Source organism: Elaeis guineensis, chromosome 1, assembly GCF_000442705.2.
Source record: "Elaeis guineensis isolate ETL-2024a chromosome 1, EG11, whole genome shotgun sequence".
Taxonomy (NCBI): Eukaryota; Viridiplantae; Streptophyta; class Magnoliopsida; order Arecales; family Arecaceae; genus Elaeis; species Elaeis guineensis.
The window spans coordinates 69,553,374-69,625,462 of NC_025993.2; the positions used below are offsets into that span (position 1 = coordinate 69,553,374).

A 72,089-nucleotide genomic window follows, 5' to 3' on the forward strand; every position below is an offset into this window, starting at 1 on the left:
AAATTATTTTTTGAAAAGCCAAACCCAACCCTCAGCCCAAAACTTAATTAAGAATTAAGAAGTTGTTTGAATGGGTTCTAGGATTGTGAATTGAAGAACCTAAGACACAAACCATAACACATTGGGTTAATGGGTTAGCGGGAATTAGGTCCATTAATTGGGTTAGACCTATGGTTAGATTGAAGATGGACTTAATTAGAGAATTGACTAAATCTAATCAATTGTTGTCTTAGATTAGGTCAAGGATTCTCTAGATCAATTACAATAGTTGTAGTTGGTCAAGTCCATGTCTTTAACGAGAACCAAATGGACTTGATTCTTGGCTAAGCGGTCTAGCACGAACTGTTAGGTTGATCTAATCGAAACTAATTAAACCAGTTGGTGTCTAAGGTAAACCAGACCGGTGGTTTTTAATTGGGAGCCCGCTTACCTGGCCATTTCTGATGGTGTCTAAGGCAAGCTTTGGCAGACCCTCCCACTGATCGAACTTACCTGGCCTCTTGGTGAAATTATGTTTTGATCGGATCACTTGACTATTCGAGCTGACCCATGTCAACTAGGTAAATCAGTGTGACTGATTTAGGTGCTCCTAGACCAGCCCTGGTCTCCCTTAAGCTGACTTGGTGAAGCCAGTGGGAGGATCATGATAAGCTGGTTCATCTGATTTCATCCTCTATATTATTTAAATCTTCTAAAATTATTAGGTCCTTAAAGTGATAAAATTATGGAGATAACTGAATCATAGCCTCCCATTATAGTGTTTGATAATGAGTCCATTAACTCAATAATCATTGCAGACCCAAAGGCCTGGTGCTTGTTGACTAATGGAATTATCACTCATCATATGACGACTTGAAAGTGTCTCTCTAATGGTGGTTAGGTGAGCCAACCAAAGTTAGGCTTAATCATTCGTTGGTTAGATACACCATGTATGATCATGTTAATGGTTGGACCTAACTGGATCCTTACAGTGGAGGCCAAAGCCTACTGATTAGGTTTCTGGGGTAAAATTAAAATTACTAAAAATTGTTTAGAGAAACAATTGGTTATGAACCTACCCCTAGATGTACATGGGTTGGCCAACCAAAGTTGGGCTTGTGTGCAGTCTAAGTGGAAGCTAGTCCTGAAATACAAAAAATTATAATTAAAAGGATAATGGCTGAATCATGGAAAGAAAGTAGAAGCTTTAAAGATGAATCTATTTCTAAAATAACTCAGGTTCAAAAAGAAGAGAATAGAGGTCCAATTGAGGTTTTTATCAATAATCCTGATCAAATATCTCAAGTAGAAACTCATTCTGATAAAATCTCTGAACCTCTAGATCAAGTTGAGAAACAATAAAATTGTATAGATTATCCTCTCAATCTTAAAGAAACTCAGACTGATAGTTAAAAAAAATTGAGTTCCAAAAAGAACCATAGCTACTAACCCTAAAAGCCCAAGAAAACTTAGGTACCTAAGAAAGTTACTTGATTTCATATAGGAATGCCTTGTAGCCAACGGATCAAAATATAAATGGTACTTGGATAGCGGCTGTTCAAAGCATATGATGGGTGATAAGGAGTAATTTTGCACTCTCGAGAGAAAGGAAGGGGCGTAGTCACCTTTGGCAACAACAGCAAAGAGAAGATCATTGGTATCTGTAAAATTCAAATTACTCCTTCTACCTACATTGATAATGTATTGTTAGTTGATAATTTAAAACATAACCTGCTTAGTATAAGATAACTATGTGACAAAGATTTTAAAGTAATATTTAAACTAACTTCATCTATGGTCACTAGTCCCTTTGATGCTAGTATCAAATTCATTGGACAAAGGCGTGGCAACATCTACTTGGTTGATCTCGATGAGATAGCCATGAAGAGTGGCTAATATCTTATTGTTAAAGATACTAAGATCCAAGAAATCAGATAGCTGTGGCATCGTAGGTTAGGCCACGCTAATATGAATACTCTTTCAAAACTGGCTACTAAAGATTTAGTTAAAAGACTACCCAAATTGAATTTTAAATATGATCATATTTGTGATGCATGCCAATTTGGTAAACAAATTAGGGGGAGCTTTAAATCCAAAAATATGGTTTCAACTACTAAGCTACTTAAATTAATTCACATGAACTTATTTGGACCTACTAGGATTACAAGCCTAGAAGGGAAGAAATATAGTCTTGTGATAATTGATGATTTTTCATGTTTCACTTGGATTTTATTTTGAGGCATAAGATGAAACTTTTTCTACCCTTTCAAAGTTTTATAGAAAAGTTTTGAATAAAAATTATAGTTTACATTCGTGGTGACCATGGTACGAAATTTGAAAATAAATTTTTTGAAGATTTCTACAATGAAAATGAAATTGAACATAACTTTTCGGCATCCAAAACTCCATAATAAAATGTAGTTGAAAGAAAGAATAGATCTCTAGTAGACATGGTTCATACTATGTTGTGTGAAGAAAATCTATCCAGATATTTTTTAGGCTGAAGCCGTTAACACAGCATGTTACATCCTTAATAGAGTTTCAATTCGCCCTATTTTAAAAAAAAAACTTATGAGCTTTGGTAAGGAAAAAGATTTAACATTAATTATTTTTATATTTTTAGTTGTAAATATTTCATTCATAACAATGAAAAAGAAAATTTAAATAAATTTGATGCTAAGACTGATGAAGGTATCTTTCTTGAATATTCTACATCTAGTAAAGTATATAGAGTCTTCAACAAATGAATCTTGATTGTTGAAGAATCTATTCATATCATTTTTAATAAAACTAATGATCTATCTTCGAGAAAGGAAGATGTATTTGAAGATGATGCAGAAATTCTAGAGAATGGAATGAAGGAGCTCAATTTGAAGGAAAGATCCATCCAAAATGAAGATGAAAGAATAAAAGATGCAAAACGAGAGAAGAATGCTGAACAAGAGGTAACCCAAAGACATAGTGATCTGCCTAAAGAGTGGAGGTATGCATACAACCATCCAAGAGATCTAATCATAGGTAATCCTTCACAAGGGGTAAGAACTAGATCCTCTTTTAGAGATACCTTTGATTATCTTACTTTTGTCTCTCAAATTGAACCCAAATACATAGAAGAGACTGAAAATGATTCAAATTAGATGCTTGCTATGCAAGAGGAGCTAAATCAATTTGAGAGAAGCAATGTTTTGGATTTTAGTTAACAGACATATTGACCATCCTATTATTGGAACCAAATAGATTTTTAAAAATAAATTAGATAAAAATGATAATATAGTGAGAAACAAAGCTAGGTTAGTGGTCAAAAGATATAATCAATAAGAAGATTTTGACTATGATGAAACATATGCTCCTATAGCAAGACTAGAAGCTATTAGACTATTACTTGCTTTTGTTTCCTACATGAACTTCAAATTATTTCAAATGGATGTGAAAAGTGCCTTCTTGAATGATTATATCACTGAAGAAGTTTATGTAGAACAAGCCCTTAGATTTGAACATCATTCATTTTCAAATCATGTTTTCAAATTGAATAAAGCTTTATATGGTCTAAAACAAGTACCTAAGGCATGGTATAAAAGACTTAGCAAATTTTTGTTAAAAATAAATTCAGCAGATGTAGTGTAGACACAACACTGTTTTTGAAAAGAAAAGATAATGACCTTCTTGTAGTTCAAGTTTATGTGGATGACATCATTTTCAAAGCTACTAATGAGGATCTTTGTGCAAAATTTGCTAAGTTAATGCAGAGTGAATTTGAGATAAGCATGATGGGAGAGCTAACCTTCTTCCTTGGACTTCAAATCAAACAAATAAAGGAAGAGATCTTCATCAACCAAATCAAGTACGTTAGAGAAATTCTTAAGAAGTTTGGTACAGAGAACGCAAAGAAAATCGACACACCAATAAGCCCCACATGCAAACTTGAAAAAGATGAAAATGATAAAAATGTGAATGAAAAGCTCTATAGAGGTATGATTGGTTCTCTACTCTACTTGACTGCAAGTAGGCCTGATATACTCTTTAGTATTTGCTTATATACTAGATTTCAATCTAACTCTAAAGAGTTTCATATGCTAGCTATCAAAAGAATTTTAAGATACTTATTGGGAACTCAAAACTTAGGCTTATGGTACTCTAAGCAAACTTCAATTGATCTAATTGAATTTTCAGGTGCTAATTATGGGAGATGTAAAATTGATAGAAAAAGCACAAATTGAACATGTCAATTTTTAGGGTTGAATTTAATTTCATGATTTAGCAAGAAACAAAATTCTATAGCATTGTCCACGATCGAGGCCAAGTACATTGCAATTGGAAATTACTGTGCTCAACTTCTATAGATTAAGCAATAACTCAAGGATTATGGCATTGAGCAAAATAAAATTTTCTTAAAATGTGATAATATTGGTGCTATAAATCTAACAAAGAATTCCATTTAATATTCAAGAAGTAAACACATTGAAATTAGATATCATTTTATCAATGATCATAATCAAAATAATGATATTGTACTTGAATTTGTATCAACTAAAAATCTTCGTAAAGCCATTAAATGAAGATAGATTTAATGTGATTAGGGGTGAATTAGAAATTTGTGATCCTTTTCAATGAATATTCACTTCAATATGTCTATTGCTCTTGTAATGGTTGGCTTGATCCTTACTTTTTAGAATTTTATTGAATTAAGTTCAAATTTTTATAAATTTTTTGAAACTGTGGGTTGAGCCAACTCGACTGTGCAGCGAGCTAACTCGAGTGTTGAGCCGACTCGAACAGAGGTTCGAGCTAGCTCGACATGTCGGGACCCAATTTTCAAAACTATCAACCTTTCCAAAAATCCTATTCCTTCTTCATCCAAGCTTGCTCACTCCGAACATTTTCCAGCTCTGACCCTAATCTCTCAAAAAAAATCCCATCTTTCCCCCTTGTCCGACGCTCAAACCCTTGGGATCTCCGAGTCATGGCACCTAAATCTCGCACAGCCGAGACAAGGAAGCGATGGGCAGTGGCACCAAGCAAGACCTGTTCCAAGAAGAAGCAACATAGAGGCTCAGCTTGATCAGCCCCCTTCTCATCGACCACTGTTCTGACTCGGGTATCCATGGCATCCAGAGCTATTACCATCGGAAGAAAAGTCAATTTTGAGTTTTTAGATGAATAAAGGTTTCGGATTGGATCGTGGATTCGACAGCAGGGCTGGAAGATGATGTGTTCACTAGAGGTACCGACATATCCTCACCTTGTTCGAGAGTTTTTCAAAAATTTAAGGTTGGATATCGAGTCCATTGGGTCTGTAGTGAAGGATAGTGAGATCATTTAAATCAAAGGAGATTAGGGCACCTTCTGTAAATGCCCTTCTCTGGACTCTAAGCTGTGGAATTGCCGAATGATTTTAATGGAATGCAGAAGCTTCTCGGTAGGAACCTTCTAAAGAAATTTGACATCCACAATGTTAATCTCCTACCCGTTGAACTGAGACTTCTTCACAGCATGATGTGCCAAATTTTCTTCCATCGAATTGGAAGATTTGATTAGATTTCTTCGAGGGATCTGGAAGTAATGTTTTACATGGTTGAGGGCACTGCTATAAGTCTACCTTTCTTTATGATCGAGCAAATGAAAAATGCAGTAGGAAAATCTAAGAGTCGGGCTTGTCTCTCTTACGGAATGATCTTCACTATAATATTCAGAGAAGCAGACATTGAGTTGGATGGTGAGAACTGCAAGCTACTTAAACATACTGACTACTACTTCATCCACACTCTCTATCGTATGAAGTTCCACAAAGAGGGAGATGAATGGATCAGAGAGGGTGAAGAAGAGTAGCCCGAAGAAGATTTTGGATCTTCCTCCTCTTCTCAATCAGATTCAGTCGAGCCATCCTCTCTTGCACCCGATGCTAGACCATCTTCGCTTGTTCCAACTACTGCCCCATCATCCCCTCCTCTAGCTCTGACTCCTGCATCTGTAGCAGGTGAGCATCATCCTATTTCTCCTCGAACACCTCGAATGCCCCATACCATTTCTGCAGAGGGATTCATTAATTAGATCATGGATAGGATGGGGAGCATGTTTGCTAACCTCAAGTCTCAGATACTTCAGAGCCACGACATACTTCGTGATGACACACAGACTCAGCTTCAGCAGCTTCATGGTGAGTTGCTGAGGATCACCTTAAGATTTAAGAGCTTAGAGAGAGTGGTGGACCATCAACCTATCACAGACTAGGGGACTAATCTCTCAGATATTCGACAGTACATCTTTTAGAGTCTTGAGGAGATGAAAGTCTCCTCGGAGGGGCAGTTTGATTCTCTCATATAGCAGATGAGTATCTTGTCCCAAAACATTGACATATTAGAAAAAAGATAGCATGGGATAGCAAAGGAGGTCAGTCAATTGAAAACTGAGGTTGCCAAAGTTCTTAGAAAGGCTGAAGAGATTATGGTATCATAGCATGGTAGTGCAGAGCTTCTTGTCATAGCATTTTGATGGATTGAGGTGCATTTGAGTCAGCTGTGGACTCAGACATCTCCTTCTACTTAGACCAGACCCTTTCCTATCCCTACATCTTCTACTAGACCCCCCTTCAGTGCCATAGTCAGACCTAACATTGGTTTGTCCCTCTTCGCCCCGAACCTTTTCCTCACATCCGAAGCAAGGCATCTGCTTCTTCCTCTTCATCATCTTATCCTTCTGAGCCCATAATTGACGAAGTGCCAGATGAAGAAGAAGAAGAATTACCTTAGGTTATCCTTATGTTAGACCTATTTTTATGTTTTCATTGGCTTCTTTTATACTGCATATTGTATTGTTTGGATAGCATCCTTTTGTAAACAATACAAACAATTAATGAATATCTACTTCACTTTATCTCCTTGTATACCATTGTGTCTTCTTATAAATGTTTCTTGTGAATGACTTTTAAGGATGAGTACTTTCACATTACAAACTCTAAATTAAACAGCACCTTATAAGAAATTTTAACGAGAATTAAATCAAATTAAAGAAGCAAGTCTAGCCTAGAAATCAACTTGAAGAAGAAAAGCTATCAAAAGACTCATGATACACCTGGCATACTTACACATCTTATTAATTTTGATGACTTTCACATAAGCTTTTTGATGTTGATAAAAAGGGGGAGAAAGACTAAATTGAGTATTTTGAGGGGATGCATTAAAAATGGGATGCATTAATATTTTTTTTTAAAAATCACCTCATAAGATGCATTCATTGAGGGGGAGCTTAAATGTCAATGGTAAATGAAAAGTTCACACATGTAAAATTTTTAAAGACACAATTTTCTCAAATCTGAAATTGTTTGTGCATATGGTATATACTGAACTGTAAAAAGTTATTACATCTATGCTATATACTGAACAATTATATATATATATATATATATATATATATATAGATACACACATATATATACTATATGCTCAATATTTTGTCATCATCAAAAAGGGAGAGATTATTGCCTCCGAGAATAATTTTGATGATAACAAAATATTAAAGCATATTTCGATACTAATATTCCTTCAAGTATGGCAAAGAATATTTTTGCAGAAGAAAAAGACTGTTTGGGGACTCTAAATTTAATTGAAGATCATTTGAGTCAAGAAAAAGTGTTTGAAGAAAAATTAGAACAAAAAAATCACTTTGAGGAAGTCGAGCCGACTCTACCAAAATCCAAGCCAGCTCTAGCATGGTACACCTTCAACAATTTGGCTTGGCACGCAGTCGAGTCAGCTCGAGGCAGATCCGAACCGACTCTCTCAAGGTGACAGAAAAGCTGCTTTTAGACTTTGTGAGCCGAGCTAGCTCAAAACTGGAGCTGAGCCAACTCTCTCAGATTGACAGGGAATCATTTTTTTTAGAAAAGCAAGTCAAGCTAACTCGAGGATAGATCTGAGTTGGCTCTCTCAAAAAATAGAATGTTGATTTCTGGAAGAAGCTGTTGAGCCAGCTTGAAGAGTGATCCGAGCTAGCTCTCTTAGTTGAACAGAAGGTTGGATTTTTGAAAAATATCATTTGAGCCGACTCGAAGTCAATCCGAACTGACTCGACGATGTCTGACAGCCTCAATGAATAATTTTTCAGATATGATTTTTCGATCAGAAAAAGCTCCCAACAACTATTTTTCCACCTCCAACGGTCACAAATGGCAGTTTCAAGTCCAAATCACTTAGAGATTGAAGGAAATTATTAAGAGATAAAAGAGAAGCCAAGGAAAGAGACAATATAGAACTATTCATCTAAAAAGAAAGAAAATCTGCATTCACTGCAATCAAGAATGTTTTCCAACTCTCCACCAACTAACTCTTCATTATTTCAAAGCATTAAAAAGAGGACAAAGAGCTTTCATTGCTGGCATTCAAGTTTCCAACCACCGATCTTAAACAACAACAATCCAACCTTTCTAAAAGATTTTTTCTGTTGTTTTATTTTTATTTCTAATTTGCTATAATAGTTTCAGCTGGGGCTGAAACCTGAAAGGATTTATTTGTACCAAACTGAGATTAGTTTGGAGAGCCTTGGGATAAGACTTATAAAGATTTTGATTGGTTGACTTGAGCTAAAACTAATTGGATTTGTTTGTGAGCCCGATGAAAATAAACATGCTATAATCAGGTTGATTATAGTGAAAATTCCCAAGAGGGATAGCTTGGTGAGTGGATGTAGCCACTTGAGGTGCACTGAACTACTATAAATTCACTGTGTTTATATATTTGTGTCTTTGTGATCTCTCTTCCTTTTGGCATTTAGTTTCAGCTCATTTAATCACTGCATTTTCAGTTTACTTTTATTTCTGCACAACACATATTTATTTGAATCTGAAAAAAATTTTACAACACAATTCAGCCCCCCCTTGGGTTGTCCTACTAAGCAACAAGAATCCATCGATTGGACAAGAGAGGAACTTTAATCCCTGCTTCTTCTTATGATCGGACGACCATGGTGATTATCCCAATCCGAATACTAAGCTACTAGGAGATCTAATCTAACATATCAAATATATACAAATTAAATTTAGATCTATAAATATGTCAAAGAAAAAACCAGTGGCTCTATAACCACTTCATTCTTTTTCATGCCCACTTCATTCTCAACACATGCAAGAAAAATATTCGCCCCACCTTACTTTCCATAATCCCATGATTTCTTTCCTCCTTATCCTCATCTTGATTTAAATCAAATTTAAATTAGATATGGGATAAGGATGATGACTCATCAAGAGATGCCGCCCACCCTATTCTGCACCCTCTCCTTTCACGTGAAATAGTTCATGCTAATCACTATTAGCATGTCCTCCTTTTGGCATGGAATCTAGGGCATGTGCAAGGGAGAGAGTCCTAGGGAGTTGGGACATTAGGTATTCCAATTTTTTGGTTCAATCCAAATATGATTTGGTTGGTTCCCAAGGAGAAGATGGAACCTAATCCAATTAAGAACCCAATCTCCTCAATAAATTTCTAATCTAATTAAGAATTAATTGAACCTAAGTCCTAATCAAATCAGAAATTAGTCTCCCTTCCAATCAGACTTGATCCAATCAAATTCAATCCAAGTCAAACTGAATCCAATTCAATTAGACTTGATTCGAACCTCATTACTCAATCAAATTAAGCTAATTAGCAATCCAATTGCTAATTAATCCTCCTATAATTTATTAACACTTAGCAAATTACTTAATTGTAATTTTTGCATAAAGTTAATCATCAATCATATTGATGATTATACCCTTCAATGATTTATAATCATTAATCATCCATCTGATCAGACAAGAACTTTTTTTATATGTAACCCCATAGATTTTATTCTGTCTCATAGTGAGATATATTATGATCCCTATCACAATATTATTGAAATTATTTTCGATGGGTTGGGATCAATTCAACTCTGCCCTTCAAAGGTTATCAATCATCAAGATGACGCTCGACGAGTCCCACAATCCACCAGTAATCCCTAGCAGTATATAGTGGCAACCTAGTAGAATGAAAGTAATGAACCCCTAGGTGCAGTTACTGTGTGATCCGACTTGACAGAGATCATGAAGAACTCATCAAATCCTATCGTCAGTTATATGACAAATTGGCTCGACTCGAGTTCACTTATGAAGCTCGTAGAAACTCTTTTTCAGTATCACACTTGCTTTAGTCAAAGACGTTCTGAACTTAGTCTCATGAATCACATAGGACTTCTCCTTTTCTATCAAGATCGATATATTCTATCTAGGTGCATCCTACTCCTAACAGTGAATCTGAACCCACCGTATTCAACATACACAGCAAGGATCCAAATAGCTAGGGATCAAGTGAACATGCAGTCAAGCTATAGTAGCCTCACTACGAATAGCCGATGCACCGTAGGTGAAAGGATCACTCACACTACTGTAGTATCGAGAAGACCACTGATGAGTGAATAGACATCCAAGTGATTTCTCATGTTGGTCATACTCAGTGCAAGTTGTTCTCCAACAACTACCTACACTCTCACCCAGTATCCTTATACCGCAGATTTGAGACTCATCTGTCTAGAAGGGAGGTGATCTGTGTCCAATCTTAAATGGATTGATCACTATCCTCCGTAACGATCTTTCGATCAGAAGCATTTAGAAACTAACCATTAATAATGTATGTCTCAAATTCTCAATGTCTTGAGAATATACAAAATCATCTTTATTAATTTGTAGGACAAATCATGGACACAAAAATATGATTGAAAATAAAAATTATCCTTTATTAATAAATATTTTATGAGTATAAAGTTATATTCTGGAATTACAAAATATGTCAGCCAACAATTGGCTTCTAAGACACTCATCTAATAGAAATGACTTTGCCATTTATTATTAATGGAATCCGAAGGTCATTCTACGAGCTTCACAGGGATGACACGCACAGACCGATCCTCATCACTTGCGACCTCGCAAGGATAGACGGTCTTAGGCAGAAAGAATGAGCTGAATAGGCAAAGATAACATACTTCATCTGGTTACTTCATTGGACAACTTTTGGGGGGATGGTTGCGCCTTTGATTTTGTTTAAGGGATGCTCGCCCTACTTAAGTACCAAAAGCTTTCAGGGCTTACACCTCAATAGCTCCCTTAGAATCTAAGCCCTTTGAAGGAACCAGAAGAAGCTTTCTTCTATAGCTTGACTTCACTTGTCACATTTCTCGTTTTGTTCCGGTCCCACATTAGGAAAAAAATCTATTTAAGTGACAATGAGATGTAAGGCTTTGGTTCAGTACATAGACTATTCTTAAAAAAATATATTCAGCTAGGGTGTCATTAAAAAAAATAAAATTGTACAACCATACCGGCATCTTTTGTGCATATGCCTCTACAATGAAAAAAAAAATTCTTCTCTTCTATTCTATTGAAGAAAGAAATAGAATCCATCCGATTCGGATCGTCGAATGCCACTTTGTTCTCAACTATTCCGATTCCAACAAACGAAGGCAGAAAAGCTGTAGCGTAGCGTGTGCCCTATAATTTTGAACTCAGTAAAACAATTCAAACTGATTATTATCAAAATGATTCGAACTATTTCAAAGATCCAACATGCGTTTTGTTGCATTGGGCTCTTTCATAAACTGATGTCAAGATAAGTTAGTCCACTATATTTTATATAAGGAGCAAGGTATTGTAATGTTGCAGGTGAATTCACTATTTGGGCTATCACAATGGTGTATGATCCTGCTCATGTCTAGTTCTACCTTGAGACCTAGGTATGCCACTTCCTTCTTAGAGTCGGACTTTGTCTCTTTATCCTTCTCCTTGTCTCCCTCACCTTTGCCCTTGAAGAACTTTGAGCGCTTATGCTGACATTATGATAATAGACGGTCATAGAATTTTTAAATAAACATTAATGCCTCACAAAAGTTTGTCAAATCCAATAGGTTTCCACCTGCATCAGTAATGGAGCTAGACAAAGCGAGTTGCTTCTTTGCAATCCATAAAATGAGATCAGACACTCAATAAATGTAATATCCAATTATCATCCAAAAAGCCACCCCAAGCTGCATTTGTATAAGCAGTAAATGCAGTGGAAGATGATTTGAGAAGTGTAAAGCATGATTGGTGGTCCTATTGAGACAGTGACATAATCTTCTCACTGCTGGCATGTAAGAGATTATCAGCTTGTGCATGAATTGACTCACTATATTAATAGAAAATGAAATATCCGAGCTAGTTATTGTGAGATAATTGCAGTGCGCCAACCATGCTCCTATATACAGATGGTCAAGGACGAGGGCTTCCCGTGGGCAAAGGAATTGCTATAGGCTTCGAGTTTGCGAGGCCTAATCTACTTAGAAGATCAGTACAATATCTTTCTTGGAAAAGAAACATTGCCCGTGTCACGTTTGGCTTCAATGCCCGAGAAATAGTGTAACTCACCAAGACCTTTTATGGAGAATTTCTCAGACAAAGCAGAGACAATATCACTGAGTAGTTCAGATGTAGGTCCAGTGAGGCTGGCAAAACTTCCTCGTAAACTTCGTTGATGCTCACCCACATAAGGTCTGAGTTTTTTCCAGCACAAAAGATCATCCCCATCACCTTTCTGCATGGACAGACCAAAACAGTTTTAAAAGAAACAGAGTTTGTATTCTTTGGGCTAACTGGCAATATTGTAAGCAGATAGTAGACTCTTGATGTTCAGAATTGTTTACTTGTTCATTTCTGCTTTAAATTTTCAGCAGCAAACTTGATTGAGCTGCTGAAGAAATATTGAGCCTAGCTGCAGATTTTCTTCATAATTTTATGTCATTCAAACTTAAATAAATAAAATAAAATAAAGAAAAAAAATCTAAAAGAAATATAAAACATCATTCATGTTAGAAGAGTAGATTCAACACATGTAAAAATGATCATATAATTTTAAATATACAACAAGAACATGCACCATAAAAAATCAATATAATTTTAAATATTTAAATAATTTTAAACATTCAACACATTTGCTATGGATATGTGCAATTTTTTTTTTTTTCCTCTTTCCACATTCTGAGGTTTTTTTGTTTCAAAATGCCTTGTAACTAAAGTCTGCCTGGAAATACATGCTTATACATCCATATACTCCAGACAGCTGTTTCTTCAATGGATCCTGCTAGACCACCTGAATATTGCAGCATGCATATTGTTCTTGAACTTGTCATGAAACACATTCTACAGCCCAGTTAAATAGAAGAGATTTTAATTGCCTTGTGATCTAGTTTGACATTATTTTCTTGAGTAGATTCGAGGCACTGTCATGTCTTTTGATGCCCGGAGCTGTTCTAGCGTTGCAAGAACTTCTGTCATGATAGGCCTGTTTTTGGGGTCTGTGTGTAGACACTGCAAGGCAAGAGAAGCAATTGCCTGGGCTTCCTTCTTTGTGTACTGACCCTCCAGCCTTGTGTCCATGATCCTCGATATTTTCCTTCTTTCATTCAAAAATGGCTTTGCCCAGTCTACAAGAGTCTCCTCAGCAGAACATCTGTCTTCATCCAGTGCCCGCCTCCCTGATAAAAGTTCTAACAACACAACTCCAAAGCTGTATACATCGTTCTTTACACTCAAGTGACCTGGCACAGCAAAGTTTAATTTGTAAAATGATCCTATTCATTTTTTCAAATGACATAATTTAAACTAAAGGAGATAGAAAACAACATACGAATGGATTGAATCATAAATCCGATTCATGAACTCTGCAATCTACTATTGACTAAAAATTAAGAAAGTTTGCTCTAGTCATTTAAATAGTTCAGGAAGAAAAGACAAAAACATGTATGAAAAATTAAAATTCTCAATCAAATTCTACTGGAATTGATGTTGGGAATTGTGTCATAAAATCAATCGTGATGATTGAGTTCCTCTTTGTATATGAGTTATTGATTAATGAATAATAGTTATTCTGACATTTTTTATTACAAAGTAACATCTTCCTTGAACTCTTGTGCTGTGATGAAGTCCTTAGAACTATACTAGTGTGCGATAAAAAAAAAATTTATCGTATAGTTCTTAAACATGTCCGCAATCAAATAATACGTCATTACAGGATGATGACGTTTATCGAATGGAGATCATTGTATGCTATATGGGTTAGTTATTCTCTTAACCAAGGAGTGTAGTGACACCGATATAGCATACAGATGAAATGTAGAGATACATCGTCACTGAACAAGTAACTCACCTGCTGAGCGTTCTGCTGTCAAGAGCTGCTCGCGAAACACATAGGCACAAGTGTCCTTTAGACCTGAGATCACCATAGTGACTTGTAAGCAACTCACTGTACTTTGATGCCAGACTATCTGGATTTCTAATACAGTGACGGAAGGCTACTGGGTACAGTCAAGTACTTGCGAAGCCTGTGTGGATCAAAATTCTTCGGATTATTGAAGTTGATGTATCGCTGTATTTCAATTTAGTAAAGCTTTGGCCAGGATAATCCATGAGACGGATTTGAAAGGTTGAAATACAATGTGGATGAAGCAATCTCGGTTGACAGTTAACCTGAGACCATCCTAGAGCATTCAGAGTTAAAATGATGAATTATGCGGTAACCATGTGTATGGGTTCTGGAATATTCTTTTGCGATAATTCGATCTATTTGGACATCGAGAGCCATTGCTAGATGGTATCTCGATTAGTATAGAAATTAATTCCTGTGCTACCGGCTTAATGTTTGAACCTATGAAGTCACGCACACAAGTCAGACAAAGTAAGAAGTAATTGGCCTATATTTATATGTCTAATTTGGAAGTACTTGACTTGATTAAACATATAAGCTAACTTGATTGAGACTTAAGTTATGGGTCAAACAAAATTGAAGAGTTGACTATGTCTAGCTAGCACCACACATGAAGCTCAGGTTCGATCCCGGGGATGAACAGTTTCTAATCTATGATTCATGGAGCATATGAAAGATTGGATTTAAATGCTAATTGATTTCAGATTAGATCTGAATTAATTAAACTTAATTGGATCCAAAAATTCAAGTTAGACTTGGTACAAAAGTTTTAAAGAGTTTGGGATTGACAGTCTTTCAAAATTGTTTCAAACCAGCTTCGAATTGGATTTGAATCGGATCCATTTTGAATGAGATATGAGAAATCCTACTTGCACTGAAAATTCTCTCATGTGGACCGACCAACACCTGGAGTGGTGCTAGTTTGGGGCATCCCATGTGGGTGAGGGATTGAGTGCAAAGTGGTTGTCATATGTGATGGCAATTTTATCTCATGTAGTAATCCTTCTTTCATAAGTATTGAACTGATTCAAATCAGATTTGAGTTAGAACTCCTATACTTATTAGATCATGGGATTCATTTATAAATAGAGAGGATCTCTGCCTATGAATACATAGAAAACAAATCAAATTGAGAGAAGAGAGAAAGAGAGAGAGAGGCGTGAGAAGAGAGAAGCCCTTCTTCTTTTCCTTAGCCTCTCCCCTTTTGATGCCGCCCCTCTTCCCTTAGGCATGGGCCCTCCTTGGGCGTCTCACCTACTGGTATGAGGTGTTATACCAGTACATCTCCTCTCTCATTTGATTGGGTTGCAAAAGTGATTCGATCGGAGTTCATCCTGCTTTCCTGCGGGATCCGGCGTGCATGTGAAGTAGAGGGTATGCACTTCCAGACCTCCGCAAACGTTTAATTCAAATTATTTGAGATTTGATCTCTGGTTCCGCTGCTAATCAAGTAAGGATTTAATCCTTATTCATGTAGATTAATAGAAAAATTTTTAGATACAACCTGGATCATCCGAAGAGATAATTTTTCTTCCCTTCAATTGGTATCAGAGCAGGTTTGAAATACATGCATGCATAACTGAATTTTTCGAGATTAATTACATAAGATGTAATTAAAATTTTTTGTGAGACATTAAATCTGATTTAAATCTGTTTGTATAAAATTTCTGATCTGATTTTGATTGGATTAGATGAGCCTAATCAATTGTTGATTAAGGTTATTATAAGTTTGTTATAACAAAGTTCTGCTGTTGCTGAATTTTTTATGGAATAATAACGTAAATTAAAATCTATTTTAAATTTATTTTAATAGAATTTTAATGTTGTTGTTTCCATTATGAAGTGGGGTTTATTTTAGATCTGAATTGGATCCGTTTCGATGGAATTTAGATCTGAATCTTATCGAAATTCAGTACTGCGTGAAAATAAATTTTACTAGAAATTTATTCCTTATGAATTATGTTTGCATTTAATTAATTTTTTATATGATATCAAATCTGAAATTGATGTTTTATAATTAGTATAAGATGTGTTTCAGATCTGATATGATATATATGATGCATTAAATCTAATTAGATTAGATGAAGAACATAATTGATAAGATTAAGGATATGTTCATGATAAAAAAAAAATGTTTTGTCAATAATTGCATGTTGATGTAATTATATATGAAATTAGATTTCAAATCTTAGTAGCCTAGTACTCGGATTGATGAGATCACCAGACCGTCCGATCATAGGAGATTGAAGAGATTAATCTCTCTTTTTCCTATTCGATGTGTTTTCTTATGACATGTAGGGGTGTCATTGTGATCCAATTTCATGAAGAAGAAAAACGAACAGATTTTTATATATTGTTTTGATCATAAATATGTTTCGATTAGATCTAAAGTGATTTATGATTCATTACAATAAGATAAAATTCAGATATAAAATTATTTTAGATCTAAATTGCATGTTATATAAGATGTAATTAGTATTGATCTAAATGTTGTCATAATGCATGAGATGTATGTATGAAGTTTAGATCATACCTATGCATGTTTAATTGTTAAATATATTATGAAAATTTATTTTCATGAATTGAAACATATGGTATGTTTCACCTAAAACTCTTGTAGAATAGTTCTACAGACTGAAATACACGTTTCACATACTTAATTTTGAATTAAATTTAAATGATCTAGATTTTAAAATGGAAGATCATTTAGACACCACATAAAACGATGGGCAATGGGTTAGCTTGAATCAAGTCCTTCTAATGGATTAGACCTAAGGTTAGAAGGACTAAGTAGAGAAATTGGTTAAATCTAATCAAGTGTTGAATTAGATTAGGTCAGAATTTCTCTAGATCAATCGCAATAGTTGAAGTTTGATCAAGTCCATGTGTTTGACCCTAATAAATGGACCATGATCATGGCTTCGTGGTTGAGCCCGAATCTTCTGGTGAACCAAATCAAAACTAATTAACCGGTTGGTATTTAAGGTAAGTTTGGCAGATTCGATCAAGTGATTTTTAATTGAAAGCTATCATCTAGATAAGTCTACAGTGAGTTAAGGGAACATCCCTCCCACTGATCTCACTTATCTAGCCAATATGATAGATTATGTTTTGATTAGGTCACTAGTCGATTCGTATAGATCCATAATATTAAGATCAATCAGTGTGACTGATTTAGGTGTCTTCAGATCAACTTGTGTCTAATCCTTTACATGACTTGATGAAATCAGTGGAAGGATTTGCAGCTTACAGATCATCTTCTTCTCTTATTCTCAGATCAATGAAATCAAATCCTCTAAATTATTAGATTCATAAAATGATAAAGTTACGATAAAGATGCATGATAATGAGTCTAATATTCCAAATAGGCATTGAAGACGCCACACGCCTGATGTCTATTACGTATTGGAATGTCATTCATCATATGACCATCATGATGTACCTTCAAATCAATGCTCAGGTTGGCCGAGCCACACTCAGACCTGGACATCCATTTGTTGGATGCACTTGTGTGTCATGTTAATGGTTGAACCTAATCGAAATTTTCAGTGGAGGCACCACACGCCTGTTGAAGGGATGTTTGGGGCAAAATCTAATTACTAGAAGTTGTTTGGAGAAACAATTAGTTATGACCTACCCATGGATGCACTAGGGTTGGCCAAGCCACACTCGGGCCCGAATACAATCCGTGTGGATTCTAGTACCCGCTAAGGAATTAATGTAATTCCTCGAGTTGGAGGTAGAGGCTATCAATTCATAAAAATAGTGAGAGGACCTTTAGACTCAAATCCATGTCTTCAGGATTAAAAAATAATTCATATACTAATAGGCTAATATTTTTTCTCTCAGTTATGGCCAACACATTATCCCTCCGTACGTTGTTGGACAGCGACAAGCTCATCGGACCCAACTTCGATAGCTGGTATTGAAAGTTAAAGATCGTCTTGAAGCACGAGAGAATTTTATATCCTTATGGATGAGGCACCTGAAGAACCTACAGCCAATACTCCTCGTGCCACGAGAGACACTTATATGAAGTGGCTCAATGACCGCACGACTGTGCATTGTGTGAAGAGGGCAGCTATAAATGACAAACTTAGCCGTAAGTTCGAGGATCCGCAGCTAGAGGAGATCATTCAAATATTGAATGAGTCCTTTGGCACTCCAGAGGATGCAGAGAGATAAAACCTCCTACGCAGTGTTCAGTGCCCGTATGTGAGAGGGGGCTTCAATCACTAATCATGTATTGTACATGATTGAGCAGATTGAACGTCTTAGCAAACTTGGCTTTCCATTGCATGAACAGTTAGGCAAGGATGCTATCCTCAATTCGCTACCGAAATCCTACCTACTCTTTTTTAGTCATTATAGAATGACGAAGCCTGCAGTGAACTATCATGGTTTGCTAGGATTACCGCAGACTTTTGAGAAGGATCACCAACTCTAGAAGGAGCCAGTGAATTTAGTGGGAGGTTCATCTGCAAGACGTCGATCCTCGAGGAGAGGAAAGAAGAAAAAGGTGCAGCAATCCCGTGCCGCTGATCCTAAGCAAAGCAAACCGTCAAAAGTTGACAAAAGTCAGGCAGAATACTTCTTCTGCAATAAGATGGGTCATTGAAAAAGAAATTATCCTGCTTATATAGCCACCCTTGACCCAAATAAGTCTAAAAATAAGAGAAAAAAACAAATGATTGCTTCACAAGATACTTTTATATGATAACTCCTTGTAATTTCTCTATTTGTGATACTACTGCCTGGGTATTGGATACTGGAAGTCCAATTAATATATGCAATTCATTGCAGGGACTATAGGTAAGTAGGAAGTTTCGAGAGGACGAGCGGTTTCTTAATGTTGGAGATGGAAGTCTTGTTCCAGTTCTAGCCTTAGGAACTTTACAGCTTGTCTTCGAGTCCAGTAGTGTCATGTTAGATGATTGTCATTATTGTCCCTCCTTTATGATGAATGTCATCTCCATAGGCCTTTTGGCCAAACTTGGTTACAAGTTTATAATAAAAGATGATTTTTGTAATATCATTATGAATGATACTACAATTATACGTGGACAATTAAAATATGGCATATACATAATATCACGGTCTGTTAGTGTAATGTACACAGCCAGCAAACGTATTAGATAATGTCAGTGAATCCTATCTTTAGCATTGTAGGCTTGGTTATGTGAATAAGAATAGGATTGACAGGTTGATTAAGGAACATGTCCTTGAGATAGATGATTGTGAATCATTGCCAATCTGCGAATTCTATCAACTTAATAAGATGACTAATCACCTTTTAAGAGAAAAGATGAAAGAGTCAGTGATGTCCTAGGTCTAATACATACTGATGTATGTAGACCTATAAACATAAGTGTCAGAGGAGGATACTACTACTTCATTACGTTTACAGATGACCTATCGAGATATGGGTACGTCTATCTTATGAAGCATAAGTCAGAATCATTTGAAATATTCAAACGATTCCGTGCTGAAGTAGAGAAACAGACTGGGAAAAGTATTAAGATCTTTCGATCAGATCGAGATGGTAAATACATCACCAGTGAGTTTCTAACATATCTAGAAGAGAATGAGATTCTCTTACAGTGAACTCCTCCTGGAACACCATAACATAACGGGGCATCGGAAAGGAAGAATCGAACTTTGATAGACATAGTTCGATCCATGATGGGCTTTGCGAGTCTGTTAATTTCTTTCTGGGGATATGCTCTAGAAACTGCCTGCTATATTTTAAATAAGGTGCCGAGCAAGTCTGTCGATAAAACTCCATATGAGATATGGACTGAGCGTAAGCCGGTGCTCTAACACCTTAGGATCTGGGGGTGTTCAGCTTATGTTAAGTGTTTAAAGACAGATAAGCTTGGACCTAAGTCCGACAGATGCTTATTCATAGGGTACCCAAAGAAAACTAAATGGTACTACTTCTATCTCGCTGCAGAACAAAATATGCTTGCCAGCAGTCGGATAGTCTTTTTGGAAAAGAAGTTCTTTAGTGAATAAGCTAATGCCTATAAAATTGAACTTGATGAAATTCATGAGGTGAAAGGACCAACACACAGAATTGAATTTGATTGGTGAATCGAATCTGGAGCCATTAGAGTCGCTATTAAGAAGATCCGGTAAAGTACCACATTAGCCGAACAGATACTATGGTTTCCTGATCCGGGATGGTGATCCCATCGAACTTGACGAGAACGATTAGGATCCGATCACCTATATGAAGGCCATGCAATGGTCCGACTTTCAGAAATGGCTTGAGGCCATGAAGTCCGAGATGGAGTCTGTTGGTGCAAAAATCCACCGGCGTCGGAGAAGCTGGAGTTGAGGGAGTCGTGGTCGCCACCGGGACCTGCAAAGAAAGTCTAAACCGGAGTTGGGGGTGCTCCGGCAAGACCCTCCAATGCTCAAGTCAGTTCTCTACCTCAACAAAAATGGAGTGCTCGAATGAAAATTTTAGCAGAGTTTTGAGATAGAAATTAGAACTTAGAGAAGAACGCATCTGGGGGTTCCTTATTTATAGATGGAGGGTGTAACTGACTGACAGCGACGTCTGTAACCATCTGGTAGTGGACCGCTCAGAGCTGCGTGGAGTTTGTTACGGAGAGTAGTGGCGTCAGGGGTCGTTCAGGGCCACGTGGAGCTCGTTGCGAAGAGTGGAGTGGTGTCCGTTGTCGGGACTTGCCAGAGAGTGGAGCTGCATGAAATCCGTTACAGGGAGTGGAGTAGGAGGGCGGCTCTTGTCGCGACTCGTCAAAGAGTGGTGGAGCTGCATGAAATCCGTTGCAGGGAGTGGAGCAGGAGGGCGGCTCTTGTCGTGACTTGTCAGAGAGCTTTGATCCGTCGGCTGGAGCTCGGCTGGGACATCTGATGGAGCGAAATGGCTCTCTATTGTTGATCTGGGAGAAGCTCGGATGTCCCCGAAGCTGCTGACGAGTCTACTGTTGTAGGGTGGCTTAGGCGCTGATACTACGGGTGGGAGTCACCTGCCGCAGAAGCTCGGATAGAAACTTTCCGTTAGCGAAGCCCGGTAGGAATCCGATTGTTGGAGAAGTCCGTCTGGGATTCGCCCGATGCGGAAACTCGCCTGGAGATGATCCGTTGGGGAAGTTCGATTTTATGAAGGATCTGGTGGAGGGTCGGTCGATGATGGACTTCAGATGGCATTGGGGAGGTTCGACAGACATCGGAGGCGATCGGTCGTTGTAGGAATCCAGTTGATGGAGTCCGATCGTCGTAGAAGCTCATCCAATATCCAACTGCTATGGGGTTCGATCGAAGTCTGGTTCTCGTAGAAGGCTGAAAGGAGACCGCTTATTGTAGAAGCTCGGTCGAAGGTCAATTGTCGTGGGAGCTCAGAGTAGCGATCTGGCCGATGAGTCCTGTCCAATTGTAGGAGCTCGATCGAAGATCGATTGTCGCGGGATCCGACTACGAAGAAGCTCGGCTGAAGTCTACCTGTAATGGAAGTTCAGGAGGAATATGTTTACAACAAAGGCTCGGATGGGATTTGCTTACGGTAGGGATCCGAGGTAGGCCGCTCGTAGTAGAAATTCAGAGTAGGTCGCTTGTAATAGAAGCTCGGAGTAGACCATTTGTAGCGGGAGTCCGGATGAAGTTACCTGCAATAGGAATTCGAGGCAGAGGTCCGGCTCCCGTAGGAGCTCGGATGAAATCAAAAAGGCGATCGACCGCCGTAGAAATATGGGTGGAGTCGGGTTGCTGTAGAAATCTGTCTTTGGGGAAGTTCGATCGTGGACGAAGTCTGAAAAGTTCGGATTAGAATCTGTCATGGCTGGAAGAGATCTAGAAGAGGTCCGGAGAACGGTCGATCATTATAGAAGGTCAGTAGATAGTGAAGCCCGGAGAGCATTTGAAGCAGTTCGGTGGACGACTGAAGAAGTTCGTCGTTGGAGAAGTCTGGAAGGACGTTATCATAGCTCAGACAGTTGGGGGAGTTTAGAAAAGCGTCGCACCAGGTCGGAAATTCGGCTGCCGGAGAAATCCGGAAAAAATGCCGCACAAAGTCGGAGGGATCTCGGGAGAGTTGGCCTCTTATGAACTTCGGCTGGGGGTATTTTATACCCAACACCAGTCCCCCTACTTCCGAGTTTGAGTTTCGAATGAAGTACAGAGAAATTTTTACAGTCGAAGTTGCTCCCTCGATTTTCGTGCTTGACGGTTGCCAGACATTTGACGTTCGGCATGCTGGTACCGAAGTCTTTTCGGAAAAGATTTCTTCTTTTTGGAATTCCTGTCAGGGCGTGGCTCTAGGTACGGCGTAATAATGACTTTGTCAGCCGCCTGCCGTTTCCAACAGCCTGTCAAGGTGGGTAGGACACGCGGTGAATACAGACCGGCCAACGGGGATCCGAAATCATAAGTGCGCCGGATCTCGGGGTCTATTTAAACATGTTCTCCTCCTTCATAGGTTTCACTTTGCTTGAGAGAATCCCTGGGTTCCCCTCTTCTTCCCCGAGAGCTCCAGTTTCCTCTAGCATCCTTCCCGACCTTAGGCATTCGTCGAGTCAACCTCCATCGTTCTCGCCATTCCCCTGTGCTCCTGGGGTTGATCTAGGTTAGTTCCGAAACTTTCTGTTATTTTCCTGTCCTTCCTTCTTCGTATCCTGTTTATTTAGCTTTCTCGGGGGCCTATCTGTTATTTTTTCCAATTTTTCGGGATTTGTGTGGCTTCCGTCTGATCCAAAATGTCCTCTGATATCTCCTCCTCTAGCAGTTCTAGGAGTTCGTTAGCCCCAATTCCCCATAGTACCGGTACCGTAGACGAACCTGTATCTAGGACCGAACCTTGTCCGGCCTTTGCGCCGGACACCATCCCCAGTTCCTTGACTCCGGATGAACTCCACTGATAAGGATTCAGTATGGAGTTCGTCCGGAGTACGAGCTGGAGCTTCCCGAGCCATCTGACTGGGCTAGCACCCCTCCTCCCGGCCGCTTCTGTCTATACCAGGAGGCCTTCCGTGCTGGACTTCGGCTCCCGCTGCCGCCCTTCGTTGTTGCTCTCTTTCATTTTCTGAACATTTTTCTAGTTTCCATCGTGCCGAACTCCTTTAGGTTTTCGATAGGGTTTCTTTCCCTTTGTAGTTTAGCCGAAGTTCGGCCGACTCTTCCTTTGTTTAGGAACTTCTACACTTTCAAGCGCCATCCCTCGACAAAGGATTGGTAGTACTTCTCCCTCCAGTTCGGTAGAAAGGGGTTGCTGAAAGGCGCCCCCTCTCTTTTTTTGTATCCTTTTCCTTTTTTTTATCTTCTGGCATTAATTTGAGTCGTGGCGCTCTTGTCCTCCAACGACAGTGTCCTGCCGAAGCTCTTCCCCTGCCGGAGGGTATTCCCTTGAAGTCGATGATACGAGACCTTCAAAAGGAAGTTCGTCAGTTGACAAGGAAATCCAAGAGGCTGGAAGACGAACTTCGCCGGCTAAAGGAGAGCCATTCAGAGGTCACCGCAGAGGCTACTCGATTTCGGGACCTCCACAGGAAAAGTCTCATGGAATACACCAAAAGGAAAGCCGACTTCATCACGGAGCTTGAGGAACTCCGGAAACGTGCCAGCGACCGGTCGTGGACTCAGGCTTCCAAGATCAGCTCCCTTAAAGTCGAGCTAGCGGCCGCACGGGAGAAGATCGACCGACTGGAAGGGAGCTCGTCCCGGCTCTCAGTCCGGACTGGCCGCGATCAAGACTGGTCAAAGAGGTTCTCCGACCTTCAAAAACAACTGCGAGACGCCGAGGCGACTTACGACACCCACCGAGTCGGCTGGAGCAGACAAGTAGAGGACTACCGAAGGAGGCTCCAGACGGCGACTGACGAAGTTGCCCGCCTTCAAAGGCGGTTGTCCGAGAGAGTCCAGCTTGTCCCTGCACAAGGTTCTGATGAGCTTTGCTCCTTGAGGGGCACTATGGCGGATCTGTCCGTAGCCCTTGGGCGGGAGGAAGCCGAAGTACGACGGCTGAAAGTTCAGCTGATCCACGAGCAGCGGGGCAGTCAAGGACGCCGAGGCGGAGTCCGAGGTCTTGAGGAGGCTTCAAGAGTCGGAGGACGAGCGCCGGCGATTCCACCGGATGTTCCAGGATATGCTGCTGAAAAAGATGAAGCTAGAAAAGGAAGTCGAAAATTTGAGACAATCCATAACGGGGGTTGGAACCGAGAGCTCGAAATCGGAAGAAACTGGGCTTCCTTAGAGCCTCTTTTCCTTTTCTTCTTCTTTATCTTTTTGTTTTTTGGCCTTTAAGGCTTTGTAATGAGTACTTCACCAATGAAATGGAAATGAAATTATCTGTTACCTTGTCTATTCTGGTATTGAATGGTTGTTTACCAAACTCCATTTGTCTTATGTCTTGTTCTGCACCGATGGAGTTCGTAATCCCTCGCCGGTTCTTGCTTTGAGTCGTCGTTTGCTGAACTTCTTTTGTCTTCCATCTTGTTCGATGCCGACGCAGTTTGAAGGTTCCTGGTCGTTGCCGTATCGATTTGCCTTTAGGGACCAGAGATTTTCGACAGGGGTTTTCTCTTCCGTCGAGACAAGGTCCCTTGTGCTTTTGATGTAGTTCGTTTTTTATCTATCGCTGGTGTAGTTCATCACTTTTTCTTTTCGTTTTCCCCTTTCTTCTGTGTTTGAGTGAGGGTCTTCCCTCTGCTCTTGACGGGATCGTGAGAGTGTAGAGGAGTTATTGAGGAAGCTTTCCTCCTCGTTGATCGACCGAGCCTTTGTTTGCGTCGGGACGAGGTCCTCCCCTCGTTCCCGACAGTCAGTTTCAGCTCGTGTCAGGACGAGGTTCTCCTCCTGTTCCTGACAAGGCTGTGGGGGCACATAAGGGCCGTGGTGAGGGCCTCTCCCCCCATCCGGTCTTTACGAAATCGGGCCTTCGACTTTGCTCGTGTTAGGACGAGGTTCTCCTCCTGTTCCTAACAAGGCTGTGGGGGCACATAAGGGCCGTTGTAAGGGCCTCTCCCCCCATCCGATCTTTAGAAAACCGGGTCTTCGACTTTGCTCGTGTTAGGACGAGATTCTCCTCCTGTTCCTAACAAAGCTGTGGGGGCATATAAGGGCCGTTGTAAGGGCCTCTCCCCCCATCCGATCTTTAAGAAACCGGGCCTTCGACTTTGCTCGTGTTAGGACGAGGTTCTCCTCCTGTTCCTAACAAGGCTGTGGGGGCACATAAGGGCCGTTGTAAGGGCCTCTCCCCCCATCCGATCTTTAGGAAACCGGACCTTCGACTTTGCTCATATTAGGACGAGGTTCTCCTCCTGTTCCTAACAAGGCTGTGGGGGCACATAAAGGCCGTTGTAAGGACCTCTCCTCCCATCCGATCTTTAGAAAATCAGGCCTTCGACTTTGCTCATGTTAGGATAAGGTTCTCCTCCTGTTCCTAACAAGGCTGTGGGGGCACATAAGGGCCGTTGTAAGGGCCTCTCCCTCCATCCGGTCTTTAGAAAATCGGGCCTTCGACTTTGCTCGTGTTAGGACGAGGTTCTCCTCCTGTTCCTAACACGCTTAGTTTCGTTTGTATGGAGGAGTTATCTCCCATCGTTATAAGCTCATACCAAAAAAAAGAATGCACAAATATGAAGGGAATTTTCATTCAGGGCAAAGTTGTTGGTAATACATTCGTAGATTTTTTAAACTCTATAACCGCGGAAGGTCTGCTCCTCGCCGGGGTCCCCCCGAGACGGAGTTGATAATCCCAATTGGAGGCCGATCTTCTGGCTGCTCCTCCCTCTTTGGCGGTTCCGGCTGTGGCAGGGCCCTAGTCCGATCTTCTCTTCCTTCAGGTCGGCGTCGAATGAACCTGTCGAGCCGACCTCGTCTGATGAGCTCCTCGATCTCATCTCGGAGCTGAATACATTCCTCCGTATCGTGGCCGTGGTCACGATGATAGAGACAGAATTTGTTCGGGTTGCATTTTCCGGGGTGCGAGCGCATCCTCTCCGGCCTTGGGAGCTACTCCCTGACCTCCATCAGCACTTAAGTTTTCGATGCGTTGAGAAGGGCGTAGCTGCGGAATCTCTCGGGAGGAGAGCCTCGTCGAACTCGACGGTCTGGGCTTCTCTGTTTACGAGCTCGGGGAGGAGTCCGGGCGCGCCCATGCCCGAGAGTAGTTCGAGAGCGTGGCCAAGCTTCACTCGGCCCTTTTCCGGCTGCGGGCTTGCTCGAGTCTCCTGCCTGTCGCTCTCTCACGGTCTCTTCGTCCTTCATCTTGAAGGCTTCTTCCACTCGGACATATCCTTCGGCCCGAGCCAGCAAATCCGCGAAATCCCTGGGGTACTTTTTTTCCAAGGAGAACAGGAGGTCATTCTCCTGGAGGCCGCCCTTCAAAGCGGCCATCGCGACCGATTGGTCCAAGTTTCGGACCTCCAACGCAGCGACATTGAAACGGTTGACATAAGCTCGGATGGATTCCCCCTCCCTTTGCTTGATGTTGATGAGGGACTCCGAACCTCTCCAGGGACACCGGCTGCTAACAAAATGAGCCACGAACTGGTGGCTCATCTGATCAAAGGAAAAGATGGTATCCGGCTTCAACGCCGAGTATCAGTTTCTTGCTGCTCCCTTCAGGGTGGATGGAAAAGCTCGGCACAGAATGGCGTCTGGCGCACCATGGAGCAGCATCATTGTCCGGAAGGCTTCCAGGTGGTCGATCGGGTCCGAGATCCCGTCATAACTTTTGAATTGGGGGAGCTTGAAGTTTGCCGGGATAGGTTCCTGCATAATCATTTGAGAAAAAGGAGAGTCAGTACAGATGTCCTCACCATAAGCAGGGAGAGCGTGGCGGAGTTCTTCAATCCGCCGATTCATCTCCTGGAGCCTTCGATCCAGGAAGTCCTCGCGACTGCGGGTCTCGAGGGCCTTCGGACGGAATGGAGGTAGAGATCCTCTGAAAGTAGAATCGTGATCGGACTGAGGGCTCTCCACCCTCGGATTCGTCTTTCCGGGAAAGACGGGGCGACTGGCCCAAGTGGCCCGCCCTACCGCCGGATTTTGGAATTCCGATGATGTTCCCTCCAACCGCACCAACGCCTGCGGCTGTTGTTGCTGTTGCATGGCCTGCACCGCTTCAGTGAGGCCCCTGACCTGCTGAACCAGCAGGTCGAATTGCTCCGCTCCGACCGCCGTTGCCGGAGGAGGAGGAGCCTGAAAAACTGGAGGTAAGATCGGAGCCTGAGATCTGGCCGCGGAGGCCGTGGATCTCTTGGTGGATGCTCTGTGGGGAGGCATCAGGTGAGGATCTAGTAGAAGAAGGAGAAGAGAATGTCGGAGAAGATGACCGGAATCGGTCCCGTTGAGCACTCCTTTAAGAACAAGGGTACTGCAAAGACACAGTTCCTTCCTCTAGCGCCAATTCTATTGGTGAAAAAATCCATCGGCATCGGAGAAGCTGGAGTTGAGGGAGTCGCGGTCGCCGCCGGGACCTGCAAAGAAAGTCTAAACCGGAGTTGGGGGTGCTCCGGCAAGACCCTCCGACGCTCAAGTCAGTTCTCTGCCTCAACAAAAATGGAGTGCTCGAATGAGAATTTTAGCAGAGTTTTGAGATAGAAATTAGAGCTTAGAGAAGAACGCATCTGAGGGTTCCTTATTTATAGACGGAGGGTGTAACTGACTGACAACAACGTCTGTAACCGTCTGGTAGTGGACCGTTCAGAGCCGTGTAGAGTTTGTTACGGAGAGTAGTGGCGTCAGGGGTCGTTCAGGACCACGTGGAGCTTGTTGCGGAGAGTGGAGTGGTGTCCGTTGTCGGGACTTGCCAGAGAGTGGTGAAGCTGCATGAAATCCGTTGCAAGGAGTGGAGTAGGAGGGCGGCTCTTGTTGCGACTCGTCAGAGAGTGGTGGAGCTGCATGAAATCCGTTGCAGGGAGTGGAGCAGGAGGACGGCTCTTGTCGTGACTTGTCAGAGAGCTCTGATCCGTCGGCTGGAGCTCGATTGGGACATCTGATGGAGCGGAATGGCTCTCTATTGTTGATCTGGGAGAAACTCGAATGTCTCCGAAGCTGCTGACGAGTCTACTGTTGTAGGGTGGCTTAGGTGCTGATACTACGGGTGGGAGTCACCTGCCGCAGAAGCTCGGATAGAAACTTTCCGTTGGCGAAGCCCGATAGGAATCCGATTGTTGGAGAAGTCCGTCTGGGATTCGCCCGATGCGGAAACTCGCCTAGAGATGATCCGTTGGGGAAGTTCGATTTTATGAAGGATCTGGTGGAGGGTCGGCCGGTGATGGACTTCGAATGGCGTTGGGGAGGTTCGGCAGACATCGGAGGCGATCGGTCGTTGTAGGAATCCAGCTGATGGAGCCCGATCGTCGTAGAAGCTCATCCAATATCCAACCGCTATGGAGGTTCGGTCGAAGTCTGGTACTCGTAGAAGGCTGAAAGGAGACCGCTTATTGTAGAAGCTCGATCGAAGGTCAGTTATCGTGGGAGCTCGGAGTAGCGACCTGGCCGATGAGTCCTGTCCAATTGTAGGAGCTCGATCGAAGATCGGTTGTCGCGAGACCCGACTACGAAGAAGCTCGGCTGAAGTCTACCTGTAATGGAAGTTCGAAAGGAATATGTTTACAGCAGAGGCTCGGATGGGATTTGTTTACGGTAGGAATCCGAGGTAAGCTGCTCGTAGTAGAAATTCGGAGTAGGTCGCTTGTAATAGAAGCTCGGAGTAGACCATTTGTAGCGGGAGTCCGGATGAAGTTACCTGCAATAGGAATTCGGGGCAGAGGTCCGACTCCCGTAGGAGCTCGGATGAAATCAAAAAGGCGGTCGACCGCCATAGAAATATGGGTGGAGTCGGGTTGCTGTAGAAATCTGTCCTTGGAGAAGTTCGACCGTGGACGAAGTCTGGGAAGTTCGAATTAGAATCTGTCATGGCTGGAAGAGATCTGGAAGAGGTCCGAAGAACAGTCGATCATTGTAGAAGGTCGGTAGATAGTGAAGCCCGGAGAGCATTTGAAGCAGTTCGGTGGACGACTGAAGAAGTTCGTCATTGGAGAAGTCTGGAAGGGCATTATCATAGCTCAGACAGTTGGGGGAGTTTAGAAAAGCGTCGCACCAGGTCGGAAATTCGGCTGCCGGAGAAATCCGGAAAAGATGCCGCACAAAGTCGGAGGGATCTCGGGAGAGTTGGCCTCTTATGAACTTCGGCTGGGGGTATTTTATACCCAACAGAGTCCATAGAAATCAATGATGTATAGACATTAGTTGATCCATCCGAAAAGATAAAACCCATGGGGTGTAAATAGATTTTCAAGAAGAAAAAAAGAGCGGACGGGAAGATAGAGACCTATAAAGCCCGTCTAGTTGTCAAGGGTTACCGTTAGCGTTATGGTATTGACTATAACGAGATGTTCTCTCCTGTGGCAATGCTCAAGTTCATCCGGATTATACTTGCTATCGCTGCATACTTAGATTATGAGATCTGACAGATGGATGTCAAAGCCACTTTCCTTAATGGGGAGCTGGAAGAAAAGGTGTATATGATACAACCTAAAGGGTTCACATCCACAGATGAGTTGAAAGTGTGCAACCTGAATAGATCTATTTATGGACTTAAGCAGGCATCTAGACGTTGGAACATGCATTTTGATAAGGTGATCAAAATGTATGGCTTTGTTAGGAACGGAGAAGAGCCTTGCGTCTACAAGTGGACTTCCAATTCTGTAGTCATCTTCCTTGTGCTGTATGTGGATAACATACTATTGCTATAAAATGACGTTCCAGCTTTGCAGAGTGTGAAGCTGTGGTTATCATCACAGTTCTCCATGAAAGACTTGGAAGAAGCATCCTACATCCTAGGGATGAAGATCTATAGAGATAGATCTAGAAGGTTGCTTGGATTGTCCCAATCCATGTATATCAATACCTTGTTGAAGTGGTTCAATAATTTCAAGAAAGGCTATCTTCCGATAGGCCATGAAATTTCTCTTTTCAAGGATTGTTCAACAACTCCTGAGGAGAGAATGTATGAGTAGAATACCATATGCTTTGGCAGTGGGATCTATCATGTATGCTATAACACGTACAAGAGCGGATGTAGCTTATTCACTAGGGATAGTGAGTAGATACCAGTCTGATCCGGATGAGAAGTATTAGAAGATTACGAAAGTAATTCTTAAGTATTTGAGAAATACTAAAGACCAATGGCTTCTCTATGGAGACACTAATCTGAAACTTATGGAATATACTGATTTCAGTTTTCAGTTAGATTGTGATGACAGCAGAAGCATGTCGGGCTACGTATTTATCTTGAATGGAGGAGCTGTTTGTTGGAAGAGCTCCAAGCAACATACTGTGGCCGATTCTGTATGCAAAGCAGAATATATTACTGCATCGGATGCTGCAAAGGAGGCGATGTGGTTGCAAAAGTTCATCACCAAGCTAGGAGTTACGCCTTCTATTGATGGCCCTGTTTTGCTATACTGTAACAGCTCCAGTGCCATAGCTCAAGCGAAAGAACCAAAATCACACCATCGCACCAAGCATGTTCTGCGCCGCTATCACCTGATGTGAGAGATCATGAATCGAGATGACGTCGAGCTTCAAAAGATCGATGAAAAGGAGAACCCAGTCGATCCCTTCACTGCTCTCAGAATCAAAGAGTCCGATAACTTCAAATGGAAGATGGGTATAAGATACTGTCCCGATTGATTTTAGTTCAAGTGAGAGTTGCTAAAAATTGTGTCCTAAAACCAATCATGTGACGATTGAGTTTCTCTTTGTATATGAGTTATTGATTAATAAATAATAGTTATTTTAATATTTTTCATCACAAAATAACATCTTTCTTGAACTCTTGTGCTGTGATGAAGTCCTTAGAACTATGCTAGTGTGCAATAAAGAGAGAATTTATCGTATAGTTCTTAAATATATTCACAAACAAATGATACGTCCTTACAGGACGATGATATTTATCGAGTGGAGGTCGTTGTGTGCCATATGGGTTGGTTGTCCTCTTAACTAAGGAGTATGGTGACACTAATATGGCATACAGATGAGATGTAGGGGTACATCGTCACTGAACAAGTGACTCACCTGCTAAGCATTCTGCTGTCAAGAGCTGCTCGTGAAACATATAGGTATAAGTGTCTTTCAGACCTGAGATTACTATAGTGACTTGCAAGCAACTCACTGTACTTTGGTGTCGGACAATCTGAATTTTTAATACAGTGACGGAAGACTACTGGATACAATCAAGTACTTACGAAGTTTATGTGTAGATCAAGATGGGATTGATGCCTCCGGATTATTGGAGTTGATGTATCGCTGTATTTCAATTAAGTAAAGCTTTGGCCAAGATAATCTATAAGATGGATTTGAAATGTTGAAATATAATGTGGATGAAGCAATCTCGGTTGACAGTTAACTTGAGACCATTCTAGAGCATTCAGGATCAAAAGGATGAATTATGTGGTAACCATGTGTATGGGTTCTGAAATATTCTTTTGTGATAATTCGACCTATCTGGACGTCGGAAATCATTGCTAGATAGTATCTCAATTAGTATAGCAATTGGTTTCTATACTACCGGCTTAGTATTTGAACCTATGAAGTTATGTACACAAGTCAGACAAAGTAGGAAGGAATTGGCCTATGTTTATATGTCCAATTTGGAAGTACTAAACTTGATTGAACATATAAGCTAACTTGATTAAGAATTAAGTTATGGATCAAACGGGATTGAAGAGTTGACTATGTCTAGCTAGCACTACACATAAGATTCAAGTTCGATCCCGAAGATGAACAGTTTTTGATCTATGATTCATGGAGCATATGAAAGATTGGATTTAAATACTAATTGATTCCAGATTAGATCTGAATTAATTAAACTTAATTGGGTCCAAAAATCTAAGTTAGATTTGTTACAAAAGTTCTAAAGAGTTTGAGATTGACAGCCTTTCGAAATTATTTCGAACCAGCTTCGAATTGGATTCGAATCGGATCCGTTTTGGATGAGATATAAGAAATTCTACTTGCACTGGGAATCCCCTCTCATGTGGGTGAGAGATTGGATGCAAAGTGGTTGTCATATGTGATGGCAATACTATCTCATATAGAAAACCTTCTTTCATGAGTATTAGATTGATTCAAATCAGATTTGAGTTAGGACTCTTATACTTATTAGGTCATAGGATTCATCTATAAATAGAGAGTCTCTACCTATAGATGCATAGAAAATAAATCAGATTGAGAGAAGAGAGAGAGATATGAGAAGAGAGAAGCCCTTCTTCTCCTTAGCCTCTCTTTTTTTGGTGCCGCCCCCCTTCCCTTAGGGGTGGGCCCTCTTTGGGCATCCCACCTGCTGGTGTGAAGTGTCACACCAGCACATCTCCTCCCTTGTTTGATTGAGTTACAAAGGTGATTTGATTGAAGTTCATCCTGTTTCCTGCGGCGTTTGGCGTGCATGCGAAGTAAAGGATCTGCACTTCCAGACCTCCGCAAAGGTTTAATTCAGATTATTTGAGATTTAATCTCTGGTTCCGCTGTTAATCAGATAAGGATTTGATCTTTATCCATGTAGATCAATAGAAAAATTTTTAAATGCAATCTAAGTCATCCGAAGAGAAACAGTTTTCCTTCCCTTCAATTGAAACATCAGCTTTCATTTCATTGTTTGTTTAGATGAACACATTGATGCTAATAAGACAATGAGTACTAAATTCAGTACATATATATACAAGCCTGTTATTACAGAAAAGAAAAAAAAATCTGAACCTTTGACTGCTAGATATCAAATAAACATTCTATTAGGTATAACATCTAATGTCAAATTAGGATTTATTACAAAGGTGTATTATTCTGTGTTTGGTTCAATAAAATTGAGTCCTAGGATTTGAATTGCAAATAATAAGATTTTAATGTCAATTGATGGGACAACCTGAAAATTGCAAAGGAATATGCAGATCCCAAGGCAATAGAAGAACTCATGACATTACATGATGGATCAGCTTAAAATGCTTATGTGGGGAAAGACAAATGAGACTCAAATTATGTTTTATAGCATGGTACAGTTGTGAAAGGCATTTTAAGGTCTCTAGTAAAGACCACTGACCAATCAAATAGGGATCTGATATAACCTGTAGCAATGTATTCTGGAGCAGCATAACCACGAGTTCCTACGACCCGAGTTGAAACATGAGTTTTGTCTCCAGTAGGACCATTTCTTGCTAAGCCAAAATCCGATAGTTTTGCATGGAAGTCCTGTAATTGATATCCAAGTTAGGTTTCATTTGTGCTCTTAAAACAATTGATGGCAGATAGTGATCTGCTGGCTGGCCTTAAAGAATCATACCGAGTCAAGAAGAACATTGGAAGCCTTTAAATCACGGAATATTACTGGGGTTTCTAAGCTGTGTAAGAATGATAGTCCTCGAGCAACACCAATGGCAATGTTGACTCGCATCACCCAGGAAATAGTTTGTACTCCTCCTGTGATAGACAAAATCAACAAATCTCAATCAAAGATAAACAGAAATTTAGCAAGATATGCATACAAAATCTGTGGTTGCCATCATGACTACATAAAATAATGCAAATTAAATATGATGCTTATGTTTCTCTATGTTTATTATGGACAAAAAAAAGTTAAGAAAAGGATGTCTGAAATGAGATCCAATTTAGGAATGTAATGGAACTGATCTCATTGCAGTGAAATATGGCTTATTTCTGATGTAGATATGCCTGCAACCCCTAAATTTTCACAGGATACTCGACACAGTAATTTGAAGGAAAAAGAGAGAAAAAAGAACATCATATATAGAGAGTTCTTTGATCAAAGTATTAACATACTTTTGAACAAATGGTTCTCCAAGCTGCCCCTCTGCATGTACTCATAGACAAGAAGTTTGTTATCAGACTCAGAACAGTATCCTATGAGCTTCACTAGATTTTCATGTCGAAGCTCGCCCAAATAGGTCACTTCTGTCTGCAGAAGTAATGAATCATTAGTCAGGGTGAAGTTCAGAAATGAAGTTCGGCTGTCAAATGAGGAGCAATATCAAGAAAACCAATGAGAAATTATGTATTTGGGCTACATACAAGCCATTCCTTGTGTCCCTGAAAGCTTTCCCGTTTGAGTTTCTTGATGGCAACAACAATGCCAACTCCTGGTCTTGTGGGTAAAAAGGTATTCTCATCAATCCATCCTTTGAAGACACACCCAAACCCTCCTTCACCGAGATAAGAACTGGAGCTGAAATTTTTAGTGGCATTCTTGAGGTCATTCAAGGTAAAGGACTTCAGATTGACTGCAGGTGAGGACTTCAAACAGACTGCAGGTGATGCCTTAGTTTTGAATGATGGAAGAGAATTATTCACCCCAGTAGTTGTTGTTTTACTTGAATCTACTGAACTGGAAGCAGCAGTGCTAGGCAGTGAATTCTCTGGAGACAATATGCAAATTTAGAATTCTTTTATTATTTTTCTAAATTGTATTTGAAAAAAAAAAAGCTTTTAACAAAGATTGCACCGTGTAAATACAAAAAGATTAATTTTATCTGCAGCATCTAGAAACTTATGTCAAAGAACTCGAAACCGAGGCATAATTAAAAATGAGTAAAAATTGATAATGTTTTTTGTATAATTCATGCACGACAAGAACAAATAAACAGCAAAAAGTGTGACTTGATCAAAAATAAGTCAAGTAGCATCGAGCTTTGAATAGGATGACATATCAAAGCCTATAATTGCAATGTAAATGGAATATACTTTTCATTTATTAACAAGGAGATAGATTGTTTTTTTTTTTTTTAAATGGATTAAAAAAAGAAAAGAAAAGAAGATAGAGCGGTAGGGGAAATCACGCTATTCTCGAGGCCTAACATGTACTTCTATGCAATAAAAGATTGAATAGACAGCTTTCTGAAATGATTGCTCAGATGATTCTCAAAGCTTTACATGGTTGTGCATTGCTTGATCTCAGATCCAGAAGAATATTGCAATAGCGAGCATGAAAGATGAACCAGCCAGATTTAATTCCTAATTAAATTTAAATTGCAGCGAATTTATTACAGTAATCACAATTTTTTATGTATAAAAAATTTCTTCAAATCTTGCATAATCATAAACCAGAAAAATTCAACCTGCTAAGATCCAAATTCCAAAGAATGGAGGGTTGTCAGCAGGAAAGGTTTGGTAGTCTAGGCATAAAATGTAATATTTATAATAGGTAAAGCATTAATGAACCCTACAATGAACACTTCAATTTAGAAAATCTAGTTTCCATTGCTTTTTAAAGATGGCGGCGACAGCACCATAACCAACAAGCTCCATTCTAACTATTTGGTTTCATATTTTTAAATTCCTACTGCTCATTCCCATTGAAGCTACATCTTCTGTCATTGCATCTTCTAGAAACTTCCATGCTTATTATCCTAGGTCATCCATTCCTCTTTCTTACTTTTATGTATACATCGAAGCCTCTTACATGATCCTATTCAATGCCAACATTCAAATGTCAAGGTTGAAATTTTTATTATTGGCCACCTCTTATCCAGAAGAAAAAACATTCCCTTGGTGTCAGTGGAAATCAGTATTTCATTCTGATTTTCAAATGGAAGTTAAACTTACGTACTATTTGCAAGATATGATAGCTGATTGACATATGTAGGAAAGAAAACCCTTCTGCTTGTATAGGCTATCAATATGTAAAATATATGCATAATACAACTTCTAACAGGATAAAAAACTATTGTTAGCAAGGTTTGCCATAAGATCTTGGTACAGTGTTGGTACACTTGGTATGGGGCTCAGTTCAGTATGCTGATACTTGACACACCCCCCATAATACGTACTAGTTCAATACCGGTACAGTACAGTAAGTCCGGCTTGCACGTGTACCAACTGATAAGACATACACCATGGTTGTATAGATATTACCATTGTATTATGAAAATCAAACTGCTGAAATAAAGTAGGGTATTGAAACTGATTACAAGAACCCCAATATAAATCAGAACAGATACTAATTCCTTCAATCTAGTACGCATCAGTTATTATCATTTATTTTTCATTTTCTTTATGATCAACACCCAAAAGTTTGCAAGAGATGATCAAACATTGTTTTGAAGCATATCTACTTGTTGGTTGGAAGAAGTTCATCATAATCAACACTGCTGTTATCAATGGGAAAACTTTACAGAATTATAAGTGGTTGTCAATGAATCATACGGAAATCAGGTCTTTTAATGGTTACATGTTATAACTGTTGCTTCCTCAAGTATATTGTTTAGGATACAATAAAGTAGCTCACCATTTGTATATCTTTCATGGTGCATGTATTGTTTCAGTTTGACTAGCAAAACCCTTGGATCAATACTATAAATCTTAAACCAAATCTAACCTAACCCAAATAGAAGAAGATCAACGTTGCATTTAATCTTTTGATCCAATGCAAATATGCACAAGGCTTAGGTTATGTGAAAATCTAATCCCTCCTGACTTGTTTGCAGCCTAGGTATGATTTTATATTATGAGAAAAAGTCCCAAGCTTTTTTTCCTTTCACACTTTACAAAAACATTTTATCTTAAACGTGATTGAAACTAACCCAAATAGAACATGATCAAAATTGCATTCAATATTTTGATCCAATTCAAATACGCACAAGGCTTAGGTTATGCCAAAATCTGATCCCTCTTGACTTGCTTGCAGCCTAGGTATGATTTTATATTATGAGAAAAAGTCCCAAGCTTTTTCCCTTTCCGAGCTTTACAAAAACATTTTTGCTTGAATTTTTTAACTAGTAAACACATAATTCTAGATCACATGGATATTTTAGACAGAAATAATTATTCAAATTATGAAGAAGATAATAAAAGTAGTTTCCTTCATCTGGTCAATTTACTAATACTTTACCTTCCACCTTTAGAATGGTTTGCAGACTTTTGTAAATTCACCAATTTACATGTCTTGCTCTCTCTCCCAAAAGTAAAATAGAAACAATGAAGGAAAACAAATCATACACTGAGATACAACTGGTTTTGTTTTGGTGTTGTTTCGAGGAAGACCATTCATTTCAAATGAACTACATGCATATCAACCAAGAAATGCTCAATTCATTTAAAACAATTGAGATCAGCTGATACATAGGTTTTTTCTTTCTTTTTTTTTGTTCATTATTTTACTTAAACAATCCAAAATGTTCTGAATGCAATCTCAAGTAATATGTATCTTACAAGCTTCCAAGTCATATATCTTGTTAATTGTCAATGCGTCGCAAGAATTTGTCAATCACATAACACTCTGGAAACACCACTGTATTTCACCCACATGTCTTAGCTCTATTGATTTTTTTTTCCCTCCATTCTTATATTTGACAACCCTAGAATATCTCATGACCATCAATGTTGAGTGGAGCCTCATTTCATTTGTAATTCCAAAAAAAAAAAAAAATCCATGTACTCATATTTACCGATGTTCACATCTTTAATCTCTTATCCCTTTCTTTGACTGTTCCAATTTATTGTGCAAGGTTATCTATCTCATCAATTGACATGATATCTTCTACAAATAGCATTTAACAAAAATGCTTTCCCTATAATACTGGTACTATATAAGTTTCAAAGAGGTACTATAAAATTTGCTTAGTTAGAGCCTCGATGTAGATATTATGAAGAAAATTCACTTGTCTAGCGACATATAATCCAAAGGTTAGCTCAATACTTCATGTACTTGAACAACAAACTCCATACACTCTTCAAATATATTTTCTTTTGTAACGCCAATAAATTCCCTCTTCAAATGTTTTTTAATTTTTAAGAGTGACAACCATCATGGTTCACCTTCCTAATGTTACACTGCACTTGTTATCTATTATCATTATCATTTTCTTAATCATTATTCTCAAGGTTCATTGTCTTAGTATCGGACCCTATGCTAGTACCATCTTATTACAATGTTGGTATGTGATTCGATATGATACGAATAGTGTCAATACGGTATGGTACACCATACCATACCGTTATGGTACACCCCATGTGATATGGGGCAGTATAACAAATCTTGGTTATTCTATTATAGTTTTCTATCACTGTATTAGCACTCATGAGTAAAATTTCATGAATACTAATGCAATTTTGTGCTTTGCTTATGTTCTTATGAATGACAACACGCTACTTTCCAATCATGCTTTCATGGCTTGGGATACAGTATTTTTAGAATATGGAGACTTGTAAAATTCTTTTATTGGGAAACAATGAAAAGAGGTTGGCACAGCTAGATTAAGAGCTTTGGATTTTGAGATATCCATCTACATGTGAATAAACATAACAGGAGAGAAAGTGGCAGGTTAGTTACAAGCAACTGCAATCTAGATTCTCTCCATTGGTTGTCTTAATGCATGGGACAATTCTTTTACAAAGACACTTGAAAGCAATGGTATCTTACTTCATTAAGCTGATTATAGAAGCTAGAGTTTTTCATCAGAAGAAAATACAAAAGCAGCAGAAGAGGTCTAAAATAATGTAGATGAAAGAAGCTCACAAACAGGTTCAACAATCATTGATCAGAATGGGACTTGGTGATCGAAGACTACTATACTGCGAACCTGGAGAGAAGTGGCATGCAAATAAAAGTCCTTTGTAAATACACAAGGCCTTTTGTTTCATTACGAGATTTTAAATGGGAAAGAAAACTAATGAAAATGGTTCTCATGGACTGTTTGGAGTTCCATAAATGGACCTATATGCAGCTCAAGTTGCAAGTGCGGGCAAGCCCACTCATTTGGATACGTGTAACTCAAATTGCACCAAGTTGAGTTCCAATTGGGTTGCAACTTAAGGCAACCTTGGAACAAGTCGACACGCAGTCAAAATGGCCACAGAACAAGTTGCAGCCACTTGAGTAAGTATCTTAATAAAAAAAAGATTTTTCTACTTATTTCATCTCAATCAAAACCATATTACCCCACCCCATGTCATCATCTCCCTCCTCTCCAGTACCCTATTCCAACCTCACCTCCCTCCAAATCTCTCTGATTGTGCCTCACCAGACCTCTCACTGGCCTCCCTCATCAACATCTCGCTAAATCAAGCTACAGCAGCATGATTAAGATATTATAGATCCACTCGACAACCTTCCTCCTCTTGGTGTTAGAAGAATTGCGCAATGTTATGTCACTTGACCTTCTCAACAATGGCAGCAAGGTGGAGAGTGGATAGCAGTGGATGTTGGTCTCTTGGAGGAAGTGTTCATCCAAGGGGGCGGTCTAGGTGTAGGCAGCAGGAGTGCTCCTTGACCTCGATCGAGCTATGGAGGGGCATTGCGGGTGATGATGTCCATAGAGTGGGCACAAGCATCGACAAGGACTCAATGCAATGGCACACAACAATATTCTACTGGCCACTGCCAAAGGCAACACAAAGGAGGAAAGGGAGGGGCGGTAAGTGGATAGTGATGGAGAGGGTGGTTTGGAGGTGACCGATAGTAGTGTAGAGCCGGCAGGTGAGTGTGTGGATGTCGATAGTGTGGAAGAGCATGACCAAGGTGTCTGGGTTGGTGAAGTTGCGCCAGGTTGCCAAAATCCCATGAGAGTTATCCTAACATTAGTCAAGCCTCCCTCTCGGGCCTGTCCCCAGATCTCTCACACCCAACTCCCTCTCTCACCAGTGCTAGAGAAGACCTCCTCCCTTCCACATCCACCAGGACCCCTTTGCCCCTACCTCCTCCCTTCCACATCCACACTCCCTCTCCTCTCCATCTTTTCTATTTTGCCCCTTTTTTCCCCAAATTCTCCTCCAAACACAAAAAATGATCTTTCTTGTACTTCAATTACTGCAACTTAAGTTGCAATGTAACTTGAGTTGCAGTGCCACTTCAATTACAAGACTCAAAATAATTCCTCAGCATAAATCAAATTCTCCAAAGGACCATCATTGAAAGATCTTGATCTTGATCTTGAGGATTATATATCAGCCCTAGCAAACCTACTTTGGTTTATAAAAAGAGGAAAAACAAAGGAAGAAGAACACACAAAACAAACGAAAAGGTAGCCCATTTCCTCTAAATCTAGATGCTCTTTCACTGTCAAATGAAGCAATATCTTCATTACAAGCGCACAAGCCAACGGCATAAAAGATTAAGTGCAGCTCCGATTTCTCGAGAACCAAATGACCAAACTAAAGAGTTTTCTCCCTTTTTCTTTCAAAGAAAAGCAGTATAAAAGAGCAAAAATTCAACAGAGGATTGCAACAAAAGCAACACAGAATGGAGAAGCAAAACTAACTAACAAAAGGATTTCCAGTCTTTCATGCCTCAGTGCGATATCTTTGACTTAAAATCATATTCGAAAGGCGATCATGCCATAACTACACCTGACCACCTCAAATTACCCATTTTCTCGACCCGCACATACCAAAAACAGAAAAGAAAGCAGAGACCAATTCAACCAAAAGCAAAAAAGTAAACATAAACAACAAGGCAAAAAAAAAAAAAAAAAAGGGGCCTCACTTGATCCAAGCGAAGAAGAAGCATTTGCACATTTAGCAGGCCTCCCACAGAAATTCCCCATGGGAGCGGAGAGACCAAACAAAACCCCTTCAAACACCCATCAAACCAAAGAAGCAAGTATAAGAAGAAAGGTGGGGAAAGATACCAAGCAGAGAAGCCTTTCTTTGACTGCAGCGAGAAAGAAAGAGTCGGGTCAAGCCTGATCCATCAGCCCGCTCAAACTTTGATGGGAGCGGGTATATAACAAATGCTGGCCCCGCAAAGGGAAATTTCCAAGCGGTTGACCCGTTCAAATATACCAACAAGCTCCATCTAAAATATTTTAAGTCAAGGCTGATGGATTTTTCTCCCTGTGAAAAAGACCGTTGGATTTTGGTGGGACGCGGAACGAGTGAAGTTGTTTATTTGTTAGGGAAAAGAAACAGGTGACAGGAAATGGCGACATTGATGGCGGCAGCGGGTTTTGTTTTTCTCCTCAATGTTGACCAAGGAAAGGCTGCTGTGGACCGGAGATCACCGCCAGGATGGGAACCATAAATGGGTATCCAGGTTGCATCTTTTTGGATAATTTGCTGGTGCTCTTTTAGCCTGGAGTATACTCGGGGCATGTTATCTTTGTGAAATCAATATAAAAGCTGACAGAAAGAACGGCATGAACAGACATACAAATATACATTCATAACATACATACATGCATACATTATAAATTTTCAGAAATTTTTGAGACTCCGAATTAATTAGATTTATTTATATAAACAATATCTGATTGAGCTGGAAATAAATAATCTGTCCAAGAATATATGAATGGTAAAAGAAAATGCTGGAAAATATAAAGGTAGTGTGTGAAATAACAAAAGTACTCTTGAGTATAGCTTATGCTTATATGCATAAGGATACGAAGATAGGAGGAAATATCTTTGTGGCAACACTATGCGATGTGCAGTTATATTTTAACCAAATTTTATCATATATTGAGGTATGTTATTTGTAGTAATTTTAGATGTTAGGCAAATTGGTAATTTAACTAAACGTTCTCTTAGATTTGCAAAATGAATCCTAAGGTGTTAACCCAATGTTGACTAACAAACGTCAAATACATATTTAAAACGTCATTGTGTCATGCCCCGAATTCAGTACCTACATCGGATGCTTGACGGCCGCACATTTTTTAGAGCAAGATCTTAAAAAATATGCAAAGTCTATCTTTTTATCAATACACAATTATATCAAATCCAATTCAGATAGTGGTAAAAATAAATTCACTAGTATTTTATTCAATTGAAAGATAAATTTTTCAAAGCTAATAAGAAATAAAACAAAGATCCAATAGAGATCGAACCCAATTTGTTTATTTAAGATAGCTAAGCAAATAATCTCTAAAATCCTATGTTCCTCACTGATTGGTCCCAAGCTTCATAGGATCTTCCGAATATGAAAAAGCAGAAAAGAGAGAGTGAGTTTTACGAGCTCAAAAAGTTATCAATATCTCTGAGGGATTAAGCAAGCATAATTTATTTTTTTTTCCTATATTTGATAATAAAGATACATATACCAATATAATTTTTAATTTTCAAAACATACCATGCATAATAGTATAACATAAAATCCTCTCAGTCTTTGATGACTATGGCCACGATCAGCCTCATGATGAGGTCTAGAAAAGACTAACTCCTGAATATAGAATACGCGCTCCACCAGCATGTACCAATGATTAGTCTCATTGGTTAGATCCAGAAGCAAACTAGCTCTGATTCATACGACCATATTAGCCCCATGATAACATAAAGAGATTAGTCTTGAAAATAAACACGCAACACAACAGCATGTGCTAGTGATCAGGCCTGACTGGATAGATCCAAAAGGACTAACTTTGCCAGCGATCAATTCCGATTAGCTAAGTCTAAAAGAAACTAGTTTTTGACATATGATCTGTTGGGTATAAAATACCCTCAGTCGAAGTTCTTGACAGGATTGACCCTCTCGAGACTCCTCCGGCTGTCGACCTCAGACGGTACCTCCCCTGACTGAATTTTCCCGACGGACGAACTTTCACTACACCACCCGAGCTCCTTCAACATGAGTTCCCCCAGTCATCTATTAAACCGCCCTAAGCGCTCACTGAGCTCCGCCGCCAACCGACTTTCTACGACTATCAGCTACTCCCCGAATCCCTTTCGGACTTCTTCCAGCCAGGTTCAACTCCGATTCGAACTACCCCGGGCTTCGCCAACGGCTGAACTTCTCCAACAGCAGATTTCTACAACTACCAGAGTTCAGCCCGGACTCCTACGGGAGCCGGGTCTCATCCCCAACTCCGAATGCGGAAAGGCTTCGCCCAGACTCCTACGGGAACCGGACTCCGCCCACGACTCGAGCTGCAGGTAAACTTCGTCCGGACTCCTAAGGGAGCCGGACTTCATCCCTGACTTTGATTGCAGGTAGACTCAGCCCGGACTCCTACGAAAGTCGGGCCTCGTTCTCAATTCCGACTGCACAAGGACTTCGCCCAGACTCCTATGGGAGCCGGGCTCCACCCACGACTTCGCTTATAGGTAAACTTCGTCCGGACTCCTAAGGGAGCCGGACTTCATCCCTGACTTTGATTGCAGGTAGACTCAATCCGGACTCCTACGGGAGTCGGATCTCATCCCCGACCTCGACTGCGGAAAGGCTTCGCCCGGACTCCTACGGGAGCCGGGCTCCGTTCTCGACCCCGATTGCTGGTAAACTTCGTCCGGCTCTTAAGGGAGCCGGACTTCATCCCTGACTTTGATTGCAGGTTGACTCAGCCCGGACTCCTACGGGAGCCGGGTCTCGTCCCCAACTCCGAATGCGAAAAGGCTTTGCCCGGACTCCTACAGGAGCCGGACTCCACCCATGACTCGAGCTGCAGGTAAACTTCGTCCGGACTCCTAAGGGAGCCGGGCTTCATCCCTGACTTTGATTGCAGGTAGACTCAGCCCGGACTCCTACGGGAGCCGGGCCTCGTTTCCAATTCCGGCTGCACAAGGACTTCGTCCGAACTCCTATGGGAGCCGGGCTCCACCCACGACTTCGCTTATAGGTAAACTTCATCCGGACTCCTAAGGGAGCTGAACTTCATCCCTGACTTTGATTGCAGGTAGACTCAGCCCGGACTCCTACGGGAGCCGGATCTCATCCCCGACCTTGACTGCGGAAAGGCTTCGCCCGGACTCCTACGGGAGCCGGGCTCCGTTCTCGACCCCGATTGCTGGTAAACTTCGTCCGGACTCCTAAGGGAGCCGGACTTCATCCTTGACTTTGATTGCAGGTTGACTCAGCCCGAACTCCTACGGGAGCTGAATCTCATCCCCGACCTCAACTACGGAAAGGCTTCGCTCGGACTCCTACTGGAACCGGGCTCCGTCCTCGACCCCGATTGCTGGTAAACTTCATCCAGACTCCTACGGGAGTCAGACTTCATCCCTGACTTTGATTGCAGGTAGACTTCATCCGGGCTCTTACGGGAGTCAGATCTCGTCTCCCGCTCCAGCTGCGGGAAGACTCAGCCCGGACTCCTACGGGAGCCGGGCCTCGTTCCCAATTCCGACTGCACAAGGACTTCGCCCGGACTCCTATGGGAGCCGGGCTCCACCCACGACTTCGCTTATAGGTAAACTTCGTCCGGACTCCTAAGGGAGCCGGACTTCATCCCTGACTTTGATTGCAGGTAGACTCAGTCCGGACTCCTACGGGAGTCAGATCTCGTCCCCGACCTCGACTGCAGAAAGCCTTCGCCCGGACTCCTACGGGAGCCGGGCTCCGTTCTCGACCTCGATTGCTGGTAAACTTTGTCCGGACTCCTAAGGGAGCCAGACTTCATCCTTGACTTTGATTGCAGGTTGACTCAGCCCGAACTCCTACGGGAGTCGGATCTTGTCTCCGACCTCGACTGCGGAAAGGCTTTGCCCGAACTCCTACGGGAACCGGGCTCCGTCCTCGACTCCGATTGCTGGTAAACTTCATCCGGACTCCTACGGGAGCCGGACTTCACCCCTGACTTTGATTGCAGGTAGATTTCGCCCAGGCTCCTACGGGAGCCAGATCTCATCTCCAGCTCCCGCTGCGGGAAGACTCAGCCTGGACTCCTACGGGAGCCGGGCCTCGTTCCCAATTCCGGCTGCACAAGGACTTCGCTCGGACTCCTACGAGAGCCGGGCTCCACCCACGACTTCACTTACAGGTAAACTTCGTCCGGACTCCTAAGGGAGCCGGACTTCATCCCTGACTTTGATTGCAGGTAGACTTCGCCCGAGCTCCTATGGGAGCCAGACCTCATCTCCAGCTCCAACTGTGGGAAGACTCCATCCGGACTCCTGTGGGAGCCGGACCTCGTCCCCGACTTCAACTGAAGGAAGACTCCCTCCGGACTCCTGCGAGAGCTGGACTCCAAGCTCCTCTCAGACGGGTGGCTAGCCACCTCTCTCCGCCAGACACCCCAGTCGAACTCCGGTCGATAGGCCTGGACCCCCGACAGGCCGCAGCAACAGCCACGACTCTGCTCCACCTCCTGCGACGGATTCCACGCGGCTCTATCACTCCCTGGCAGGCCGCAGCAACAGCCACGACTCTGCCCTACCTCCTACGATGGATTCCATATGGCTCCATCACTCCCTGGCAGGCCATAATAATGGCCACGATTCTGCTCCACTTCCTGCGACGGATACCGCGCGATTCTTCCATTCTCTGGCAAGTCGCGACAACGGACGCCGCTCCACTCCCCGTGGCAGACTCCATGTGGCACGTCCCGGTGATAGCCACGGGTCCACTCCACTACTCTCCGCAACAAACTCCTCCTGACTCTGGGCGGCCCACTGCCAGACGGTTACAGACATCGCTATCAGTTTGTTGCCCCCTCCGCCTATGAAAGGGGGACCCCAGATACGTTATTCTCTAAGCTCTCATTTTTATCTAGAAACTCTGCTAAAATTTTCGTTCGAGCACTCCATTCTTGTTGAGGCAGAGAACTGACTTGAGCGTCGGAGGATCTTGTCGGAGCAACCTCACCTCCGGTTTAGACTTCTTTTGCAGGTCCCGGTGGCGACCGCGACCCCCACAACTCCAGCTTCTCCGGCGCAGGTGGATTTTTGCACCAACAGGATTGGCGCTAGAGGAAGGGGTGGTGCCTTCGCAGTACCCTTATTCTTAAAGGAGCGCTCAACGAGATTGCCCCCAGGCATCTTTTTCGGTGCCCTCTCCTCCTTCCTCCACTTGATCTTTGCCCGATGCCTCCCCGTAAGGCGTCCACACGGCGATCCATGGCCTCCGCGGCCAGATCTCAGGCTCCGACCTCACCTCCAGTTTCCCAGCCTCCTCCTCCTCCTCTGGCAACGACGGTCGGTGCGGAGCAATTTGATCTGCTGGCACAGCAGGTCAGAGGCCTCACTGAAGTTGTGCAGGCCATGCAGCAGCAGCAGCAGCCGCAGGCATCAGTGTACCTGGAAAGAGTGTCACCGGAACACCAGAATCCGACGGTGGGGCGGGCCACTTGGGCCAGCCACCCCGTCTTTCCTGAGAAGATGAACCCGAGGGTGGAGAGCCCTCAATCGGATCACGACTCCACCCCTAGAAGATCCCTACCCCCATTCTGTCCGAGGACCCTCGAGACCCGAAGTCGAGAGGATTTTCTGGATCGAAGACTCCAGGAGATGAATCGACGGATCGAAGAACTTCGCCACGCTCCCCCCGCTTATGGTGAGGATATTTGCACTGACCCTCCCTTTTCTCAAATGATCATGCAGGAACTGATCCCGCCAAACTTCGAACTCCCCCAGTTCGAAAGCTACGACGGGACTTCGGACCCAGTTGATCATCTGGAGGCCTTTCGGATGATGATGCTGCTTCATGGCGCACCCGATGCCATTCTGTGCCGAGCCTTCCCATCCACTTTGAAGGGAGCGGCGAGAAACTGGTACTCGACGCTGAAGCCGAGTACCATCTTTTTCTTCGATCAGATGAGCCACCAATTTGTGGCCCATTTTGTCAGTAGCCGGCGCCCCCGGAAGGGTTCGGAGTCCCTCATTAATATCAAGCAGAGGGAGGGAGAGTCCATTCGGGCCTACATCAACCGTTTCAATGTCGCAGCACTGAAGGTCCGAAATTTGGACCAATCGGTAGCAATGGCCGCTCTGAAGGGCGGCCTTCAGAAGAATGACCTTTTGTTCTCTCTGGAGAAGAAGTACCCCAGGGATTTTGCTGATTTGTTGGCTCGGGCTGAAGGGTACGCCCGAGTGGAGGAAGCCTTCAAAATGAAGGATGAGGAGACTGCGAGAGAGCGGAGGCGGGAGACTCGAGTAAGCTCGCAGTCAAAAAAAGGCCGAGAGAAGCTCGTCCGCATTCTCGATCCCCTCTTGGGTACAAGCGTGTCCATACTCCTCCCCGGGTACGTAGACAGAGAAGTCCGGATCGTGGGGTTCGGCAGGGTTCTCCATCGGGAAGATTCCGCAACTACGCCCCCCTCAATGCCTCGAAGACCCAGGTACTGATGGAGGTCAGGGAGCAGCTCCCTAGGCCAGAGAGGATGCGCACACACCCCGGGAAGTGCAACCCCAACAAATTCTGTCTCTACCACCGCGATCACGGTCACGACACGGAGGAATGCATCCAGCTCCGAGACGAGATCGAGGAGCTCATCTGGTGAGGTCGACTCGACAGGTTCATTCGACGCCGGCCTGAGGGTAGAGAAGATCGGCCAAGGGCCCTGCCGCAACCTGAACCGCCAAGGAGGGAGGAGCAACCCGGAGATCGGCCTCCAATCGGAACCATCGACTCCATCACCGGAGGGCCTCAAGGAGGAGCAGACCTTCCACGACCATGGAACTTGGGAAACCTGTAAATGTACTATTCACGACTTTGCTTTGAATCAAAATTCCTTTCGACTTTGCATGTCTTTCCCTTTCGGCATGGATTTGTTACGATTGGGGGCGACCCCTTCAAATAATTAAAATAAGGTCATGTTAGGAACAGGAGGAGAACCTCGTCCTAACATGAGCAAAATGAAAGTCCGATTATTTTAAGGTTGGACCAGGGGAGAGGCCTATATAACGGCCCTTGAGTGCCCCCACAGCCTTGTTAGGGACAGGAGGAGAACCTCATCCTAACATGAGCAAAGTCAAAGGTTCGATTCTTTTAGACCGGATGGAGGGAGAGGCCCTTCAACGCCCTTACGCGCCCCCACAGCCATGTTAGGGATAGGAGGAGAACCTCGCCCTAATATGAGCAAAGTCAAAGGCCCGGTTCTTTTAGATCGGATGGGGGGAGAGGCCCTACAACGCCCTTATGCGCCCCCACGGCCACGTCAGGGACAGGAGGAGGACCTCGCCCTAACGTGAGCAAAGTCGAAGGCCCGATTCCTCTTAGACCGGATGGGGGGAGAGGCCAAACAGCACTCACATGCACCCCCACAGCCTTGTTAGGGACAGGAGGAGAACCTCGCCCTAACATGAGCAAAGTCGAAGGACCGATTTCTTTAGACCGGATGGGGGGAGAGGCCTTTGCAACGACCCTTATGTGCCCCCACACCCCGCTGGGAACAGGAGGAAAACTTCGTCCTAACCCGAACCGAGATCGACTACGTCAAAGACAGAGGGGGAACCTCGTCCTAATGATGACAAGGACCCGGCTGCCCAACGAAATTGGATAAGGAAAAAAGTCCCCTCAATGGCACCTCTACACTTCTACGCGACCCCTTAAAAAGCAAGGGGAGGACCCTCACTCAAAAGAAGAGAAAAATTGAAAAGGAAAGCGACGAATTACGTCGGCAGCAGACGAGAACCAAACCACACCAAAGACCTAAGGAACCTCGTCCTGATAAAGATGGGAAGACCTAAGAAGGCTCTTAACACAGCCAAGAAAACAACGATACCTTCGAGGTAATGCGGAGTCCGGACCACCAAGCTCGAGCCTATGGCCACGGATGACAAGAAAAGCAAATCGGCGTGGCGACGATTGGGCACCTCCAAACGACATCGACATCGGACTAGTCTTAAAGACAAAAGAAATTCGGCGGACGACAACTTAATACAACACACGGACGAGGTAACACAAAATCTCCTTTTTATTTCATTCACAAAATATATACTACAAAGCGCGGCAGGCTAAAGAAAGAAAAGTAAAATGACAAGAGCAAGGCGAAACAACAGAAGAAAAAATATATGCATGAAAGACGGAAAGACAAAAAGAGCCCTAAGGGGGCCCGGCTTCCTCCGACCTCAGACTTTCGGCTTCGACCCTCGTCAGGAAATCCCTTAAATGTCCAATTTCTACTTCCAATTCTCTCTCTCTCATTAATATCTTCATGTATCTTTGATGATATCGCTGGCTCTCGCCCTCCGCCTCTCGATGCTTTTTTCTCAGGACTTCGGATTCTGCCTCCGCATCCTTGACGGCCTGTTGCTCGCATGCCAGCTGGATCTTCAGTTGCTGCAGCTCAGCCGTCCTCTCCCCAAGGGCGACAGGAAGCCCTTCTACAGTTCTTCTTAGGGATTAGAGTTCGTTGAAATCCCAAGAGGAAGCGAGCTGAGCCCTGTCAGCCAGCTGCCCATGAAGGCAGGCGACTTCGTCGGCCGCCACCCTGAGTCTCCCTTTGTATTCGTCCACCTGCCTGTGCCAGCTGGCCCGATGCACGTCGTAGCCCACCTCAGCATCCTGAAGCTGCTGCTGAAGGTCAAAGACCTTCTTCGACCACTCCCGATCACCGTCGGCCCGAGCCAAGAGTCGGGATGAACTTCCCTCCAGCTGGCCAATCCTCTCCCGCGCAGCTGACAGTTCCACTCTAAGAGAACTGATCTTGGCAGCTTGAGCCCAAATTCAATCGCTGGCGTGCTTCTTGTGTTTCTCAAGCTCCTTCGCGAAGTTCACCTTCCTCCGACTGTACTCCATGATCCCCTTCACGTGGAGATTCCGAAAGCGGGTGGCCTCCGTGGTGGCTTCAGAGTGACCCTCCCTCAACCTGCGGAGCTCGCCTTCCATCTTCTTCAACCTTTTTGTCAAATGAAGAACTTCCTTCTTCAGCCGCTGGATTGTGGACTTCAGCGGAATTTCCTGGGGTAGGAGAAGTGCTTCGGCAGGACGCTGCCATCGGGAGACCAAAGCATTAAGGCGCGTCTCATTGCAGAAAGAAAAACAAAGAGGAGAAAGGAAGAAGGAAGAAGCCATCCACGATGAGAAATTCAACTTTGTTGATAAAATGTTTCTTAAAGACAAAAGGAAAAGGAAAATTGCGGTAAAGGAAAAGTACAGGGTCGGAGGTCTCAGACCTCAGCGGTAGGAGTTGGGGAGCCCGGTGTCCCTGGAAGGGGGGGCTGCGGCAGTAGTAGCAACAGGAGAGGGGCCGGCCTCATCTTCAGACTCCTCGTCCAAGAAGCCGAGATCGAGCTCGAAAAATTTCTTGGTCACCTTCTCCTGGCAGAGCTCGAACCCCTTGATGAATGCTTCTTAGCCGAATCGGACGTTCAGGTCCCTCATCTCCGCGGAGGCCTTGAACTCCTCCACCGCAAGACCCCTGGCCTCCGAGACCAGGATCGGAATCTGCTCCACCAAATTGGCGACCTCGGCCTCCGCCTTTCTCACCGTCTCCTCCGAGGCCTGCTTCTCTTCCTCCCGGGCCTGCTTTTCTTTCTTCAGGGCCTCTTGGAGGGCAACTACTTCAGCGGCCTTTTCTTTGAGGCGAGCGACTTCGGCCCGGTGACGCTCCTCTGCCTGGATGGCGTCCCTCCTCGCCCGGTTCGTCACCTCGATGTTGGCAAGGAGCTGGTGCCCAATCTGCAAGGGCGGCTAGGGATCAGAACAAGGGTCGGAAAGCCAATTAAATGAAGACTTGTTTACCTCGAGAAAGGACCCTTGGGAGTCCCAAATCCGCTGCTCAGGATCAGCGCGGTCAATCCTCTTGATGATTTCAGGCAGAATGCAGCCGTCGATCAACCGCTTGATCAAGTCCCTGTCATTGAAGGGATTCTCCGGCTCTTCTTCAGAACCAAGGGACTCTTCAACGATGGCTCGGCGGCTACTCGCTCTGTGGGCCACCGACTTTCTTCTCCTTCCCCTCTCGATTTTGGGTGCCTCCATGGAACGGACCCTCAAAATAGGAGCCCCAGTCGGCGGACTCCTTGAAGAGGCTCGGGGGGCTGGTGGCTCGGAGTCCGAAGGAACGTCGACCGCGGGAGCTGCCTGGGCAGGCGCAGTCGAGCTCGTCTCCTCCACTCTAGCCTTCTTTGCTGATCCGGAGGCCACAACACCTTTTCTTTTATGGGCCTTGAGGCCCCTAGCGAGCATCCGCGCTGCTTCGGCGTCCATTCTTAAAAAAAAAAAGAAGAGAAGAAAAAAAAATCAAAAAATCGAAAATCAGTAGTGGGAAGAAAAAGGAAGAAGTGACATGCAAAAAAAAAAAAAAGAAGAGAGAAAAAGAAGAGAAGAAGAACGGAAGAAAAGAAGAGGAAAGAAAAGATGAAATACTCGCAGGATCCTGAGGACTTAAGCCGATGTTGAACAGAAATTGCTCCTTCAGAAGATTGGGAAGGGAAGGAGCAGAATAGTCAAGAAGCTTTCGGGTGGCCTGAAGGTCGTCCTCCCCCAGACTGGGAGCCCGACGGACAGAGTCCCTCAGAGAGCCCCAAGGGGGCAGGCCCAGCCTCAAAGTTGGGTAGTGGATGAAGAGGTATTTTTCCTTCCAGTTGTGGATTGAAGAGGGAGCCCCTTTCAGCAACCCCTTCTTGCCGAACTGAGGGGAGAAATACCACCAGTCCTTCGCCGAAGGGTGATGCTTGAAGGTATAGAAGTGCCTAAACAGAGAGAGGGATGGCTGAACCTCAACTACGTGGCAAAGGGAGAGGAACCCTATCAAAAACCTAAAAGAATTCGGAGCAACTGAAGCTAAAGAGATATCTAAGAAGCGGAAAAGGGCGACGACAAAGGACGGGAGCGAAAGCCAGAGTCCAGAACGGAACGCCTCCTGATACAGACAGAAACGATCAGGTGGGAGAGTGCTAGCCCGGTCGGAGGGGCCAGGGAGCTCCAGGTCGTACTCCGGAGGAACTCCATACTGAACCCTTATCAGTAGGAGTTCATCCGGAGTCAGGGAGCAGGGAATAGCACCCGATGCAAAAATCGGGCGAAGCCCGATCCCAGGAGTGGGTTCATCTACAGGATGGGGCTCCTGGGGAGCTGAGGCGGAAGAACTCCTGGAACCGCTAGAGGCGGAGGTGCCGGAAGACATTTCAAATGACTTCAAACGAAGACCCTAAAGATTTCGGAGAAAACAGACGGGACAAAGGATGAGAGGTTGCGGGAGACCAACTCAGAGGAATACGACAGAAGAAAATGGAGGAGAAAAGGCTCCTAAATGGCAGGAAGAAAAATAAAGGTCCTGGGACTAACCTAGATCGCTCTGAAGGATGCAGAGGGGCGAGGACAGGGATGACTTGAAGGATGCCTAAGGCAAAGAAGACGCCAAGGAGGGTCAGGGCTCTCGAAGAAAAGGCGGACACCGATAGAACTTTCAGGTGGGATAGGACCCCTGAAGGTGGAAGGGCGAGTTTAAATAGGTCCTGAGATCCGGCGTAATGACGATTACGAATCCCCTCTGGCCGATCTCTTTTCGCCGCGTGTCCCACTCGCCACGGTGGGTGGTTAAAAAGTGGCAGACGGCTGACAGTGCCTTTATTGCGCCACGCCTTGAGCACCGTTCTGCTGCAGATTCCAAAAGAGCCTCTTCGGATTGCCTCGATTTGAAAAGACTCCGGCGCACGCGCATTAAATGCCAAAATATCTGAGGACGATCGCGTGCGGACATCGAGAGAGCAACTTCGGCTGTGACAGTCTTTCTGTACTTTCTTCATTTGAAATTCGAATTCGAAAGTAGGAAAACTGGTGTTGGGTATAAAATACCCTCAGCCGAAGTTCTTGACAGGATTGACCCTCCCGAGACTCCTCCGGCTATCGACCACAGACGGTACCTCCCCTGACTGAATTCTCTCGACGGACGAACTTTCACTACACCACCCGAGCTCCTTCAACATGAGTTTCCCCAGTCATCTATTAAACCGCCCTAAGCGCTCACTGAGCTCCACCGCCAGCCGACTTTCTACGACTATCAGCTACTCCCCGAACCCCTTCTGGACTTCTTCCAGCCAGGTTCAACTCCGATTCGAACTACCCCGGGCTTCGCCAATAGCTGAACTTCTCAAACGGCAGATTCCTACAACTACCAGATTTCAGCCCAAACTCCTATGGGAGCCGGGTATCGTCCCCAACTCCGAATGCGGAAAGGCTTCGTCTGGACTCCCATGGGAGCCGGACTTCGCCCACGACTCGAGCTGCAGGTAAACTTTGTTCGAACTCCTGAGGGAGCCGGACTTCATTCCTGACTTTGATTGTAGGTAGACTCAGTCCGGACTCCTACGGGAGCCGGGCCTCGTTCCCAATTCCGGCTGCACAAGGACTTCACCCGGACTCCTATGGGAGCCGGGCTCCACCCACGATTTTGCTTATAGGTAAACTTCGTCCGGACTCCTAAGGGAACCGGACTTCATCCCTGACTTTGATTGCAGGTAGACTCATCCCGGACTCCTACGGGAGCCGGATCTCATCCCCGACCTCGACTGCGGAAAGGCTTCGCCCGGACTCCTACGGGAGTCGGGCTCTGTTCTCGACCCCGATTGCTGGTAAACTTCATCCGGACTCCTAAGGGAGCCGGACTTCATCCCTGACTTTGATTGCAGGTTGACTCAGCCCGGACTCCTATGGGAGCCGGGTCTCGTCCCCAACTCCGAATGCAGAAAGGCTTCGTCCAGACTCCTACGGGAGCCGGACTCCGCCCATGACTCGAGCTGCAGGTAAACTTCGTCCGGACTCCTAAGGGAGCCGGACTTCATCCTTGACTTTGATTGTAGGTAGACTCAGCCCGGACTCCTACGGGAGCCGGGCCTCGTTCCCAATTCTGACTGCACAAGGACTTCGCCCGAACTCCTATGGGAGCCGGGCTCCACCCACGACTTCGCTTATAGGTAAACTTTGTCCGGACTCCTAAGGGAGCCGGACTTCATCCCTGACTTTGATTGCAGGTAGACTCAGTCCGGACTCCTACGGGAGCCGGATCTCGTCCCGACCTCGACTGTGGAAAGGCTTCGCCCGGACTCCTACGGGAGTCGGGCTCCGTTCTCGACCCCGATTGCTGGTAAACTTCGTCCGGACTCCTAAGGGAGCCGGACTTCATCCCTGACTTTGATTGCAGGTTGACTTAGCCCAAACTCCTACGGGAGTCGGGCTCCGTTCTCGACCCCGATTGCTGGTAAACTTCGTTCGGACTCCTAAGGGAGCCGGACTTCATCCCTGACTTTGATTGCAGGTTGACTCAGCCCGAACTCCTACGGGAGCCAGATCTCGTCCCCGACCTCAACTGCGGAAAGGCTTCGCCCGGACTCCTATGGGAACCGGGCTCTGTCCTCGACCCCGATTGCTGGTAAACTTCATCCGGACTCCTACGGGAGCCGGACTTCGCCCCTGACTTTGATTGCAGGTAGACTTCGCCCGGACTCCTACGGAAGCCAGATCTCGTCTCCAGCTCCAGCTGCGGGAAGACTCAGTCCGGACTCCTACGGGAGTCGGGCCTCGTTCCCAATTTCGGCTGCACAAGGACTTTGCCCGGACTCCTACGGGAGTCGGGCTCCACCCACGACTTCGCTTACAGGTAAACTTCATCTGGACTCCTAAGGGAGCCGGACTTCATCCCTGACTTTGATTGCAGGTAGACTTCGCCCGAGCTCTTACGGGAGCCAGACCTCATCTCCAGCTCCAACTATGGGAAGACTCCGTCCGGACTCCGGTGGGAGCCGGATCTCATCCCCGACTTCAACTGAAGGAAGACTCCCTCCGGACTCCTGCGAGAGCCGGACTCCAAGCTCCTCTCAGACGGGTGGCTAGCCACCTCTCTCCGCCAGACACCCCAGCCGAACTCCGGTCGATAGGCCTGGACCCCTGGTAGGCCGCAGCAACAGCCACGACTCTGCTCCATCTCCTGCGACGGATTCCACGTGGCTCCATCACTCCTTGGCAGGCCGCAGCAACAGCCACGACTCTGCCCCACCTCCTGCGACGGATTCCACGCGGCTCCATCACTCCCTGGCAGGCCATAATAATGGCCACGATCCTGCTCCACTTCCTGCGATGGATACCACGTGATTCTTCCATTCTCTGGCAAGTCGCGACAACGGACGCCGCTCCGCTCCCCGTGGCAGACTCCACGTGGCACGTCCCGGTGATAGCCACGGGTCCACTCCACTACTCTCCGCAACAAACTCCTCCTGACTCTGGGCGGCCCACTACCAGACGGTTACAGACATTGCTATCAGTTTGTTGCCCCCTCCGCCTATAAAAGGGGGACCCCAGATACGTTATTCTCTAAGCTCTCATTTTTACCTAGAAACTCTGCTAAAATTTTCGTTCGAGCACTCCATTCTTGTTGAGGCAGAGAACTGACTTGAGCATCGGAGGGTCTTGCCGGAGCAACCCCACCTCCGGTTTAGACTTCTTTTGCATGTCCCGACGGCGACCGCGACCCCCACAACTCCAGCTTCTCCGGCGCAGATGGATTTTTGCACCAACATGATCGATGATCAGTCTTATTGGTTAGATCTAGATCATAATCTAACTAAAAAATTTTTCTCATAATTTCACTTTAATCAATTTGTCATAAACTATGATACTTAATTTCATAACAATATCAACTCAAATTTTTACATCCTCCAAAAGAGTAACAAAATAATTTTTATTCAAAAATTTATGCAAAGATAAACATGTATAATTTTCTTTCCAAAAATCATGTAATATTAAAATAAAAAAAATCATCTCTTTCCAAATTTTGCATAATGCAGATGTAACACCATGCTTGATCTAATATCTTAAATTATTTTTCATGCATAAATATATCTTTCAAACTTTAATAATTTTTTAATATTTTATATATAAAATTTAATTTTTTAAATATATAAATATGTATAAAAATAAATCAAGAGATAAAACAAAACTTACAATCCGTCAGATCCAAAAATTACGATCTTTAACTTATGGCTCGATCTTTAGATTTGATGCTCCTCTAATATTGAAGAATCTGATCAGATAATTTAAAAATATTTTAGCTTTCAATCGAGAAAAAATTTAGAATAAAGAAAAAGAATTTCGATCCAAGTCATGGTTTAGATCGAATCATAAGATGAATCTAAACATCTCGGATTGATGTAGATCTAATCAGATTGGGACACAATCAACAAGACAGTTTCACAAAAAGCTTTCCCTTTGCCACCATTTTTTTTTTACATTTCTTTTCTTTCTTTTCCTCTTTCTCTAGTTTCTTCTTTCTTCTTCATGAAAATAGGGTACCCGAACTCTTTTTTACTTCCACTCTTCATTCGACCATGGCTATGGAATCTCGATCGGCAGCCAACAACAGCATCCTGCACTGGCTGAGACGTGACCCCTACCGCCAATAGTCGGCAACATAGAGGAAGAATACCTAGAATAGAGGAGACCACCTATCTTGCCCAAATTTGACAATTCACTAGCTCAACTTGAGTGACGGCAATAGAGGAAAAGTGGAAAGAGAAAGAGAAGAAAGGAAAAGATGTTTATCTCTATCCAACGACGTTAAGGAGAAGAGATCCTGAATCTTATGGATGAAAATCCTAGTGAAAATACAAAAAAAAAACTTTGAGGAATCAAGAAAAAATTTTATAGATTTCAGTAGGGATACTTAAGAGTAAGAAGGGCATCCTTTTTATAGTTGAAAATCTAAGTTTTATGATCTAATTTGGCTCAGATTGAGTCTCTATAACCCCCCATTTCGTCGGCTTCAAGAAAGAAAGAAGAAACAGAGTCTAATCGAGACTCAAATTCTTTTTTTTTCCGCTTTAAGATCCATGCAAAAAAATGGATCTTTATATTCTCCCCGCTTAAAATAATTTTATTCTCGAAATTAGCTTCTTTGGGGCTCAAACTTTGGACATACTTAATCCCTCATGTCACCCTACATTTTGATTTTTCAATCCTCGATATATTTTTCATCATTAAATCATTTTAGAAGGAAAAGATCAATATCATAAGGGCTGATCTGAATAAGAACCATTCATTTCTTATAATCAAAATCAGTATTTCAATCCTAGATAAAGATATCAAGTTTCTTGTCAAAAACATTAGCTACTCTTGACTTAATTGATCAATCACAAGATCATGAATAAACTCTAATATACTCTTAGTAGATGAACATTCAAGTATAAGATCTAAGATCAATTGACAATCTCACATTCTTACTAATAGAAAGAGATGTATAAGCTTCAATTCTAAGAGAAAGAAAATTTATTGCTAAATATTTCAAATTCAAGATTAAGAATCGATGGTCCACTCATCTTAGACTTAGAATGCTAAAATTTTTTTTGAACATGATAGATAAGAGACCTACTTGTGAAAATCATATATTGACATCTGAATTAATCCAAAATCAAAAATATTATTCTTTCCATCATCAATAAATTTTTTCTTCAAGAAACATCAAATCATATCATCTATCATAAATTTTTTAACTCAAAGAATCAATATTACTAACCAGCTCAAAATAATCCAGATTACTATGCTTTCGCTGTCGCACTTTGATTTAAATCATCAAAAGTTTTTAGATTTATGAAATAATTTTGATCAAAATATTACTCTATACTATCGATAGAAGAGATTTAAAATTTCAAATTCTAAGTAAAGTTAAAGATGAACTTTCAATTCTTATCCCTGATATTTGCTTGGAGCACAATCATCTTTAACCCTTATGTCCACTATCACATTCAAAACCATCACATCAGTTTATTATAATCCAATATGAATTAAATCTTATTCTCTTATCAATTCAAGTAGATAATTTCTAAATCAAAATCTTATAAATAAAATCAACAAGAAAAAACTTTTGATACTTTGCCAAGTTATGACTTAAATCAAAATATGTAAGTAAAACTGACTCAATCATCTCTTTTAGAATTTCTTTCATTGAGATCTTCAACATATTTTAAATACTTTCCATAATAATCATGCAAACCATTCAAAATCAAATTCTCCATATCCTACTAGATTTTATCAAGGATCTTAATAAAAAGGCAAACGAATCTAGATCAGTTCATAAATCCAAAATTTTAAATTGTAATTTCACATGTATCTCAAAATCTCAATAAGATCTTTTGTCTTGATCCAAAGATGGCAATCAATAATTTTACTAGCAACCTCAGCAACAATGACAGAAAATTCTTCGATCAACTTAGATACATAGTTTTTGAATTGAAGTTTCATATATATCACATGGTCTCTAGTAGACATAAATAAGATCAATCATTTGGATCTAAAGATGATAATTAAATTTATCAAAGATTTCACTAAAATAGATATTTTCAAACCTCAAAAATAAAATCAGTTCCTTTAATAGGAAAATAGACCTATCAACAATGTCCCTAACTATATTTTTTTTCTACATGCAAGCTTCATACATGATGCACATGCTTAAAGAATATTTCAATCAAATACCATAAATAATTTTCTTAGTCCAACCTTAAACAATATTTTATGAACGAATCTTTATCTTGCCACCAAATAATTAATTTCAAAATCAATAGCTACATCCTAATATTCTTCCCTATCAAATTTAAGCTTGCATTTTACTTAAACAACTAATGATCAAATTATTAATCACAAGGCACAATAAACTTTTATGATCAATCCTTTTGAAATTATTTTAGATCAAAATCCAATTAATCATAGCATGATCCATAGATTGTCTATCATATATCAAATCCTATGAATCATTATTTTGAAGTGATCTTTTCATTCATAATCACAAGGATTAGTCAAAATCATGAAGACAACTTATACTGCAATCATCATAAATCTATATCCCGATGTTTTTAGTGTCTATCCACCAACACTCATCCTATATTTGATTCTATTTGTGATAATTTATCCAACCTAATTAGGCATTTCTATCAAATTGAATATGTGATCACATTATTAAAATGCTTGCAAGCAATCCTACCTCTTGGTCAATCATAAAACTCAAGCATATTTCTATATCAAAACACAGACTCTTCTCAAGAATACTTCACAATTTGGCATCTTTACATTACTTCTAAAATTTTATCTGTTGATATACAATCAACGATCTCATTTTTTCTCAATCGAACTTAGTGCAATCAAAAGCTTTCTATCACATTTAAGATTAAGATATAGACTAATAAAATTAATACTAATTAAATGACCAAGACTCTGAGATTCAGATAAATATATATTCATTTAAGATTGAGTTGAGAATAATTAGATGCAAAAATCTTACAGCAAGATTGATTAATAAAATCAATTATATTTGGAATAAAGCTTGAAATAAATTCAGCACAAATACTATGACGAAGTTTTGATTCCATAAAACATAATGGCCCAACTTGATTAAAATCAAATCATCAAATGATGGTGAAAGTGATCATGATGATGTATAACAACTTTAATTATTTAGGCAACAATAATTTATCATAATTATGGATATGATCTCAAAATTGAATCATAAGAATTAAATATGAGAAGATAAAGCATCGATGTCATGATTCCTATATTTGAGTTAAGATCATAAGGAGAAAACAAATCATGTTAAATTTATTCAAATATTTGATAAATAGACCAAATACAATTAATAATCAACTAACCTTAGATATAAGATGGCCAAAACTTTCCTTAGCATAACCAATATAGTCACAGCATGACTAGTCCAAGAATCCATAGTATTCATATTTTCTTTATGATTAAACACCTCTTTTATTGGAGAATCATATCTTCCATCACCATCATTAATATTTTTGATCAATTTTAAATGGCTCAACTACCACACTTCCATTCTGCAACTTTGATTAACATTCTCTAAAATCTTAATGATCCTAGATTAAAATTCTATAAAGTCCTAGCAAAGATTTTGTTATCATTAGATCATAATTATTTCTTGAGATAATTGCCATATTTGTACTATTGTATAATCAGGATGCTAATTTTAAATTTGATTTGAGTTAAGCCAACTGTGGATTATCTTGGTAATTCAATTAGACAATTCAAAATCAATCTCTCTCTTTTTGAAAAAATCAATCTCTAACTTATTTATCATGATCTTATAAATTGCTAGAATATCACAACTAGAGAAGCGAATCAACTTTGGAAGATCCACTTACAATATTAGGTAAAAAAAATATTTTTAAAAATTATTTATAAAATGCCCTTTCATTATTTAGTCAAATCTTGCCATGATCGTAGAAGTCTTCTTTACTCGTAATATCCTTGAGAAATCATTTGATTACTCTCTTTATTTTTTTTTTGTCAACAAAGCACTATAGTCTTCTAACTCAAGATTATTTTCAATAAATTCAAGATTCCTATCGTATCATTTTTCAAAATAAATCCAAGCTAATACAATATAATACAGCCAATCTATATTACTCAAAATATATATATTTCCTCCTATATCAGCTATTTAACCTCGATGACTTTCTCAAAATTTAATATATGTATTAATCTTCTATGCTTCAATCCTAAAGATCATAATTTATATCTATAAGAAAAACTCAGATACTGTATAATAATTTAATCAACTTTAAACATCCATAATTATTTTATGATAATCAATCAAAGTCCTAATTCTATCCTACTCTCATTAATCTAAATTTTTTTATGATCTTAAATCTAAGCTCTGATACCACTCTCTTTCATGCCTTGAATCTAACATCTGAATTAGGCATGTGATAGCCACACACTCCTTAAAGTAAGGTCTTAAAGAATATACAAGGTCTACCTTTTTATCAATACACAATCATATCAAATCCAATTTGAGTAATGGTAAAAGCAAATTCACTAATATTTTATTCAATTGAAAGATAAGTTCTCCAAGACTAATAAGAAATAAAATAAAGGTCCAATAAAGATTAAAAATAATTTATTTATTTAAAGATAACTAAGCAAGTTACACCTAAAATTCAATACTCCTCCCTGATCAGTCCCAAGCCCCATATGATCTTCTGGATTTGAAAAAATAGAAAAAAAGTGAGTTTTATGGGCTTAGCAAGTTACCAATATCTCTGAGAGATCAAGTAAGTATAATTAATTTTTTTTTCCAAATATAGCAATTAACAATAATAGATACATATGCCAATATAATTTTTTATTTTTAAAATAGGTCATGCATAATAGTATGATATAAAATTTTCTCTCAGTCTTTAGTGACTAAGGCCATGATCAGTCCCATGATAAGGCTTAAGAGAGACTAGCCTTTGAATATAGAACACACGCTCCACCAGCATGTACTAGTGTCAGTCGTACTGGTTTGGCCCAGAAGAGAACTAGTTCTGATTCATATGGCCATGATTAGTCCTATGATAGGGAAAAGAGATCATCCTAAAAACAAATATGTGATAGATTAATATGTGCTAGCGATTAGCCCCAACTAGCTAAGTCCAGAAGGACTAACTTTGCCATCGATCCATCCCGACTAGCTAGACTTAGAAAAAATTAATTTTTAACATATGGCCAATGATTAATCCTTTTGGCTAGACCCAAATCATAGTCTAACCAAATTTTTTTTTTTATAATTTTATTATAATCAATTTCTCATAAACAATCATACTTAATTTCATAACAGTATCAACTCAAATTTTCATATCCTCTAAAAGAGTAACAAAATAATTTTTATTCAAAAATTTATATAAAGGTGAACATGTATAATTTTCTTTCCATAAATCATGTAATATTAAAATAAAAAAATTATCTCTTTCCAAATTTTGCATCATGCAGAGGTGACATCATGCTTGATCCAATATTTTAAATTATTTTTCATACATAAATATATATTATCAAATTTTAATAATTTCTAAAAATTTTATGTATAAAATTAAATTTTTTAAACACATAAATATGTACAAAAATAAATTTAGAGATAAAAAAAAAATTTACAGTTAGTTAGATCCAAAAATCACGATCTTCAACTCATGGCTCGATCTCTAGATCCAATGCTCCTCTAACATTGAAGGCTTTGATTAGATAATTTAAAAATATTTTAGCCTTCAATTGATAAGAGATTTAGAACAAAGAGAGAGAATCCCAATCCAAGTCATGGTTTAAATCAAATCACGAGGCAAATCTAACATCTCAGATTGATCTAGATCTAATCAAATTGGAATCCGATTAATAGGATAGTTTCATAAATTAAAGAGCTTTTCATGTGGTCCCCCCCATTTTTTTCATTTCTTTTTCTCTTTTCTTTCTTTTTTTTTTCTTTTCCTCTCTCTAGTTTCTTCTTTCTTCTTCATGAAAACAGGATACCCAAACCCTGTTTCCCTTCCACTCTTCATTCGGCCATGGTCGTGGAATCCCGATCGGTGGCCAATGGTAGCACCTTACGTCAGTTGAGATGCGACCCCAACAGCGACCACTATCATTGATGATCAACAAAATAGAGGAAGTATACCCAGAACAAAGGAGACCACCTATCTTGCCCAAATTTGGTGATTCACTAGCTCAACTTGAGCAATAGCGATGGAAGAAAATCAGGAAGAGAAAAAGAAGAAAGCAGAAGTTCGATGATGTTAATGAGAAGAGATCCTAAATCTTGATGAAAATCCCAATGAAAATATGAAAAAATTTTAAGGAATGAAAGAAAATTTTTATAGATTTTGGTGGGGACTCTTAAGAGTAAGATAGGCATGCATTTTATAGTTGAAAACCTAAGTTTTATTGATCTAATTTGGCTCGGATTGAGTCTCTATATTTTTCAATTTGTTCGGCTTCAAGAGAGAAAGAAGAAATAGAGTCTAATTAGGACTTAACTTTTTTTTTTTTGCTTTAAGATCCATGCAAAAAAATTAGATTTTTATACATTATCTGGCCCTCAATCCGAGATTCGCGAGCCAGTCATAGCAACAGCTACATACTTATAGAGAACTCTCTCAACAAATATGCAAGGCATCTCTTCCTAATATTATGAAATAAATTTAATTCATAAATCCATATTTAAATAACTAAAATCCAAATTTTAGCATCTCATAAAGTTTCAAAACTTTCAATAATATTTTGATCTTACATTAGAAACCCTAACAGAGAATGAAGAAAAATCAAACTTGTAATCACTCTCCCAAAATAAATTTTCATGCTATCTTCATTTTCAATATATATAAAAATAGCAAAAATATAGAATAATGAATTAAACAGCTCAGTAAGTAATGAACACATTACTTAAATAAATTTAGCAATAATAGTACACTAAAAATAAGTATATAAAGTATATCAATTCAAAATATATGGTACTTTTCAATCAATAAGCATGCGGATTCAATCATTTCATAATTCAAATTTTGTTCACCAATCAATTTCTTTCAAAACATCATGTTCATCTCGACAACTATAAACTCAATCAAAGTGCCACAACATAATATCCGATAGTAAGGTATCAAAATACTAGTGCATAACTTTCAATGATAAGATATCAAAATACTAACGTACAACCTTCATTCACAAGATGTGAAAGTACTAGTACATAACTCCTACTGATACAGTATCAAAATACCAACGCACAACCTTCACTAGTAGAATTTCAATATAACAGTGCAAAATCATTAGTGACATGGTATCAAAGTATATAGAACAACCCCCACTGGTAGGGTATTAAAAACAAAATTTAGTTATGAGTCAAAATCCATCTCAAATCAAACATTTTTTCAAAAATATATTTCATATTCAAATTCAAAAAGTTCATAGACCATACGACATCGAAAGCAATTAGTATAATCCATATTAAACTCAATATGCTTGATAATAAATCATTTAATATTTTGAAAAAAAAGACATATTTGATAATTCAAAATACTATGTATCAAAATCATAAATCATGAATAATTAAATATAAAAAATATTTTATAATTTATTGATAAAACTAGAAAATATGAAATATTATTAATCTCACATGAAATCCAATAAATACAAATGATTTCAAATTTTTTTAAAAAAATATTTAGTTAATAGATTATATTGTAGTATCCTACTACTGGATATCTTCTTATCAAGATGACTACATGCATATATAGGATCAAGTCTAATGATTAGAAAGGGCATGGATAATTAAGAAAGATATGATCGATGGATAGCTACATCCAATAGTTTAGATCGGCCTAGTCATGATAACCTTATTTAATCAAAATCAGACTAGGATACAACTAGTTTCATAAAGATAAAAGATGATCAATTTTTGTGGTATCTTATAAGGGCCACGCAATAGCAACCGACACCTTGATTAATTTGATTGAAGTGATTTCATCAAATAATGATTGAACTAGTATACTGATGGTTCAACAGAACTCATTGGTCAAGATCCCTCTATAGGATCGATCAAACTTACTGAAAGAAAGCTATTTATTGGATCAAACAATTCTAGATAAATGGTGGAGAAAAATAATCTAGAGAGAAAATTTATAGAGTGAGACAGTAGAAAGAGAAAGTGGAGAGAGTGGGGAAGAGGTGAAAAAGATGGAGAACAAGAAGAGAGATAAACTCTTTTTTTTTCCTTTTTTCGTATTCCTTCTTTCTTTCTATTTTTTTTTCTCTTCTTCTTCCATGAAATAGGGGACCTATCTTCCCCTTCTTTATTGGGATTCAATTGCCTCTGTCGACAATGGCTAAGGCCAACAACACTGGCCACGGCAATATTGTGATACCACAAACTCGAATTAGCCCAACTGTGCATAATTTTTAAAGCATGAAAAAGAAGAAAAAAAAAAGCAGGGATGAACGAGAGGAAGAAGACTCCTGATGAGCGTCTTCTTCCTATCCCAGTGATGACTCCTAATCTTAACCAAAAAAATCCTAAAGACCCTCCATAAAGGAAGATGCCCCTCCCTTCCATGGCATTAAATCACCAAAAAATCCCTTTTTCTCTCCCTATTTTCTCTTGGCCCAAAGACCCCTAAAAGCCAGGTAATCCTTTAAGAAATCTTTCTCATCAATTTTTTTCGAATTATAGATAGAGATTTTCCATATTTTATTTGCTGATTTTTGGGAGAAAAATCAAATCTCAAATATTCTATTTTGCACATCTATAATCTTTGGTTTTTCGACGTCATTTGGCACTGTTCGTTGCCATTGATCACCCAATTGGGGAGCTACGGCTGCATCACCATGGTTGAACCCTCGATCATCTATTTTGGGCAAGAATCACATAGAGTCAGTGGGGAGAAGAAAGGGGATTCCTGATTGTTGCCCAGTTAGACAACCCAAAAGAGAGAGGGGGATGAATTGGATTTTCAAATGTTTAATCAAGTATTTGCTGATTTTTCAAAACAACCTAAGAAGATGCAGTGAATGTGTAGCAAATACAGTGAATAGCAGTAGAAATAAATCAGTAAATGCTAAATAATAAATAAAGAAAATAAAGATAAGAAAGTGACATAAACATAAGAGATTTTATAGTGGTTCGGTGTACTTCAAACACCTATGTCTACTCCTCAAGCTCTATTTAGAAATTTTTACTATAATCTACTAATTAAATGTGTTTGTTTTAGTCAGAGATCATAAACAAATCCAATTGATTTTTCAGGCTGATCAACTATAACCTTGCAAGACTTTCTAGGCTTGTAATTCAATTTTCAGGCTTGGATTACACCTATTCCCCAAGTTTCAACTTTTTGAAATTTGTTACAATAGATTTCAGCAAGAACAAAAATTACAACACACAAAGCTCCTCAAAAGAGCAAATAAAATACTTTGAATGTAGCTTGAAGATTGCTTGAATACTTGACATGAGAATGCTCCCTCTTCTATTGATGATCACATGAGAATGCTCTCTCTTCTTTTGATGATTAGCCTCTCAAAGATTCAAAAATTCTCAGATTTAGAGGTGAAAAATACTCTTCAAGGCATTAGAGGCTGACAATAGGCTATTTTCCTTCAATAGGCTGTTCTTAATAGTCAATTAAGCTTCTTTTTCATTAAAATAACTCTTCTTTCCATTTAAAGCAATTTGAATTCAAAAACTAGCTATTTCTAGATATTGGAGATAGATTCTAGCCATTTGAATGATTTTTAGATGCTTCTCCAATAGATTCTGCACATTCTATTATGGCTGTCAAAAATAGTCAAGTCAACTCGAACAGTCCATGAGTCGACTTGAATTCAGCAGGAGTCAATTTGAAATATTTTAGAGTCATCTTGGTCTCAATGTGCAGAAAATAGCTCTCTATCCTGTGAATCAAGTCAGTTCGAAAGCGTACCAACCCTACATGGCATAACCTGTTTGTACCAGAGTCGACTCGACATATGCTGGAGTTGACTCAAACTCCTCCATTCAGCCTTTCTTATTCAATTTTTATCCAAACTTGATTTTTCTTGATTCCAAAGCTTTTCAAGTATTTCTAAATGACTTCAAAGCATATATCACAAGGATTTGCTTCCTATAAAAATATTCTTAATCAAGCTTCAAAGATATTAGTTTTTTTTTTTATATTTTAATGTTATGTAATCATCAAAATTATTCTTTAGATCAACAATCTCTCTTTTTTTAATGATGATAAAATATTGAGCATAAAAATAAACAAGTAAAAGCTCAAGCTAATATAATATACCACTTTTAATTTCAGCAAATCATAAAAGTATCATAAAATAGAAAATTTAATGATTTGAGATTTAAATATAAGATATTGCATAATATTCAAGAAAACTAACATCTCTTTAACAATTTTCTCTTCCATTTTATATGAAATTCAAAATAAAAATAAATTAATCTCTCCCTTTATGTAATATTGAAAATTCTAATTAGACAATATGCTCCCCCTCAATTCATTGTTCAAATTTTTCTTGCTCAACATTTCTCTCCCCCTTTTGTCGTCAACAAAAAGAGTCAAACAAGGATACCACAATAATATCAATAATAAAAATGATACCACAAAGTTATATTATTATAAATACAACAGGGATGATCTTAAGTAAGTATGCAAATGATACCAAAAGATTTAAAAAGGATCACATATTCCTAATTCTCCTCTAACCATACAAAATCTATCCTTAATTAAAAGTTTAGTAAAAATATCCGTTAATTGATTATTAGTGCAAACAAAATCAAGTACAATATACCACAACAATATCAATGATAAAAGTGATACCACAAAGTTATATTATTATAAATGCAACAGGGATGATCTTAAGTAAGTATGCAAATGATACCAAGAGATTTAAAAAAGATCACATATTCCTAATTCTCCTCTAACCATACAAAATCTAAAAGTTTAGTAAAAATATCCGTTAATTGATTATTAGTGCAAACAAAATCAAGTACAATATCATTATTTTGCATATGATTTCTAATAAAATGATGTCTTATATCAATATGCTTAGTTTTTGAGTGTTGAATTGAATTTTTAGTTAAGTTTATAGTACTTGTATTATCACATCTGATACCATAAGACTCTTTAGGATTAGATTGAAATGTAGTATATATGCATACACTAAATATTATGCCTGGTCTACTTACGGTAAGATAAAGTAAAGATCTAATTATACCTCTATAAAGATTTTGATCTATACTTTTATCATTTTCATCTTTATCAAATTTGTATGTAGGGCTTTGTTCCAATTGCTTTCACACTCTCAATCTCAAACTTTTTGAGTATCTTCTTAATGTACTTAGCTTGGTTGATGAATATTTTTTTCTTTATTTGTTTGATTTGAAGATCGAGTAAGAAATTCAGCTCTCCCATTATGCTCATTTCAAATTCTTTCTGTATTAGCTTAGCAAATTTTTGATAAAAAGTTTCATTAGTAGCTCCAAAAATAATGTCATCCATATATATTTGAACAATTAGTAAATCATTTTTTTTTTTAAGAATAGAGTAGTATCTACACTACTCTAATAAAATTATTTTTAAGTAAAAAATTACTTAATCTATCATATCATGCTCTTGATGCTTGTTTCAAACAATATAAACTTTATAAAAATATGATTTGAAAAAGCATGATTTTCAAAGTTAGATGGTTGTTCTACAAAAATCTCTTCAGCAATATAGCTATTTAAGAAAATACTTTTAACATCCATTTGATATAATTTGAAATCATGTAGCAAGTAAATATAAGTAATAATCTTATAACTTCTAATCTAGTTACAAAAGCATAAGTTTCATCAAAATCTATTTCTTTTTTTTGATTATATCTTTTTATAACTAATCTAGCTTTATTTCTAATTATATTACTATTTTCATCCAATTTATTTTTAAATACCTATTTTGTTCCTATTATTGGATGGTCAATTGGCTTAATAACTAAGATCTAAACTTTATTTCTCTCAAATTGATTTAACTCTTCTTGCATAGCAAGTATTCAATTTACATCATTTTCAGCTTCCTCTATGCATTTGGGTTCAATTTGAGAAATAAGATGATCATAAATATCTTTAAAAGTAGATCATATTCTTACCCTTTGTGAAAGTTTACCTATGATAAGATCCTTTGGATGATTACGTATGAACTTTCACTCTTTGGATAAGTCATCATACTCTTTATTGATATTTTCTTAAAGATTATTCTCTTGATCATCATCTTTGGCTTCATCTTCTCTATTTTGATTTGCATTATCTCTTAGGTTGAGTTTCTTCATCTCTTTTTCTATAATTCCTGCATCATCATCATTAAAATCTTTCTTTTTTGAAGATAGATCATTAGTTTTATCAAATACAATGTGTATAGATTCTTCAACAATCAAAGTACATTTATTGAAGATTCTATAACCTTTGCTTGATAAAGAATATTCTAGAAAAATACCTTCATCTGATTTAGCATCAAATTTATCTAAGTTATCTTTACTATTATTTAAGATAAAATATCGATAATCAAAAATATGAAAGTAACTAATATTAGGTTTTTTATCTTTCCAAAGATCATAGGGGATTTTCTTTAAAATTGATCGAATTAAAACTCAGTTTAAAATATAACATATGATGTTAATGGCTTCAACCCAAAAGTATTTTGGGAGACTCCTTTCACACAGTATAGAACAGGCTATTTCTTCTAAAGTTTGATTTTTTTTTCAACTACTCCATTCAATTTTCATTATAGAAATTTTTAAAATTTTGATTTTGAAATTTGATGCCATGATCACTTCAAATACAAACAATTGTTAAACTCTTTTCATTCAAAATTTTTCGATAAAATTTTGAAAATGTAGAAAAAACTTCATCTTTATGTGCTAAAAACAGAATTCATGTAAATCATGAAAAATCATCTACAATCACAAGTTCATATTTTTTTTCCTCATAGGCTTGTAGTCCTAGTAAGTCCAAATAAGTCCATGTGAATCAATTCTAAGGGTTTAGAAGTTAAAATCATATTTTAGGATTTGAAAGATCTTCTGGTTTGTTTTTCATAAATCTGATCTTTTTCAAAATTTAGTTTTGACAAACTTTTAACTAAATTTTTTACAATCAATTTTGAAATAGTATTCATGCATGTATGTCCTAGTCTACGATGCCACAATCAACTAGATCCTTTGATTTTGATATCCATTGCTATAAGATATTAATCACTCTTCATGGTAATCTCATCAAGATCAACCATGTAGATGTTGCCATGTTTATATCGAATAAATTTTGCATGATCATCAAAAGGACTAGAAACAATATATAAAAAAGATTCAAAAGTAACTTTAAATCCTTTGTCACATAATTGACTTATGCTAAGCAAATTATGTTTCAATCCATCAACTAATAAAATATTATCAATAAATATGGAGGGAGTAATACATATTTTTCAATACGAATAATCTTTTCTTTTCCATCATTGTCAAATGTTACTACTCTTTTTCTTTCAAGAGTGATAAACTGATTTTTATCATCCGTTATGTATCTTAAATAGCCACTATCAAGATATCATCTTCTTTTCAATCTATAGACTGCAAGACAGTCCTACAAAATAGTCAAATAGCAGATTTAGATATCTAAAATTTTTTGGATCCTTTGGAGCTAATAATCAAGATTTTCTTTGGAATCCAAACTTTTCTAACAAGTTTGTCATTTAATTTTCTGAAATTATAGGAATAAGCTTTATATCCAACTCTACTACAGCAGAAATATGTAACATTTATAGTAGCATTTGAAGATGAACTTATAAAGAAACTTTTCAAAAATTTTTATTTATTGTTTAGATTAAAACCAAGATCAGCTCTATCAAAAATTACTTTTTAATTACTTAAAATCATATGAAGTTTTTCAGAATTACAAGTAAACTTTTCAACCAAAGGTTTAACATTTTCTAATTCTTTCTTTAGTGATTTATTTTCTTCTACTAAAGCCTTGTTGTTTTGTAAAATCTCTTCTTTTTCTTTTAAAAAAGCTTGATTTTTCAGTTTTAAATCTCTATTTTTCAAACTAACTTTCTTAAATTCATCAAGCAACTCATAGGATGCATTTTGAAGTTTATCAAAAGTAAAGTCCAGCATATGTTCAGATTGTACCTCATCCTCTTGTGCCATGAGACACAAGTTAGCAAAATTCTGATTTTTATCATCGGTGCTAGAGTCATTACTATCACTCCATGTTGCAACCATAGCTTTCTTCTTTGTCTTTTTGGAGTTCTTCTTAAGGTTTGGACAATCGATTTTAAATATCTGATTTTCTTGCATTCATAATAAATGGGCTGATTCTTTTTTTCTTTATTCTTGTCTTTGCTTGATTCTCCCTTGATCATTGGTTTCTTCTCGTAGCTTTGCCTTTTCCTCCTTAGAAATTTCTTGAATTTTTTAGTAATTAATGTCATATCCGTATCACCAATATTTTCTTTCGATGAGTCATCATCCTCCTCTTCTTCTACCATAGATTTGAAGGCAATAGTTCTCTTCTTTTTGACTTCATCATCATTGTGTTACTTCATTGCAAGCTCATGAGTCATCAATGATCTAAGTAGCTCTTCTAGGGATAGGATGTTGAGGTTTTTTGCTTTTTGGATTGCGATCACCTTGACTTCCCATGACCTTGACCAACACCTAAGAATTTTTCTCACAAGCTTATCATTAGAATATAATTTTCAAGACTTTTGAGATCATTTATAATTCTATAAAATGAGTAAACATATCAACAATAGATTCATTTGATTTCATTCTAAATAACTCATATTTGTGGATAAGCATGTTAATTTTGGATTCTTTGATTTGGCTTGTACCTTCATGTGTTACTTCGAGTCTATTCCATATCTCTTTTGCTAAGTTGCAAGTAGAGATGTAGTTAAACTCATTCGCATCTAAAGCACAATACAAGATATTCGTTGCCTTGATATTTAATTGGATCAATCTTTTATCCACTTCATCCGAATCACTCTCCAGCTTGGGAGAAGCAATGCTATTGACAATGACCGTAGGTGTGTGAGGGCTATTGATTGTGATACTCTATAGATCATAATCAATAGGTATAGTTAGACCTATTGAAAAGAGATGGTCCACTAGTGGATTACCTCTCGACAAGTGAAACTACCAAATGAGTTGTCATTGATTTTTAAATCAAAACTAACTGAGAACCAAGCTCTGATACCACTTGTTATCCCGTTAAACAACCCAAGAGGGGGGGGGGAGGGGGTAAATTAGGTTTTTAAAGATTGAATCAAGTATGTGCTGGTTTTTCAAAACAACCTAAGAAGATACAGTGAATGTGCAGCAAATGCAGTGAGTAGAAGCAAAAATAAATCAGTAAATACTAAACAACAAGTAAAGCAAGTAAAGATAAGCAAGCCACACAAATACAAGAGATTTTATAGTGGTTTGGTATACTCCTAGCACCTACCTCCACTCTTCAAGCTCCACTTGAGAATTTTCACTATACTCTACTGATTATAGTGCGTTTGTTTTAATTAGGATCATAAACAAATCTAGTTGATTTTTCAGACTCACCAACCACAACCTTACAAACCTTTTTCTAGGCTCACAATCCAATTTTTAAACTTTGATTACACCTATTCCTCAAGTTTTAACCCCTTGAAACTTGTTACAGCAGATTTCAATAAGAACAGAAATTACAACACACAAAGCTCCTTAAAAGAGCAAATAAAATACTTTGAATGCAGCTTGAAAATCTTTTGAATGCTTGGCATGAGAATGCTCTCTCTTCTCTTGATGATTAGTCTCTTAAAGATTTAAAAACTCTAAAGTTTGGAGGTGGAAAATACTCTTTAAGGTACTAGAGGCTGAAAATAGGCTATTTTCCTTCAATAGGCCATTTTTAGTAGTCAATTAAGCTTTTTCTTCATTAAAATAACTCTCTTTTTTATTTAAAACAATTTGAATTCAAAAATTAGTCATTTCTAGATGTTGGAGATGAATTCCAGCCATTTGAA

The 72,089-nt window shown here is 40.0% G+C and overlaps 1 protein-coding gene across 2 annotated transcripts; it reads right to left on the reverse strand.

The window, feature by feature from the left end:
* Positions 1-12,885: 12,885 nt before the first annotated feature.
* LOC105033736 (probable serine/threonine-protein kinase PBL3) lies at positions 12,886-40,820 on the reverse strand. Of its 2 annotated transcripts, none has more exons than XM_010908641.4 (6): positions 40,675-40,820; positions 34,269-34,612; positions 34,020-34,155; positions 33,523-33,659; positions 33,308-33,431; positions 12,886-13,551 (listed from the first exon to the last, which is right to left on the reverse strand). In XM_010908641.4, the coding sequence occupies exons 1-6, from the start codon at positions 40,733-40,735 to the stop codon at positions 13,208-13,210; spliced, it is 1,146 nt and encodes a 381-aa protein (XP_010906943.1). In that variant the 5' UTR covers positions 40,736-40,820; the 3' UTR covers positions 12,886-13,207. The 2 variants fall into 2 exon arrangements, with proteins under 2 accessions (XP_010906943.1, XP_073110648.1); XM_073254547.1 differs by having other exon boundaries at positions 13,325-13,551; positions 33,283-33,431; positions 40,675-40,813.
* Positions 40,821-72,089: the final 31,269 nt, after the last annotated feature.

Coding starts and splice junctions, on each gene's coding strand:
- LOC105033736 (XM_010908641.4), bottom strand. CDS start 40,735: ATGGGGAATTTCTGTGGGAGGCCTGCTAAATGTGCAAATGCTTCTTCT. Junction 34,613..40,674: donor TTCTTCTTCGCTTGGATCAA/GTGAGGCCCCTT, acceptor TATTGTCTCCAG/AGAATTCACTGCCTAGCACT. Junction 13,552..33,307: donor TCCAGAATACATTGCTACAG/GTTATATCAGAT, acceptor TTGCTGTGCCAG/GTCACTTGAGTGTAAAGAAC.